At 47.1% G+C, this 72,089-nt stretch overlaps 1 protein-coding gene across 2 annotated transcripts; it reads right to left on the reverse strand.

Annotated features, from left to right (window-relative positions):
• Positions 1-8,489: 8,489 nt before the first annotated feature.
• LOC141055857 (uncharacterized) lies at positions 8,490-52,518 on the reverse strand. 2 transcript variants are annotated; one of them, XM_073552577.1, is made up of 7 exons: positions 52,380-52,518; positions 35,104-35,244; positions 25,603-25,779; positions 25,396-25,519; positions 25,215-25,312; positions 24,926-25,016; positions 8,490-14,295 (listed from the first exon to the last, which is right to left on the reverse strand). In XM_073552577.1, exons 2-7 carry the CDS (start codon positions 35,179-35,181, stop codon positions 13,349-13,351), a joined length of 1,515 nt encoding a protein of 504 aa, XP_073408678.1. In that variant the 5' UTR covers positions 35,182-35,244; positions 52,380-52,518; the 3' UTR covers positions 8,490-13,348. The 2 variants fall into 2 exon arrangements, with proteins under 2 accessions (XP_073408678.1, XP_073408679.1); XM_073552578.1 differs by lacking the exon at positions 25,603-25,779.
• Positions 52,519-72,089: the final 19,571 nt, after the last annotated feature.

Below are 72,089 nucleotides of genomic sequence, written 5' to 3' on the forward strand. Positions count from 1 at the left end.
GATGTTGGGATGTATCCGGGGGTCTTGCAGCACAGTGATATTATGTATGGAGTGGTGAGGGTCCACTACTCTATCACATGGGATGTTGAGATGTATGCGGGGGTCCTGCAGAACAGTGATATTATGTATGGGAGTGGTGAGGGTCCACTACTCTATCACATGGGATGTTGAGATGTATGCGGGGGTCCTGCAGAACAGTGATATTATGTATGGGAGTGGTGAGGGTTAGCTGCTTTTTTCTACTACAGGGGATATTGGGACGTAGTTTTGGCGATGGGTTAGCGCCTTTTATTATATTTGAACCAACATACTGTATATTCCCAGTTATCCTAAAATTAACTGTAGTATATTATACTTCGGATCAGTCGGTATACAGAACGCGACTATTTAATTATGAATGCATATATGTTTGTTTATTATTTTCCTCAGTCTGCACTGTTTTTTATTATTTTCTCACTTGATACAAATTTAAATACTGGTGCCATTTTATGACATCTTTTTGAGCATGATAGTAAAAATTAACTATTTAGTAGTGTTTTCACATGATTTTCGTATATAGAAATTTTTCTGCATATAAAATGTATTATCCTCACTGATAAGGTTAGCCTTTCTTATTTTTCACGAATACATCACATGCATTGTTATGTAGATTTCTCCAAATTTTATTCATCATTTATTTTTTATGCATAAAATCATTGTCCTGTATTAAATGAAAGATGGTATATTTACCTTACATCCATTTTTAGGCTCCGTACATTTGTTTTTAAAGAAGGAGGAAATGGCTGCTTGAAATTGGAGGAGAAAGTCTAAATAGAGGTTGTGATACATAAGTTAGCCACTAGGGTGCAGTACAGTGCGCTTCCATATGTGTGCTGTCTTCTCCTCTGTATGATGCGTCGTCAGGACATCTACTCCTCCCATTACTGTGACGCGTCCAGCGGTGGCGCCTGGGTGGGCGTGACGTCAGACGCTGAGTTGGACTGCAGAGATGAGGGATTTCATGATGGCAGAGCCGCACAGGTATTGCATCAGGGGCAATCAAGGGGGCTATATAAGACCAGTAATTGAGATCACAGCACACCCCTTCGGAAGAAGCAAGAACGCGAAATTCGCGTTGAAGCTTCCTACACGTAGTCCTTCAGCATTTAACCTGTGGTATATGTCGTTTTGAGGCTCATATATGCTTGTGTTTTGAGGACTGCCTGGCACTATGTATAATAAGCGTTTCATGCACTTTTCCACACATTATATTTGCATTATGCACTTTGTTTTTTTTATGCAATTGAGTAGTGCCCAGCGCTCTTTACAATCCATTATATAATATATATATATATTATAAATAAATGAAGTTGGATATTCATAAATTTTCTGAAGGATAATGACTATATATGATGCATTTTCTCAAATAACTTTTAATAGAACTATGTAAATAGCTAGAGATATTTATAAAATGCACATGGTTTTTTTCTTCTATTAATGTGGATCAATAATTTCTAGAGGTTAATATATTTGACTCAAGGACGACTTTGTGAGAGGATAATTGTCCTGAAAATATCTGTATAATGGATACCATGTTTTAAAAAGGACGTACCACGTGTTGTCTAATCATGTACCATTTTTAATGTATGTGTCTTGTGATATGTCATTATATTAAAGAATGGTTTACTTTTTAATAGTTTCCTAAGTTTTTTTGTAGCATAGTTTAATTATTGGTTGGGAAATGTAATATTTTCGCCCAAATTATCAGATATTTGTTATCATTCAAGCCAGCATTCAGAGAACAAGAGGAAGATGTGATGAGGTTAACTCATATTGTTGGATTACTTAATTCATTTGCATAGTTTTTAATCCTTTGTTTTGCAAGTCAACAAGCCACAGGACCCACACAATGGTCATGCAACACATTAAGTAAAAAATCATTGTTCTATTACCCTGCATCACGGTCTTCTAAAGATAGCAGACACTAAGTTGTAGATGATATAAGAGGAAACCATTAGCTATTCAAAATGATTAAAATCAACATTTAAGACTAATATGACGGGGGCGTGGCCTAGCACCTGATGTGAGCGGTCGACTTCTGGAGCTCCTCCGCTGAGACCGGCAATTATCCTGACGATAGGACCCCTCTGGAGGCTGGTGAATCTCTGGGCGGCTGAGAAGAGACTCAGGAGGTCGGCCCCGACGGGTGAAGTGGTGCGGAGCTGCAGCGATGGTCCGGAGAAGGCAGCAGGACGCCAAGGCAGGAGCGGGGATCCGCACCCAAGATGGCGCCGACAGCGTGGAGGCGGCTGAGAGAGCGGACGCTGCAAATGCCTCTTATGCAAAGAGGCTAGAAGTGGCGGCCAAGCTGGAGAAATATGCCTGGGTGGAGGGAGCACGGCAGGAGATGGCTGAAGAGAAGGAGGAACAGGCTGGAGAACAGAGGAATGAGCAAGGAGAAGGCTCTGAGGATGATACGGTACAGGGGGGGCCGGAGGGGGAAGAAGATGGAAGGGGGAATGATGATGTGGAACAAGAGAATGTGGAGGAGCTGGTTATAGGGGAGCCCACTTTGCGGGACATTTATGAGCTGATCAGATCATGCAAAATTGCGATAACGTTAACTCACAGAGTGAATGGAACTATAGCAGAAGTTACTACAATAAAGGCAGACATGGGCAAAATGGATAAGAGAGTGGGAGAGGTGGAGGAGAGAGTGAGTGTGTTGGAAGACCATATCTCTAAAATGCAAAAGGCCCACACTCAGTGTTTGCAAAAATGTGCTGCTCTGATTAATAAGACTGATGATCTGGAGAATCGTTCACGGAGGAACAATGTAAGATTAGTGGGTATCCCTGAGAAGACTGAAGGAAATGACCCTACAAAATTTATTGAAAAATGGCTCCAGGACAAGATAGGTGGTGATAACCTGTCTAAGATGTTTGTGGTGGAAAGGGCTCATCGAGTTCCTATGAAACCCCTTCCGATGGGATCCCCCCCTCGTACGGTCCTTGCCAGGATCCTGAACTATAGAGATAGAGATGCCATATTGAGGTGTGCTCATACGGCTGAAGACATGTGTATTAATGGCCAGAAGATCTCCATTTACCCAGACTATTCGGCTGAGGTACAAAAACAGAGGATGAGCTATGGAGGGGTTAAAAGGAGACTGAGAGATTTGAAGTTGGTGTATTCTACTCTCTACTCAGCGAAATTGGGAGTTGTAGCACTTGGGACGGTTCATTTTTTTCCAACACCAGAAGACGCCACCAAGTGGCTGGACTTAAATCAGCAGAAGCTCTCGGCTAATAAAGAAAGAGGGAAGTGAAGGGATGAGGCCGGAAGTGAAGAAGTTGCTGCCATATTGCTGCCTTTGGACTTTGAGTTCACAATTTATTGTGGTTTCGGAGGACTTATTGTCAAAATGTTGTTTTATATGCGGAGGGGCTGGGGAGGTGTTTTAGTAACAGCGGATTAAGGGTACTATGGAAGAGGTAGCTAGACGCTGGACTACCTACTCTCTGATAAGAGAGGTGAACGACAACAGCAGATTAGTTATGGGTTACTGTGTTAAAGAATATGGGGGGGGAGATGGCAGGGTAGGGTTGGGGATTGTTGCGGGGAAGTGAGACTTACAATTTGCTGGGAACAGTGTCCTATCTTAAGGGGTCAGGAATTGGTACTTGGGAGGTATCATGGTGAGAGACACAATTAAAGTCGTTAGCTGGAATATAAGAGGACTGTCGGAGGGGAACCGGAGAACGGCAATAATGGAGTATGTGAGAAAACGGGGCCCGGATGTCATTTGTCTCCAAGAGACACATTTGCTTGCAGAAAAAGTAGATGTGCTAAAAAGAAGGTGGATAGGGAGGTCTTACCATTCTACGTATTCCTCGTATGCTAGGGGGGTATCGGTGTTGATTGGGGCGTCCACGCCCTTTGAAGAAATTGAGTGCCATGTAGATAGGGATGGGCAATATGTTCTATTATTCTGTAAACTCTATGGGCAGTCACTATGTCTTGCGGCTGTTTACTTCCCACCCCCATACTCGGGGAAAAAGGTACAAGAAATATTTGAATTGTATAAACGGGGTATGGGGTTTCCCATGTTAATCATTGGAGATGTCAATAATGTGATGGATGAAGGGTGGGATAGACATAAGATTCAAGCAAAGGTATTAAAAAACTGTCGAAGTTTGGGAATTATATGACGGAGATGGGGATGGTGGACCTCTGGAGGGTGAGGAATGAGAGCGTAGTTTGCTACTCCTGCTATTCGGCAACTTATGGCTCCCTCTCCAGGATTGACCTGGCACTGGGAAATGATTTAATGACGCGTATGGTCTGTGGAATTGAATATCTGCCGAGGGTGATTTCAGACCATAGGCCTATAGAGCTTTTGATTAGACGGGCAGGTGGGAGGCATGGACGGGGAGTGGGATGGAAATTGCACCCCTTGTGGCTTGAACATATTGATATGGATATCATTAAGAAGGAAATCACAGAGTACTGGCAGTTTAATGAGGAAAGTGTGGAGGGGCGGGTGGTGTGGGACGCAATGAAAGCTTTTCTGAGGGGTCTTCTTTTTAGGGAAATTTCTAGATGTAAATCCAGGACTAGGTTGGAAGATAAGGAGATCATAGAGGATTTGGAAAGAGCTGAAAGGGATATGGTGTCGGACCCATCAGAGATAACTAAATGTAGTTTAGAAGCTCAGGAAACGGTTAATAAGCTATATATAAAAAAGGCGGTGAAGAGTTTTTCAGAAAGTACAGTTTTTTGAGGATGGGGAAAGAGTGGGACACTTACTTTCGGTGGTAGCTGCTGCACAGAGGGAATCGGGGTACGTATACAAACTAAGAACGGGAGAGGGGACTGTATTGACAGAAGTAGAGGATATTTTAGGGGAGTTTAAAAGTTTTTATGAGCAGCTGTATACGTCAGGGGTGGGAGATATAATGGGGAATATTGAAAGTTTCCTGGGTGAGGCGAAACTGCCTAGGATTGGGGACGATGATAGGGGAAGGTTGGAGGAGCCTATAACGGAGGAGGAGATTAGATCTGCTATTATGTCAATGGCTAATAACAAGGCTCCTGGGGCTGATGGACTCCCGGTTGAGATATATAAGAATTTAATGGACATCTCAGTGGCCAAATTAAAAAAAAGTCTTTGAGGAGGCGTTAAGGGTGGGAGAGCTGCCGGTGTCCATGAGAGAGGCGATAATAGTAGTCATTTTAAAGGAAGGAAAGGACCCGGAATTGGCGGAATCGTATAGGCCAGTTTCATTGTTGTCGGCGGACGTTAAGATTTTGGCTAAAGTTTTGGCCGGCCGGCTGGCAAGTATGGTTCAGGGTTTGGTGCATTCGGATCAGTCTGGCTTTATGCCAAATAGGTCTACAGCGATAAATCTACGTAGATTATTCTTGAACCTGCAGGTGCCGTCGGATAATGAAGGGAATAGAATTGTAGTCTCCTTGGATGCGCGTAAGGCATTTGATAGTGTTGAATGGTGCTATCTTTGGGAAGTGTTGAGATCTTTTGGTTTTGGACCAATTTTTGTCTCGTGGGTGAGGTTATTGTATTTTTCTCCGACTGCTAGGGTGAGAGTTAATGGGGAGGTTTCTGGAAGTTTTGGTTTACATAGGGGGACTAGGCAGGGGTGTCCGCTGTTGCTGCTGCTTTTTGCGTTGGCAGTGGAGCCCCTGGCGCAGACAATCAGGAACTCGACTTTGGTTAAGGGGTTCCGGTATGGTATGATAGAGGAGAAAATAGCCTTATACGCAGATGACATACTATTATTTTTAGAAAATTCTGGAGGGGCCTTGGAGGGGGCGATGAACATTCTTGGGGCATTTGGGGAGGTTTCAGGTCTGGAGATCAATTGGGCAAAGTCAAATATTTTGCTGGTAGATAGAATCATAGAATCGTAGAGTTGGAAGGGACCTCCTGGGCCATCTGGTCCAACCCCCTGCTCAAACTGATGAGGGGGGCGGGGAGATTCCGACAGCACTGGAGGGTAGTAGGTTGCCGGTGGTTCAGCGGTTCAAATATCTGGGAGTTCAGGTGTCCCTTCCTCTTTCGAGTTATATTGATTTATATCTGTCCCCATTACTGGACAAATTTAGGAAGAAAGTAGGGGTGTGGTGCAGGTTGTGCCTCTCTGTGGTGGGTAGGATAAACCTGGCTAAAATGATTCTTATGCCCCAATTGTTATATATATTGCATAACTCCCCTGTTTGGCTGCCCCGAAGGTGGTTTCGTACCATTAACTCTATATTTCGAGACCTGGTATGGGGGAAAAAACAGCCAAGAATCAGGCTGGAACTCATGCAGAGGCCTAAAGATGGGGGGGGGATTGGCTCTTCCGAATCCCTGGATTTATTTTTTGGCGGCACAGGGTCAGCAGTTAAGAGGATGGAGTGAGGAGAAAGGACTGGGTTCGGTTCAAAGGATTATGGTTTGGTTGGTGGGAAGGGACCCATTGGTTCAAGGTCTGGAGGCAGGGAATTTTGGGAAGCTGGGTGGGACATATCCTACTTTGATGCTAATCCACAGAGTTTGGGAGGCAATTAAAAGGACAAGAGAAGTGGGAGCATTAACAAATCTCTCCCCAATTTGGAACAATGAAGTACTGCCTGAATTTGTTAAAATGGGGGAATTTAAAAATTGGATATCACTAGGTATACTATATGTGGATCAGATACAGGACGAACGGGGGTTATTGTCCTTTGAGACACTGCGGGGGAGGTATGGGTTGCGGGAGACCAGTAGGTTTCAATATGGACAGCTGAGACATGCATATCAGGCGCAGAGTAAAATGGTTGATATGAAAATTTCTAGATATTCTGGTGGACTATGTATGTGCGGTGGGTGGAACGAAGGGGGTAGTTTCAAATATTTACAGGGATTTGTTACATACCTTTCTTAATAGATTTCCCATTAAAGCAAAAGAGAAATGGGAGGAAGAGGTGGGAAGGATAGAGGAGGATATATGGGAAGATATCATGGCATATATTCCTCAGTTATCATTAAGTGAGCCGGATAGACTTTCACAATATTATGTACTTCACAGAGTATATAGAACTCCAGATAGGCTTTATAGGGCAGGGTTGAGACAGACTTCTGAATGTCCTAGGTGTCGGTCTGAGGGAGCGGGGATTTTGCATGTGTTATGGCAATGTACGAGACTGAATGCATACTGGTTGGAGGTGGGAGAAGCAATTGGGAAATCGTATGGATGTACAATCACATGGGATCCTGTGGTATGCATTTTGGGTTATGTAGAGGAGATCCAAGTTCAAAATCATCATAAACTGGCCATAGCTAGATTATTGTATGTTGCACGTAAATTGATTGCCAGACATTGGTTGAGTGGAGAGCCGCCGACTCTGCGGGAATTTTATAGACAGTCTGATGTAGTTGTTAAAATGGAAAAGGATATTTATAAGAAAAGGAAAAGTGTGAAATCTTTTGAATCACTTTGGAAACCATGGGTGGAGAGAAACTGATTCCGGAGGGATGCTGTTTACACGTGTAAGCAATGGATGCTGATGTCTCATTATTGGCTATTGAGGATTTAAGGGAGGGAAATGGGGGATTGGTTTATAATGTTTGTAAATATGTCTATGCTCCTTTTTTGGGCACAATTGTGTGCAATGTCATTTTGAATCTTGTTAATAAAAATTATCTGATTTAAAAAAAAAAGACTAATATGACAACAGTGTATGGTTCTTGACCAGCTGAAGAACAAACGCATAAATGCAAAACTGAACATATAGATAACAGTCTATTCCTCCTGGCTGATAGAAAATAGACATGTGGATAATATATGTAAAATGCTGTGCCATCACACCAGATTGATATATTTTTTTATGTTTGGCTGCTGTCACACACAGACGCTTTTTATTGCAAAACTGCATCGCCATATTTTGAGAGCTATAATTTTTGCATAGTTTTGCTGACAGTCATGTGAGGGCTGCAGGATGAATTGTTTATTGGTATCATTTTTGGACACATGACTTTATTTGATCGGTTTTTATTCCGATTTTTGGAAGGCAGAATGAACAAAAACCAGTAATTCATATATTATTTTTTTATGCCTTTCTGCATGTAGTAAAATTGATAAGGCAGTTTTATTCTTCGGGTCAGTACAATTACAGCGATAGCTCATTTTTTTATGTTTCAGTGCTTTTACACAATAAAAACTATTTTATAGAAAAAAAAGAATCGCTTTATGATGAGAGCTATAACTTTTTTATTTTTCTGCTGACGGACCCGTATGACGGCTTGTTTTTTTGCAGCACAAGATAACGTTTTCAGCTGTACAATTTTTATGTAGATTTTTTTTTTATAGTGTTGTTTTCCACCTTTTGTTCAGCAACATGATAAAGCATAGTTTTGGGCCTTGTTTTTTTGTTGTTTGTTTTTAAGGTGTTGACTGAAGGGGTTGACTAGTGACAGTTTTATAGGTCAGGTCGTTCCAGAAGGGGCAATATCAAATATGTGCACGTTTTATTTATTTTTTAGTTTCAATAAATTTTTATTTAGAAACTTATTAAAACCAAGTCCAAGTTATGAACTCCCATGCAAGGGAGCGTAAACTAACAATTTAACATTCAATAAACTTGAAATAAGACAGGGGAAGACAGGACATGGACAGGGGTAGGGAAAGGCACAAAGGATTTAATGATACAATATCCAATAATCTATAATGGTATCATCAATAACCAATCCAGGGCGTTTAAAGCGGTTATGCAACCCACTATTGTAGGATCATATATGAATCCCGTCCCAGGCTGTGACCAGTTCTCAATTTGCTACGGAGAGAGCCTCAGTGCCTGATCCAGTCGAGTATCTGAGTGAAGCTTCATCCAGGGATGCCAAACCATGAAGAAAGAATCCCATGTGTCGGTTCTAGTTGCTGCTATTCTTTCATATAACAATGTGTCATTCATCTTCTCTTTCACTATAGATATTGACAGTGAGTGCGACTTCCACTTTGCTGCAATGTGGATTTTAGTGACCATACATAAGTAGTTTACTAGCTTCTGAAAGATTTTTGGAAGCCGGGAAGGCCTGGTTCCCAGTAACAGGGTAGAAGGTTCCAGAACAACCGGTCCACCATACATCTGTGCTATCAGACGCTTCACCTTCTCCCAAAGCCCAGAAACCACCGTACAAGACCACCAAATACGTTTCATGTCACCAGATATTCCACAGCCCCTAAAACAGTCTCCCGAGACATTAGGGAAAAGTCTATGACTTTTTTTTACTGTACATAATAGACTGTGCAATAGTTTTAAGGAGGTCTCCACAAGAGAAGTCTAGTGACTACCTTTCGATAGGGTGTCACAGCTACGATGCCATTCATCAATTGACTGTTCAAACCCCAGATCCTCCTCCCATTGTAGCATATTCAATTTTTTATCATCTTGTGGCAAATTTATAGCATAGTAGATCAATGAGATCGTTCCCCTGCCCAAAGGGTCATTTAGACATTTATTTACAAAACTCGTTGCCCTGAGAGTAGTACCACTCGGGAGGAGCTACTTTGCAAAGCGGAAGATCTGGTTCAATCGCATTACCTCCCTAACTGGAGGTTCAAGTTTTTGAACAAATTCCTGTCTGTCAAGTAAGATATTAAATGGGTAACACAAATGTTTAAGTATATGAACACCTTTCAGCTTCCACCAAGAAAAAATTTGTGACTCAAGGCCTGGTGGGAACATGGGGTTTTGTAATATAGCTGTCAGGGGAGAAGGGCTTGATTATAAGTTATAGTTAAACCAGACTTTCCTCCAAAGAAGCAACAAGTGGACTGTAAAAGGAGCCACATTCATTAACCCCCGTGGAAGCCGGTCTGTGGTCCACATTACGCCTGATAAAGAGAATGGTTTAGAGAGAAATGATTCCAAAATAACCCATCTCGGACTATTGGGCTATGAACACACTTATTAATTGCGCAATCTGTGCCAACTTGTAATAAAGTGTAAAATTAGGGAGGGAAAAACCCCCTTCTTTTCTATGATGGAACATAAGTTTTTGCGCAATTCCGGGTTGTTTTCCTAGCCAAAGAAACTTAGACATCATAGAGTGTAAATGAGTGAACGTTCTGGCTGGTACCATAATTGGGAGGGACCTAAATAGATATAAGAAGCGACGCAGTGACACCATTTTTAATGCATGTACTCTGCCAAGCCAGGATAACTTTAAGGAAGCCCATCTATCCAGGTCCCTCTGGAAGTTTTGGATCAGTGGAGTGTAATTCCACCTAAACAGAGTTGACCTGTTGGCTGTTAAGTTGAAGCCCAGATATGTTCACGTTCTTTGTGTATAAACCAAAAGGGGATGCTATATTTGCTTTGTCTTAGCAAAATTTACAAATAATGCTTCGGATTTATTTTATTTTTTTACATACCGTATATTTATTGGATTAATATTTTGTCATGGTTCCTTATTTTGTGATATTTTTAAAAAAAAAATTCTTTACATTTTCATTAACTTTTTTCTAGTCTTTTACTTTATACTGCTGATGTCCCATCTGGGGACAAAGACAGATCACTGATTTACCTGATCAGAGCGCCATATTTATACAGCAGTTTACAGGAAGACAGCTCCTGCGGTGCCGTGTATATATGGCGCAAGTCGGGAAGGGATTTAAAGATGCTGTCTCCGAATGAATGGATGAGCCAAGTTGTGCCCTTTCAAATACCTGTGCCTTTCTATACAGACAGTAGGAGATATTCCTTCTTATACAGACCATTTGCCATCCCCCCTCTAAGCTGAGAATCCAGGAGCTAAGGTGCCAGGATTGACACCTACCTCCAGCAAAAGCTCCTTTGTGCTTACAATATTGGTATATCCAGTTTCACACTTCTGTCAACTAAATGGAACTCTACTGCCTGATTTTCAATTATTGATATTTATTTCTGTTACGATCGTGCGCGCAGCATGGCTTACCCAGCCAACGCTCCCGTGTTGTTGCACTACAACAACGACGGGGTATGCGTCCCAGGTGACTGTGGAATATGGAAGTGGGAACCCGGGCCTACACCTGGACAAGGGAAGGTAGCAACCGGGGTCTGTGGCAGCTGAGCTAGTTGACAAGATATGCAGGACTAACAGACACCTGAAGTGCGGTATGAAGAAAATTAAAATCTACTGAAATAAAGCAAAGACATAGAAACACCAGGTTCCAGAATATGCACATCATGAAGGAAACACATCTCATGTTGACAGCGAAGCAAGAGGTCATCATGGGTTGACGCAGTCCAGAATTGTCTGGCACGGGTATACTAGAATGGCCTCTCTCTTGGGCCTCGGGAGTAGTACAGGCTCAGCAGAAGAACATCAGACACCGACCTCTGTCAGACTTCAGATGATGGCAGGGGCCTTCATGGGTAAATGCAATCCAGGGATAACTGGCTCGGGCATACTAGGATGGCCTCTCAGACCTCAGGCGTAGCACCGGCACAGCAGGAGAGCATAAGACACCAACCTCAGGCAGCCTTCAGACAACGGCAGGAGCCATCGCAGGTAAGACCGACAGGACAACAGAACAGGACTCAGATAGCACAGCTCCAGGAATGTTGGCACTACAGCACCAGTCATAGGCTGGTCAGATCCAGGACTCACTGGCGGGAACGTCATCGGGGAACAGAGCTGGAGACTCCGGGAAACCATGGAGGATTCCATCCAAGAAGAACAGGACTGGATTCATAGCACAACTTGGACCACCAGAACCACGGGCTGGACATCAGGAACATGGGCTGGACATCAGGGCACCAGGCGGACATCAGAACATCTGGTCACCAGGTGGACATCAGGCAGCCAGCAGGACATCAGGACTGCAGGTGGACATCAGGTAGACAGACTCCGGACATATGGCAGCGATCGACAGGCTCCGGACATCAGGCCGCAGTCATCAGGCTCCAGCCATCAGGCTGTGGACATCAGGCCGCAGTCATCAGGCTCCAGACCACTGGCAGCGATCGACAGGCTCCAGACATCAGCTCCGAATATCAGGCCGCAGTCATCAGGCTCCGGACCACTGGCAGCGATCGGCAGACTCCAGACATCGGGCAGGGAAGCATAGGATCCGGACATCTGGAGGAGGACATCAGGCACGGCACATCGGGAAGAGGTCGTCAGACACCGGACATCAGGCACGGCACATCGGGAAGAGGTCGTCAGACACCGGACATCAGGCCGTGGTCATCAGGCTCCGGACATCAGGCAGCGACCTAGAGAGGAACCCAAGCGGTCTGGTGCAAACTCCGCCGGGTTGGACTGGAACCGGCAGGGAATTGCACCGAATAACCAGCTGAGCAGAGTAGCAGAACCTCAGCGGATACCCCAGACTCCTACTTCCAAGATGAACCCAGATTAAATCATAGCAAGTCAGGTATCAAAGAGTCACAGTCGCTGGGCACAGGGTTCAAGACACGGAGGGATGTTATGAGTCACCGGAGGAGGAAAAAACAAAAATACAAGCTAAGTCCAGAAAACCAGAGAGGTTGGTAGCTAGCGGATTGCAGACCCCTGATCCTATTCACAACAACTAACTGTAGCCGTGGGGTGTTCCTACGGTGGTCCTAGACACCTCGTTCACAGCCGGAGAACTAAATAAACCTAAAGAAAGGGGAAATCTAAACTACCCCAGAGCAGACCCCAAAGCAATAGACAGCCCCCAACATGTATTGACGGTGAAAACACAAACACAGAAAGAAAGACAGGCTGAGCAAACGATGGGGCCCTCACTAACTAGATAGGACAGGAAAGAAAAGCAACTGTCTGCAATCACGCAAAAATCCTGCCAAAAATAATGTCTGATTTTTAGAAAAGGCCCTGAAGTCACTAGACTTGAAAATCACTATATCAGCACTCAGGTATATTCTGAAAACAGAGCAAAGAGATCAACTGATCAGAGACAAAAATGGAGTTCAGCCAGTCCCAACCAGGGCTGGCTGAACACAAACACTAAGTAAACGAGACAAAATCTCATTTTACAATAGCAGAGCAAAAACTTAGCTTTAGTAGACAGGACTAAACTGGAGGCCAGAGCTCAGAGCAGAGAGGATCACCAGCAACCCAGCAGGGAGTCGGCGGCCTTATATCCACTCAGATTCCGGATGTCCAATCACACTCCACCTGTTCAGATGACAGGGTTTTCCCATCCAAATCAATTTCACTACCGCCTTTCACCAGCAGAGGGAGTTCATCGGACATCAAAGGTAAAGGAGAAAATGAGCTCATAACAGCGGCGTTACAATTTCCTTCACACTCTACATGAAGTTTTTAGATGAAGAAGATATGATTCCCAGGAATACACCACATAAAAAAAAAAAAAAAAAAAAAAAAAAAAAGTTTCTACCCTGTATGAGTTCTCTGATGTGCAACAAGTTTTGAACACGTAATAAAACATTTCCCACATTCTGGACATGAATATGGCTTCTCTCCTGTGTGAATTTTTTGATGTTTAATAAGATCTGATCTGTGAGTAAAACATTTCCCACATTCTGGACATGAATATGGCTTCTCACCTGTGTGAATTCTCTCATGTGCAAGCAAGTGATATTTATATATAAAATATTTCCCACATTCCGAGCAGGAAAATGGCTTCTCTCCAGTGTGGATTCTCTGATGTCTAACAAGTGTTGATTTATCTATGAAACTCTTCCCACATTCTGAACATAAAAATGGCTTCTCTCCTGTGTGGATTCTTTGATGGTTAACAAGATTTGATCTGTGAATAAAACTTTTCCCACATTCTGGACATGAATATGGCTTCTCACTTGCATGGATTCTTCGATGGGTAACAAGATTTGATTTCTTTTTAAAACATCTCCCACATTCTGGACATGAATGTGGCTTCTCTCCTGTGTGAATTCTTTGATGGCTAAGAAGATCTGATCTGTAAATAAAACATTTCCCACATTCTGGACATGAATATGGCTTCTCTCCTGTGTGACTTCTTTGATGGTTAAGAAGATCTGATCTCCGGCTAAAACATTTCCCACATTCTGAACATGAAAATGGCTTATTTCCAGTGTGAATTCTCTGATGTCTAACAAGTGTTGATTTAACCATGAAACATTTCCCACATTCTGGACATGAAAATGGTTTCTTCTCTGTGGGAATTATTTGATGCTCAACATCACTTTTGCTGCTTTCATTCTGCTTAACAGTCTGTGATGAATCCAAATAGGTGACTGATTGAGAAGGCTCCGATGACTGATTTTTGCTCTGAAGGGCTGGAGGTATAGCTGGAATAATGGCATGCTTTTCATAGGTATCTGGTTTGACACCACAGTCATCTGCCAAGAATAAAACAGATTTTATTATTTTTAAATATCAATACCTTATATTATATATAATTTCTATATACAAAATTATATACAACTCAAAGTACAATGAAAATATGACCTAAGACAGTGGTGAGCAACCTGTTCACAAATCCCATGGTACTGAAACTCTAAAGTACAATCGACAAACGAAAAGTTTGAAGCAATAAAAGGAGAATTAAAGGTAAGCTTTATTATATTACAATCTTTAGCAACAGATAAAAATATATACCATAAAATGTACTATTCTTAAAGGCGTATTCCCATCTCTGATCAACTATCCCAATATGTAGTAGGTGTAATAATAATATTAGGTAATATGTAGTATAGTTCTTCTGACTCGCTATGTTGCTCACCCCATGTGCAGGGCATTGCATTAGCTTAGGTATCCATGGTTACTACCAATCATAGAGTGACTTAGTTGCTAGTGGTCATAACCATGGATACCCAAGCTACTGCAACGCCCTGGACATGGGGTAAGCGGCGTAGTGAATCTGGAAAACTATGCCACATTTCTATAAATAAACCAACACATAAATGGCTTAAAGAAAGACACTTCCCAAATTAGTAATGAATCCCAGCAGAAAAAGGAAGCCTAAGGCCAAAAAAGTAAAATTGAATGATCTTTATTAACACAAATCTAAAGACAGAGTTAAATTAAAAATGGAGATATAAATACAACAGACTACTGTCTGATAAGGTAATATACCGAAGTCTGACTAAAGGCCCTTTTACATTTAGCGATCGACCAGCGATCCGACCAGCGATCCGACCCGGTCAGGATCGCTGGTGCATCGCTAAATGATCGCTAGTGAGCTTTCATACAGAAAGACCTCACAGCGATGCAGCAGCGACGCAGCGCACGATACTTACCATTCACACACAGCGATCCTGCGTCCTCCCGCCCGCCTCCACGCGTCGCTGGACGTCACAGCAGGAAGTCTCAGCAGGAAGCGCCCGACGAGAAATGGAGCCGGACATTCTCGCGCGATCAGCGATGGACAGCGGGGGAGCCGGTCACTGGTAAGTATCACACATAGCGATATCGCTAGCAATATCGCTATAACGTCACAAAACCAGTGACGTTTTAGCGATATTGCTAGCGATATCGCTTAGTGTAAAACCCCCTTAAGGCCGGAGTCACACTAGCGAGAAAATCGGACGAGTGCAATGCGATAAAGAAAATCGCATTGCACTCGTCCCAATGTTATTCTATGGGGCAGCTCACAGCATCTGATTTTTTCTCGGCCGTTTTCCTCGGGCTGAGAAAATCGCAGCATGCTGTGATTGTCATCGATTCTCAGCCAAGATTCGCCAATGCAAGTCTATAGGTGCGAGAAGAGGAAAAAAAAAAAATCAGATTACAATCAGACCACAAGTGTGACTTGCGATAAAATCACAAGACTTCTCCGGGTCAACAGGAAATAGCAGGAAGCTTTGGGATGCAAATTTCACTTGCACAAAAAAAAAAAAAAAAAACAGGAAGAACACCTCCATGGAGTCCTCCATCATGTCCACACCAGTGAATGTGGAAATGCTGATCGTTCTGGTCCAGGAGAGGCCAGAACTATGGGACCAGAGAGATCCCCACTATGCTGACCGGACACGCAAGGAGGCAGCGTGGAGAAGAATCTGTTCCCAGATGTTCAGTGGTTATGCGGCCAGACCTCGGGAGGAGCAGGAGCAAATTAGCCATGTAAATATTCCACCAAAATTTCAATTGCACTGTAAAAATGTGGACACATAAAAAAGGCAAATGTATTCTGCTCAATGTAAGTTACAATATGTGGCCTCCTTGCTCAAATATCTTTAACAAAGTACTACGCCATTAATGTCTGCATATTTTCCCAATCTAAATTACACATCCCTGACTGGTGGCCCCATTACCATTTTCGGACAAATATTGCAATCCTTAGCTAATTGTTCTTCCACCAAATGCATTGCTCTCCTTGTTTTTTGGTCCGTATCTTAGCCAGTATATATCTGGTTTATTTTTATTCAAAATATAATAGATGTTCGCATCCATACATCATTACCACAGGTTTTTCTACATTTTGTTTTAAAGTAGGTTGGTTAGAAGGTCCTTTGTAGTAGGCCTGAACCTGTTACTCATTTTTGGAGTATTGGTGTTGAGCCATCTGAAATCTAATTCATATAAGTTTAAAAATGGTTGCCTAATCATATGTAAACCATTGATAAGATAGCCATATGTGCGGTCTTATTAAATCCTGTGTTTTGTTTTACATTGTAGTGACTGATGTGACGAGGCGTTGGCGCAGCTGTAGGGACACATAGGAGGGAGAGACAGCTGAGGGCCCATAGTGGAGCGGCCGGAACCAACAAGAGGAAATACCTCTACTTCGACTGCCTACATTTCCTTGCTCCTGTGATGGATCAGAGACCGTAAGTGCAGGGTTTAATTTTGTACTTTTTATTTCCTCAATGCAACATTTTTTTTTTTATATATATTGTAGCACCGAGTCAAACCTTACAGAGAGGGAGACAGGTTCCGACTGAGGTGGTGATAGATCCAGTGTCTGATGCTGCAGGGTCAGACCCATCTGCAGAACTTCCCAGAGCAACACCCCCACCACCAGAATCTTGTAGCCAGCCAGCACAACAAGAGGACCAGGGCAACAGTTGCCGGGCTGAATGTCTTTGATCATCAAAAAAAAAACCAAAAAAAAAAAAAAAAACCCTGGTGTGCTGACCCCAGCTGGCAATTTATCCTCAACCAGTTCACACAATCCATCTCTTCTGACCCTGCAGTCTGGACTATAAATTTAGAACCATCCTTAGGGGTGCACGCATGTGGGGGTGCACGCATCACAGAAGCAAAGCGCCACGAAGATAAGCATCGTGATACAGCAGTTATTACATGGCAGTTAGTCAGGGCAGGAGTCAGGTAACCCACACTCTGCTCTCCCTTTTATCCATGTGCTTTATTCCTATCCTCCTATGTTCTCTTGCAATCCACTTTCACCGACCAATCCCCCCTCCATCACGACTCATACACATCAGCTCCTCTCTCTTTCCTTCTCCCATGTACAGCTCCCATGCACTTCTCACCTTCTTAAAAAACCTCAGCCCATCTTGCCCAAACACACTGCACAAAAAATCTTCATACAATTCCAAAAACTACTTGCTCTTTATCTTCCTGCTCCTACTGATTTCAGGGGACATCTCCCCCAACCCCCGTCCACCATCCCCCAACCTCAACCCCTACCCTACCTCACATCGAAAACTTAATAATCTTACTAATATTATTTGCACTCCTTCATCTCCTTTTAATTGTGCCCTTTGGAATCCACGGTCTGTATGCAACAAGCTTCCTTTCCTACACAATTACTTTCTGGAAAAAACTCTCTGAATCTGTTGGTCCTCACGGAAACCTGGATTCAGGATTCTGACACTGTCTCTCCTGCTGCCATTTCCCATGGTGGCTTACAATTCTCCCATTCCCCGAGACCGACCAACAGACCTGGTGGTGGAGTCGGCATACTCCTGTCCCCACAATGCACTTTCCAGGTCATCCCCCCAGTTCCATCACTCTCATTCCCTTCTTTTGAAGTCCACACCATCAGGCTCTTTCGTCCCCTCTCCCTCAGAGTAGCGGTGATATACCGGCCCCCAGGCTCACCCACCCACTTCCTGGACCATTTCTCTGCCTGGCTGCCGCACTTCATGTCCTCAGAACTACCAACCTTTATCCTGGGAGACGTCAACATCCCCATTAACAGCCCCACTTCCATATCTGCATCCCAGCTTCTATCACTAACCACTTCTCTAGGACTCTCACAGCTCTCAACCTCTGAAACACAAAGATGGTAACACCCTGGACCTGGTTTTCGCCCGACTCTGCTCAATCTCCTACCTAGATAACTCACCGCTTCTCATCTCTGACCACAAGATTCTCTCCTTTACACTCACAAATCCTCGCTCACCCCAGCACCCTCCTACCTACCATTCAGTCAGAAATCTACAAGCCATTAACCCTCATACACTTTCAGACTCCCTACACTCATCATTGTCCCCAATCTCTTCTTTTTCCTGTCCTGATCTGGCTGTGCATCACTTCAATGACACTCTTAGAAGCACCCGTGAAAAAGTAGCTCCCCTCACCCTCAGAACCTCCAAACAGAGTGAAACAGCCCTGGCTCACATCGCAAATCCGATTTCTCCAGTGATGCTCTAGGTGTGCTGAACGCTTATGGAGGAAAACACGCACACCAGAAGACTTCATACACTTCAAATTTATGTTAAGGACATATAACTCTGCCCTTCACCTTGCCAAACAGACCTACTTCACCACCCTGATCTCCTCACTATCCAACAACCCCAAGAAACTTTTTGACACCTTTCACTCCCTCCTCAGGCCAAAAGCACAAGCCCCTATCACAGACATTTGCGCTGATGACCTGGCCTCCCACTTTATAGAGAAAATAGACAATATCCGTCAGGAAATCCGCTCCCAACCACCAAGTTCAGTGACTCCCATCCCTCCCTGCATTTCCCCTGGCTCACTCTCCACATTCGATCCCATCACAGAAGAAGTCTCCAGGCTCCTCTCTTCTCGTCCGACTACATGCACAACCGACCCCATTCCCTCACATCTCCTCCAGTCTCTCTCTCCAGTCGTCACAACTCACCTAACTACAATCTTTAATCTCTCCCTCTCCTCTGGCATTTTCCCCTCCTCCTTCAAACACTATCATTACTCCATTACTAAAGAAACCCACCCTCGACCCATCCTGCACAAACTACAGACCAGTCTCCAATCTCCCCTTCATCTCTAAACTCTTGGAGCGCCTGATATACTCCCGCCTTACCTGTTACCTCTCCACTCACTCCCTCCTAGACCCTTCACAGTCCGGTTTCCGCCCCCTACATTCGACAGAAACTGCACTCAAAGTGACCAATGACCTTCTGACAGCAAAACGTAATGGTGACCACTCTGCTCATTCTTCTCGACCTTTCTGCAACTTTCGACACTGTTGACCATCCTCTCCTACTCTCTAGGCTCCAGTCACTAGGCATTAAGGACACTGCTCTTTCCTGGTTCTCCTCCTATCTTTCTGACCGCTCCTTCAGTGTTCTGTTTTCTGGCTCCACTTCATCTCCTCTTCCTCTCACTGTCAGGGTACCTCAGGGCTCAGTCCTTGGCCCCCTTCTCTTCTCTCTCTACATGGCCACAATTAGACAGACCATCAACAGATTTGGCTTTCAGTACCATCTTTATGCTGATGACACACAACTATACACATCATCCCCTGATCTTACCTCCACTGTACTACAGAACGCCACTGACTGTCTGTCTGCAGTCTCCAACATCATGTCTGCTCTCTATCTGAAACTCAACCTCTCCAAAACTGAACTTCTTCTGCTACCGCCATCTACTACCCTCCCTAAATCTGACATTTCCCTCTCCGTGGGTGGCACCATAGTAACACCCCGACAGCAGGCGCGCTGTCTGGGTGTTATGTTTGACTCAGATATCTCCTTCACCTCCCATATACAATCTCTTGCCCGCTCGTGCCGCTTACACCTAAAGAACATCTCTAGAATCCGCCCTTTTCTCACCATGGAAATGAAAACCCTCACTGTCGCCCTGATCCACTCCCGCCTGGACTACTGTAATGCTCTATTAATTGGCCTCCCCCCTCACTCGACTCTCCCCTCTCCAGTCCATCCTTAATGCAGCAGCCAGGGTTGTCCATCTGGCTAATCGTTACTCGGACGCGTCCGCTCTTCGCCAGTCGCTACACTGGCTTCCCATTCATTACAGGATACAATTCAAAGTACTTGTTCTCACCCACAAAGCTCTCCACAGTGCGGCACCCCCTTACATCTCCTCCCTCATTTCTGTATCGGCCTAACCGACCGCTGCGCTCTGCAAATGACTTTCGACTAACCTCTGCCCTAATCCGTACCTCCCACTCCCGACTCCAAGACTTCTCCCGTGCTGCGCCAATCCTCTGGAATGTTCTACCCCAAGATATTAGGACCATCCACAATTTGCATAGTTTTAGGCGCTCGCTCAAAACACATTTGTTCAGAGCGGCCTATCACATTCAGTAATCAAAGTCATTTTATGTTTGTGTGTGTGTAGCCCATTCACTATCTCCATCTAACCCCCACCCCCTGAAGATGGCTGGACCATCATTGTAAATACATCATTGTAAATACAAACCTGTGCTTTGTATCTCCCCCAACTCATTGTAGATGGTAAGCTCCCACGAGCAGGGTCGTCTTATTTCGCTTTAATTATTGTATTGTTAACGTTGTTACTTATGACTGTTTGAAACTGTTCAACTGTAAAGCGCTGCGGAATATGTTGGCGCTATATAATTATTATTATTATTATTATTATTATTAACAGTAGCAGCCCCACCATGTCACTGGATACCTCTCCACAGCCTTCTGCCCTACCACGACGAGGCCGGCGCAGGAGAGAAGGAGCAGCTTCGGGAACAAGGAGGCAGGTTGACCGAGGTGTCTTAGACTACTTGTCCACAGCTGCTCATGATGATGGGGAGGAGGCTTATGGGCGCAGTCTGGCACAGTACTTGAGGGCAATTCCCCGTGGGTACAGGTTGCGTACCAGAGGGGCTCTACAAATAGTTTTGGATGCCAGCACACCACCCAATAATCCCCGCACTGTGTTTCAGTTTTTGGAAAGGTGGCAGCTGTCGAAGGAAAATCAAATAGGCTGGTTGGACTTGAAGTGGCAAGTCAACCATCCTTGGAACCTCTTCCTCCGCCACGGGTGCCAACAACTCCGCCTGCACACATCCAGAATGTGGCTCCACAGGTCCAATATATGTGCCAGGGCGCACATGCACAATATGGCCACTTTAACTTACCCAATGTTGGAGGGTGGCCCCAATATGGGTATGTTAGACATGGCCATATTGGGGGATATGGGCAATTTGGGCAGCCCTACCATCAGGAATACCCCCAGCAATTTCCAAATTACCCCTACCCAATCCCCCAAATTGATCCTGCCAGGATGCAACAGATGCCAGAGCCAACTGGCAGCGCACAGCGGGACAGAGATGTGGCCCAGCAACCAAGGCCTAATGTCCAAGCAGGACCCCCACCTTCACCACCCCCAACCTACCATGACTTGTAGGTTTTCCTTTGGGACTTTTATTTTTTGTTTGGCTTTTATACAGTATGTATATTTTTTGTGTCTGAATGTTACATAATAATGTTGATTGTGTGATACCAGAAAAGGACCCCATGACACCCCCTTACCAGGCTATAAATATCTGCCCCTACCGGTCCACTTTCGCTCTGCTGTGTATTATATTTTTGGCAGACCCCACGCCATTTTTTTTCAGAAAATAATTTAGTAAGCAATAAAGTACTTGTAGTGTGTACATGTAGAGTAAGCTGCGCACACTGTACTAATTCCATATGTGACTGACATCTTTATATCTATCCTTTTCTGTTGGGTCATGCTGTGATTTTTACTGTAGCTGGCAGATGAAGTGCCGGCAGAGCAGGGGACAACACCCGGCGCCAGGGATCAGCGCAAACAGTACCTGTCGGGATTCTAACCTAGCAGCTCTTGTGCACCAGTCGGCAGCTCTTACTTCTGAGCTATTCAGCTCACTGAACAGTTCAGTGCTTATCCAAATAGTTGATCCTATGTTGTTGCTGATGTCTTCTCCGGTTTGGTTCATTCTGATTGCACACCCTATTTAAACCTTGCCTTGATCTCAGGTCCTTGTGCGATTGAGCTGCCTGCCTTTAGTCAAACTTCCTTCCACCTGATATTCCTTCAAACAACACTGCTCATCCTGGGCAACCATCTCTGGATTAACTGACAATGATTCCTGCTTATTCCTTCAAACTACATTGCTGTTGCTGTGTAGCGACTCCTTGGCTATTCTAGACTACGCTTCCTGCCCGGTGCTGCCCCTAGTGGTTGCAATATCACTACTCCAACCAGGTCAGTCTGTTACAGTACTGCTGATTCCCCGGCGCCGCCGAGTGTGATACTGATGTGGCACATGGTTGCCACACATATGAAAGACATGGTCACGGAATCTCAGCGCCAGATAAAATTGTTGGAACTTTGGCAAAACGTGTTTTCGCCGATGACTGTATCTATAATGTAGAGTTGAATGCGTTAATAGAGGTGACAGGGAGGATGAGGAGGATGGAGGAGGACTGTAGCACCGGAGACTGCGGTATGTGTAGGCGCTGACTGAATACGTGAGGGCATACCGTGACTTCCGGCAAGGCTGGAAGAGGAGTGTTGGATCGGAGTAAACGCCTGCACATTGCGCGATCTCTGGCGCTATTTTATTGAAGACAAATTCACACACAGTGTCTTCAACAAAATTTAAATATTTAACGCAGACCACGCTTGGCAAGGGAACGAGGGAAAGATTTATTGTTTGTATGTATAGAACAGCAGCAGCGCATACAGGATGGGGGAGCATATACCAGGCATATCAGGCTAGAGGGACATATACAAGGATGGAGGAGCATATAACAGGCTGCATGAACATATACCAGGCTGGAGGAGGATATACAAGGTTGGGGGAGCATACAGATATGGCAAAAATTAAGAGACCACTGCAAAATTTTCAGTTTGATTTTTCTCTTTATAGGAATATTTGAGTAAAATGTAAATTGTTCTTTTATTCTATCAACTACTGACAACATGTCTCCGAATTTACAAGCACTAAAGTTTGTATTTATTTTCAGAAAATCAGAAATGGTCAAAAACCAAAAAATGCAGTGCTTGCAGACCTGAAATAATGCTAAGAAAATAAGTTCATAATCATTTAAAAACAACAATACTAATGTTTTAACTCAGGAAGAGTTCAGAAAATCAATATTTTGTGGAATAACCAGGATTTTTAAATCACAGCTTTCATGCGTCTTGGCATGCTTTCCACCAGTCTTTCACACTGCTTTTGGGTGACCTTATGCCACTCCTGGTACAAAAATTTAAGCCGTTCTTTTGTTTGATGGCTTGTGCCTATCCATCTTCCTCTTGATTACATTCCAGAGGTTTTCAATGGGGTTCAGGTCTGGAGACTTGGCTGCCCATGACAGGGATTTGATGTGGTGGTCCTTCATCCACACATTGATGTATGGCATGGCGCATTGTCCTGCTGGAAAAACCAGTCCTCAGAGTTGGGGAACATTGTCTGAGCAGAAGGAATCAACTGAGTTTCCAGGATAACCTTGTATGCTGCTTGATTCATACGCCCTTCGCAAAGATTAAACTGCCCAATTCCAGCCTTTCTGAAGCATCCCCAGATCATCACTGATCCTTCTCCAAATTTCACAGTGGGTGCAAGACACTGTGGCTTGTACGCCTCTACAGGTCTCAGTCTAACCATTAGACGACCAGGTGTTGGGCAAAGCTGAAAATTAGACTCAGAGAAGATTATCTTACTCCAGTCCTCTATGGTCCAATCCTTATGGTCTTTGGCAAGCTTCAGCCTGGCTCTCCTTTGCTTCTCATTTTCTTTTCAACTCCTTTGGCATGGTTAAAAGTTATTTTTTCATTCCTATTACTTTTGGGATATTACTAGCACTTGTTTTGCCATCCAGCTTGTCCTATTGCAAGAGGATTGTCAACACCACAGCAGGTTTCTTATACTTTCCTTTGTTAAACTGTGCAGTGGTCTCTTAATTTTTGCCAGAGCTGTATATCAGGCTGAGGGAGCATATTCCAGGCTGGGGGGAGCATATATCAGGCTGAGGGAGCATATTCCAGGCTGGGGGGGGGGAGCATATTCCAGGCTGGGGGGAGCATATTCCAGGCTGGGGGGGAGCGTATATACAAGGATGTGGGACAATATATCAGGACTAGCTATTGAACCAGTTCTACGCCCGGGTTGTGAGCATTTTTATTGGTACATTTTTATGCTATGTTATAGGAATACTGTCACCAGAAATAACGTTGTTAACCTGCAGATGAGGTCAATCTGCAAGTTAACAGTGTTATTATGTTGCCTGGTGTTCGCACGCAGCCAAATGAAGAGAGAAAATGAACTTTATTCTCACTAGTATGGACATTTAAAAAAAAAAAAAAAAAAAAAGTTTGATCTTTTCTGCATTAAGATACGTGTTTATTCTTCCCAAGGGAGCTCATACAACAAACACATCACGTAAAGTAGGGTATCAATAATCAATTGTGTACAGAAGGTATAGAGAAACACCTTTGAACATAGAAGAACTTAATTTGCTGCCATGTCACGTTTAACCATGATTACTCTGTAATATTCTGGTACTGGTATGCTCCTGCACTGTCACTTTTCTAACCAGCCTTCGCAATATAGTGCATGGCTGCGCAGGGGGAGATGCTACACTAAATTCACAGGGTCACTTAGTTCATTGTGTAAGAGTCAAATTAGCCAATCTGTTATTACCAGAGCGAAGTTACCTGGTTTTGAGATTATTACCGGACCCTATTCTAAATCCTTTCCTGATCTGCCTACATATTTCTTGTTGACTTCAAAACGGTTTGGCTTCTCACTTGACTGTCCTTCCAGGACTGGTACGGCCGCTAGAAATTCAACATATAATTACAGTAGAATCTGTGACTGCTCTGCATTTAGTGGTTACTACTCACCTGGGTAGTCATATGTAGGAATCTCCTCTTTACATTGCTCATCACCCCTCACATATGTCTCTGTAGTATTAATATGGGTCAGATCTTCACCCTGAAACAAATATTGTAAAAGTCACAGACCGATGGAGAAGTCACATCTATGATCAGCTCTAATCCTGCCATCTCCACCGTTCTCATTACACAAGTATAAAACATATAATACTGGTGGATAAAACAAGACTGAACACAAGACCTTCACAGCCGTCTACACATCATAGGGGAGATCTCATGACACCTTCTCTCCATCTACCTGATGATCCTGAGGAACAATGGGATCTTCTTGTTTACAGTCCTGTGGAAGAAGAGGACGGGGACATCTCTCTGGTGTTGTCCTCTTACTGGATAGATCTGAAGGAAACACATACAGGGACTGAATTCATTCTTTACATATAGACAATTATAGGCCGTGTGTATTTAGTCCTGTCTATTACCTGGTGATGCGAGGGACTGGGGAACCTCCATCATGACATCCTTGTACAGATCTTTGTGTCCTTCTAAATACTCCCATTCCTCCATGGAAAAATAGACGGCAACATCTTGACACCTTATAGGAACCTGACACATAGAATGATACCCGTCATCACCCGATCCAGTCATAGCGTTACTGCATAATGTCCCAGCATTCCCAGAAGTGTCACCTCTCCAGTCAGCAGCTCAATCATCTTGTAGGCGAGTTCTAGAATCTTCCGATCATTGATGTCCCCATGTATCAGGGGGTGAGGTGTAGGCCCCGTGATTGGGCTCAGGGGTCTTCCACATCCCTCAGACACAGGGTCCCGACAGCGCTCACTAGAGGTCTTCACTACTATGTAATCCTGTTTATGGAGCGACATTAATAAATCTCACGACAGACATTTCCAGAGTCCTCACCTCTCCAGCCATGACATATCTTGAGAACTCTTGAAGGAGGTGCCATTGATTAGGAGAGGCTGCCATCTGATGCCCAGCCAAAATCAAGTAAAACCAAAAAAGTATGCTGGAAGGTTTGCAGGGGAAGTGACCTTGGGAAGACCCATGCAGAGACTGCGACAGGAGAGGCACGCCTGCGAGTGAGCAGTGCCATCACTTATAGCCATCACCAATGGTACCGGGATCAGCTGTGATTAGGAGCACAGGTTGGGAGGGGGCCGATTGGTGCGTTAGAGGCTCAACAGGATTTAAAACACCATTTCACTATTGCGGCCTAGTGGGAAAACCCGGTGACCCCTGCTAGAAATAGAGCTTTGGGTGAGAACTCACTTGGTGAATCCCAAGACTGGGCGCACCACCTTTGTGAAAAGGACACTAACGTTAGTGAAAGACTTTCTTGTTTATTCTAAACCTGTTATTTCTGCTTCTGTAAAATTGCATAGCTACTAACACTAATCGATTAAAAGTTACTGTTGTATATAAATACCATATCTCAACACCCTTGGCTGTTTCCACCTTGTGATCTCTTCTCATTGCATCCAGACACCCACATTAATTTTGGCATACTCGGCAAGAAGCAACATTCAGAGACAGATGGCGGACCAGTCTGAACCAAGCCCAGCAAGGGAAATATACACTTGGTGGCTATGCTCAGCAACCTTCCCAAGCTCACAGTGTGTCGCTGTAGGATTGGCAAAGATGATGAAAAGCAAGCTACGCATGTATCCCTTGACCCCTTCCATTCAGGCCGAGTTAACCCTCCTGACCCTTAATGGTAAGGCCAGACAGAGGATTATGTACCACCCACCTAGGGATCGTGACACTGTGGAAATGGTAATAAAAATCTTGGAGGATATGCATGGTGACACCATGGAAATAAGGCACCTCAGTATGTGGTAGTTCTGGCGGGTCCACGGGAAAGCGAGACCATAGCTTAGCATGCTAATGCAAAGCTTGAAGTGATGGCCCATATCACAAAGAAGACTCAAGACAGGCACCAAGGACTGGGTCTCTTGGGCGAAGTGATGTGGGACCAACTCGTTGCTGGACTGAAAGATCGCTCTCTGAAGCAGATCTTAAAGGTGCGCCCATGCCTGAATCCCAGTCTGGACTTTCTTGAGGTCGAGGCCTAAGTTAGAGTCTCGGAAAGAGAGGCCTCCCCTGAGTCAACACTTGCTGATCCAGACTGGGTGCTGGATTTATGTCAAAAGATTTGGGATATTTAGGGTGAGCTGTGCAGCATCAAGGGGACCCTTGCTGCCAATCTTCTAGCTGATCACTCGACTGCACATGAGAGGAGGTCAGAGCAGGAAAGTCGCTCCTTCAAGACCACATCATGCCATGTACATAGTCCATCAGCGGAACGCAAGCGAGAGTGCTGAACCTGTGGTGGAAGGGGACACATTTCAAGACACTGTCCGAATCGACAAAGGAGTAGACGAGGTGTCCATTAAACTAATGCACCCCACGGTCGTGGAGCATACCACAGGGTTTCAAGCCTCAGAGGGAGAAGAGAGAATTCTGAGGCTAATGTCTCTGAGAGACCCATTACCTGGGCGAATTCAATGAGCAACACATTCACTGCTTGATGGACATGGGGTCTCAGTTGACCACAAATGCCTGAGGCATATTTCCCGAAGTTGCTTGATCCAGAAAAGAGCACAGCATTTGACTGGTGGCGGGTAATCAACTGCCTATCCCAGGAGCAGGAGTAGTGTGGATGTCTGTTTGGGTGTGCGGGAAGGATCTGGGCTGAAAAGAAATAGTGTTGACAAAGGGGTCCGGAGGAGGAGGACCCACTGTAACCCTGGGCATGAATGTGCTAAAAGCAATGTGATAATTCTTAGCTGAGGGTCCTGATAAAAACAATTGGACCCGTGTCACATATGACCCGGGAAGTAATAAGGTGTTCCAGCAACTAGTGCGAGTCAGCGAAATTCAGAAGTTACTCGCTGCCTCCCAGTATCTTGGCAAAGTACTGATACTACCAGAATCCACAGTGACACTGTCAGTGGGACAGACTGTACTCACTATGCCGGTACTGGCCCATATATCCTTAGAGGATGTGGACATCCATATTGAGCCTATAGAGGGAGAAGAAGCCATCTCCGGATTGTTTGCCAGCAGCATGGCCACCGTGCAACAGGAAGGCGTACCGATGCATTGTAAAAATTTAAGTGGAGCAATTCTACACTTGATGCCCCAACAAGAAGTGGCTCGAATTTGTACAATGCCGGAAGATATCCCCAGAGCAGATGCTATAGGATTGACACCTGTGGGAAGAGACCCATGGACCTTAGCGGAGTCGCTTGATAGTCAGGAAAACCGAAGCGAACCACTGGCTGGACTTCACCTCTTGGAACAGATGGAGGTCAACCTCAGATTTCCTTGAGATAAGTTGAGCAGGTTTAACAGTTATTACAGAGATATCGAGAGGTGTTTGCACAGCATCAAGATGACTTTGGGTGCATCTATGCTATCCCTCATGCAATCCCTATAGTTACCACTGCTCCCATTCGAGAGAGTTATCGGCAGGTCCCGCCTCAGATGTACCAGGAGGTGAAAGAACTGTTGGCCCACATGCTGCACAATGGTGTGATCTGCGGGAGCCAGAGTCCCTGGGTGGCCCCCATTGTGTTAGTTTGGGAAAAGGATGGTACCCTGCATGAGTTTCTGCGTGGACTACCGGAAGCTGAAAGCGTGTACTGTACAGGACTCCTATCCCTTGCCCAGAATTGAGGAGTCCCTATCTGCGTTAGGAAAAGCCAAATATTTTTCCTCACTTGATTTAGCCAGTGGCTACTGGCAAGTCCCAGTGGCTGAGAACAACTGCCCCGGAAAACAGCCTTTTCCCTCCATATGGGCCCGTTTGAGTTCAATCTGATGCCTTTCGGACTGACAAATGCACCAGGAACCTTTCAGCGGTTTATGAAAAGATGCTAAGCAGACCTGAACTTTGAAGCCACTTTGATCTATCTGAATGACAATCATTTATTCTGCCACGTTTGAAGAGCCTCTTGACCAGCTGGAGCGGCTTCAAAGACAAGGATTAAAAATAAAGCCCCAGAAGTGTCACCTATTCAAGCATGAAATTGAATACTTGAGACACACCGTGTCTAGTGAGGCAGTTTACCTCACGACAGAGATGGTGGCTGCAGTAGTAAAGTGGCCCACGTCTACCGACCTGAGAGAACTGTGAGTGTTCCTAGTGCTAGCCGGCTACTACTGCAGGTTCATAAGGGACTTTGCCAAGATTGTGGTACCGCTGAACGAGTTGTTGCGGGGCATGGCTGGGGGAGCCAAATGTCAATCAACTCAATGGGGTACATGACAAGAGGAAACATTTTAGGCATTGACAGATGCCCCAAACTTGGCGTACCCTGACTTCTCACAGCCCTTCATGCTGTACCCCGATGGAAGCCTATAAGGACTGGGGGCAGTATTGGCTCAGGTACAATAAGGAACAGAGCGGGTGATTACGTAAGCCAGAAGATCACAGAGATATCAAATCCTATGGAACTTCTTTTGGACTTCGTGCGCTGCTTGACAATATACAAAATTACAGTTATGATAAAAGATTAATGTTTTATTCCCAACGCGTTTCGAAGTATAAGCTACTTCTTCCTCAGGGGATGGCAGACACCCCCTGAGGAAGAAGTAGCTTATACTTCGAAACGTGTTGGGAATAAAACATTGATCTTTTATCATAACGAATTGTGTATATTGTCAAGCAGCGCATGAAGTCCAAAAAAAGTTCCATAGGATTTGATATATCGACGGTCACTATTTTGACCCTTGGACATGCAGCAGCTGATCACTAATTCTATGTGCTTCATCTCTCCTACAGCGGGTGAGTAGATTCTATATACCTTTATAATCTTATCATCGGATAAGACCCTATTTGCGCTTTTCTGTTTCTATAGTGCAAATCGTAGAAGATCACCGAGAGAGACATAGAAGAAGCCGGACAATTACAATTCGTACAAACTGAATTTGCTGGCGCTGCTATGGGCTATGACTGAGAAATTCACTGAGTATTTGTCGGGGTTAGGCTAGTTTCACACTAGCGTTACTAGGCGCAGTGCTCGGCCGCCGCTAAGCTCCGTCCCCGGCAACGCCTCATCCGGTCAACTTCTCCTCTGATCGCATGAGGCTGCATGCGATCAGCGTACCCTATATTTAGCGTTGGGTACGCTGGTATGTTTTTGCCGGCGCCAAACGCACTGTGCTGCATTTTTGTGCACTCGGCGCAGTGCAAAAAAGGCACGTGCGCCGGCAAAGACATACCAGCGCACGGCCAGCGTACCCAATGCCAAATATAGGGTACGCTGATTGCATGCAGCCTCATGCGATCAGAGGAGGAGCTGACAGGAGGGGGCGCGGTCAGGGGTGGAGCTTAGCGGCGGCCGAGCGCTGCACCCTGTAACGCTAGTGTGAAACTAGCCTTAGAAATACCCGTGTGGACGGACAATAACCCCCTGGCCCACCTAGAAAATGCGAAGTTGGGAGCACTAGAACAGCGGTGGGTCGCAAGGATGTTTAAATACCAGTGCAAGATCTCCTATTTGTCACAGAATATGCAGACGCCTTGTCCCGAATTACCCAAGCCGGACCGAAGACAGACATAGATGAAGAACCTGAAGGTGATGAGATTCCGTATTTCAGGCAGTTTGTCGCGACTCTAGTAACTGCTCAGAAGTCTAGAGCAGAGCCCAGACCCACCCAAATTCTTGGTCGTTCAAGGGATGAGTGGATACACCTGCAGGCTGCAACAGTCCGATCCAGAGCTGGCAAGGCTGGGGAAATGGGTCACTCTGGTGCAAAGGCCTGATCAGGAAGCTAGGGCTGCTTCACCCTCAAGTACCCTTGCAAATTAGAACGGAATACATTATTCCTGCATCATAAATGATCCTCAAAACTTGAAGGGACCAAAAAACAATACCAGTTTGGAACACTTACTGAATACTGATATACAAAAATACAAAGTGTACTTCCAAAAAAAGAGATGATAAAAAATTCAATATTTTATTATATTAGAAAAACATCACATAAGTATACAAATACATAGACAAGGAGTACAAAAAAAGAGGGATAAAGACAAGCAAATGAATATGTAAAACCGGGTCTTACATGGCATATATATAAATATATCGTCACTTTGCACTTGTTCTTTTTTTTATTTTTGGTAGTTTTGATCCATATATATGGTTTTACACGTATAGTATGTCCTAAATTTCTTCTTTGGTATGGATTTTTTTTGTACGATACCAGTCAGGGCATTTTTTGATTATTTGTCCCACAACAAAGATGGCGGTCCGGACATTTCCGGTACCGGAAGTGACTAGTGCGCATGTCTTGCGATGTTTGGTAGCTGGAACGTCGCATCTGGCGATCTCTGATGACGTTTGCAGGTCAGTGACGTCAGCGGGGTTTTCCCCGTGACCTGCACCGTCATTTGACTGCTGGGTGTGTTGCAATTTCCGGCACATCACCGCAATACACGCACAGCTAATTAGGTCACATGTGGGCACGTTCTAAACAGTGTATTTAAAGTGATATGGACACATTGCGGACATGGCCCCCTGAGGAAGCCAATGCGAAACGCGTGTTGGGGCTGTATATACCGGGTTCCTCTGGAGAGGCACTATGGGTAAGAGTGGCGCTTTTGATACTCTGTAAATCTTTTGTTCTAGGCTGCTTTTGGTGGCCTATTTTGACCACTAGGACTGCATGTAACCACATTGTGCGGTCATAATTAATGCAGTGTGACATATTTAGGCTGCATATGCACTTTATTAAGGACCTTTAGTGGTCTAATTGACTTTTACTGATTGCTCCTTTGCACTCATTTGTTGCAGACTTGATTTATTTGGTCTAGTGGGACCAGTGCTGCCACTCCCCAGCTCTCTATATATATATGCCATGTAAGACCCGGTTTTACATATTAACTTTTTTGTCTTTATCCCTCTTTTTTTGTACACTTATGTGATGTTTTTCTAATATAATAAAATATTGAATTTTTTATCTCCTCTTTTTTGGAAGTACACTTTGTATTTTTATATATCACCCCCAAGTACCCTGCAGATCTTGGGTCAGTGGGGAAGGTCCTTCCTGAAAGATGGCCTGCTGTGCTGAAGGATTCAACTCCCTTGAGAATTCGATGTTACCTGGCAAGTACGGGCTCCAGAAGCACTGATATTACAGCTGGCTAAAGAAGCTCCTGAGAGGGTGCCCACTTCAGTGTAGAGAAGACCTTTAGGGCCCTGCAACGACTGGCATACTGGCCTCAACTGCAGCAGAAAGTCGAAGGAGTTTGACAAATGTGTCACTGGTGTAAGCTGAACAAACCCTGAAACAGAGGGCTCCTATTCAGACTATTCGAACTACTGCGCCTTTAGAAGTCCTGATGATCGACTGATGATCAGAACTTCATACAATGTCTATGGGTATTGCTTGGTGAAGACTGATCACTTCACCAAGTTCATGGCGGCGACTCCCACCCTGGATCACAGACGAAGCTGCAGCCATAGCCATCTGTCAGAACTTAATTTGGATATATGGATGCCCAAAGAGAATTAATTCTGACTAAGGGGGCTGCTTCAAGGGGCGAGTGATGGCTGAACTGTATTGTATTTAAGGAAACAACAAATCCAGAACCAGGTTGAGTAGAAGTTTTGGGAAGTGGAATATTCAAATCGATCCCAGTGTCAAGAGGACAACTTCAGCCAGGGGACCGTGTATTGGTGCAGGCCAAATGACCCAGGAACAAACTGAATCATCGTTGGGAGGCGGTACCCTACCAAGTGGTGAGGAAGATTCACCTGAATAACTCAGTCTACAAGATTTTTCCTGAGGGAGAGGATGTCGTAACACCTCGGGTATTGCACAGGAATATGCTGTGACCCTGCTCTTCTGGAGAAGACCGTAACGAGGCTGGGTTCCCAACAGAAGAGGCTGAGGTCACGCAAAGCGGAGTCTTAGAGGAAGAGAAAGAATAGCTTGCAGGGCCAATGAGTTCACCGGAGATGCAGTTGCCGCTCTCGAGTGGGAGAGAAAACTTGGAGTCAATATGCCACCTTAAGTGGCAGAGTCTCCAAGTACCCCAGACGCACCTCCACATGAAGAGCTCAGCAGGACTGAGCTGGACAATGCCAGAATTCCCCCTGCCTGGTCCCTCATTCATCAGAAGACCAAGGAGTGTGTTCAACTGTTGGCCAAACTCCGCCTACCTGTGGTGAAACTTTGAACGCGAAAGAATTACACTTGCCCGATGACTGGCGAGCAAAAATGGGGGAGGAATGTAACAAAAAACCATGACATATCTGGAGGACTCTTGCAGTAGGTGCCATTGATGAGGAGAGGCTGCCATCTGCTGGCCAGCTGAAATCAAGTGGAACGACCTCATGTGCTGGACTGGATCAGATGACCCACAGGAAAAACTTCCCTGCTAGAAAAGCTCTGCACACCCATACATGAGGAGATTTGGCGCCAGGGAAGAGAGCGGGGAAGACATGCTCCAGAGACACCACTGAGACCAGCGTTGCTGGCCTCAGTGGGGAGTCTACGCCACCCAGGTGTTGTTCACTGCTTGGCAAGGTCTGGATTCCCCAGAAGATCCAAGAATGGCTTACACTCTAAGGGCAGACTATGCCTGTCAAGAGCTGAAGCCCAATCCTCTCTGCCTTGAGACTGAGAGACTCCCGATGATGGTCAAGCCGAGGAGACCCGTGTGGAGAATGCGACAGGAGAGGCACGCCTGTGATTGCAGAGGAACGGTGCAAGTAAGCAGGGACGTCACTTCCAGTTATCTTCAATGGTCAGCTGGGATTAGGAGTACAGGTTGGGAGGGGGCTGGTTGGTGCGTGGGAGGCTCAATGGGCTTTAATAGACTGCATCAGGAAGAGACTTGCGGCCTAGCAGGAAAATCCGGTGACCCCCGCTAGGGACATAGCTTTGAGTGAGAACTCACGTGATGACTCCCAAGACTGGGCGCACCACCTTTGTGAAAAGGACACAAACGTTAAATAGTAAAAGACTTTCTTGTTTATTCTAATCCTGTTATTTCCTCTACAGTAAAACTGCATAGCTACTAACATTAATTGTTTAAAAGTTACTGTTGTATATAAGTACACTGCTCAAAAAAATAAAGGGAACACTCAAATAACACATCCTAGATCTGAATGAATGAAATATTCTCATTGAATTCTTTGTTCTGTACAAAGTTGAATGCGCTGACAAAAAAAAAACAAAAAAAAAAAAAACACAAAAATCAAATTTATTAACCAATGGAGGCCTGAATTTGAAGTCACCCCCAAAATTAAAGTGGAATGTAATGTCCTTAAAACAAGTGAAAATGAGGCTCAGTAGTGTGTGTGGCCTCCATGTGCCTGTAAGACCTCCCTACTGTACAACACCTGGGCATGCTCATGATGAGGTTGTGGATGGTCTCCTGAGGGATCTTCTCCCAGACCTGGACAAAGCATCCACCAACTCCTGGACAGTGTGTGGTGCAACGTGACGTTAGTGGACAGAGTGAGACATGATGTCCCAGATGTGCTCAATTGGATTCAAGTTCTGGGGAACGGGCGGGCCAGTCCATAGCTTCAATGCCTTCATCTTGCAGGAACTGCTGACACTCCAGCCACAAGGTCTGGCATTACCCTGCATTAGAAGGAATCCAGGGCCAACCGCACCAGCATATGGTCTCACAAGGGTTCTGAGGATCTCATCTCGGTACCTAATGGCAGTCAGGCTACCTCTGGCAAGCACATGGAGGGCTGTGTGGCCCTCCAAAGAAATGCCACTCCACACCATTACTGACCCATTGCCAAACTGGTCATGCTGAAGGATGTTGCAGGCAGTAGATTGCTCTCCACTTCGTCTCCAGACGATCACGTCTGGCACATGTGCTCAGTGTGAACCTGCTTTCATCTAAGAGCACAGGGCACCAATGGCGAATTTGCCAATCCTGGTGTTCTGTGGCAAATGATAAGCGTCCTGCACGGTGTTGGGCTGTGAGCATAACCCCCATCTGTGGATGTCGGGTCCTCATACTGTAACTCATAAGTTTTACTTACTTGGAGTTACATTGTGTTGATTAAGTGTTCCCTTTATTTTTTTGAGCAGTGTAGCATTATATCAACCCCTGGCTGTTTCCGCCTAGTGATCTCAATTCGTTGCATCCAGATACCTGCAATAAAGTGTAATTTGATGTCATCAGAATCTCTCACCTCTCCAGTAAGCCAGAAGAGGATCTCTAGGGTGAGCTGTAATTTCTTCTCCGCCATCTTGTCTCTGTCCATATCCATCCTTGAGGGGCAAGGCAGATTTTGTAGTAGATGTCAATGTAAAAGATAAAATTTATCAGGGACCTGAATGGAAAGAAGGTGAGATTATGTACAATCATACAAAATACTATGGAAAAAAATCCCCAAAAATTACTGGGTTAGTGCTTATAGTTGAGAGCAATAACCTAAAATGTAGAGTTCAGACTAACACCATTACAGGCGCCTCTTCATGTTCTTCCCTCTCGCTCCATGCAGGGACACCGGTTTCCTCTCCCTCCATGAAGGGACGCCGGCATATTCACTGCCCCAGCCACGCGGCGTGGACCCCGGCAAGTTCCCTGCTTCCTGGTGTGTGCGCGCACCACACCTCCCATTGCGCGCTCCCGTGTTCTTAAGGGGGCAGATTTTGCACTTGGTAAAATGCCTTCAGACAACAGCTGGGAGGCATTTAGTTTGAGTAAACCTGCAAGATAGATCCCAGTCAATAGCTGGGAGGCATCTTGTTTAAAAGGCACCCTCCCCTATAGGGTGCTGTCAAGCACTACAGTGAATCATTAGTAAGTTAGGGGGTCTCTGAGTGAAATTGTGAGGTCCTCTGGTACTGATGTGGCCAATGACCTGAACCCGTAGTCCCTGGTCATTGTGCGGCCAGTCCCTGAATCAGTATCCGAGACCTGTGTGTCTGAATGTGTGATATCGGAGTCCCCAATATACCCGGACTGCTACAACCAGTCTTCGAATTAGGCCAGGATCACACTTGCGAGTGTGATGCAAGAAACTCGCATCAATACCCGGCACTCGGGACGGGAGTGTGCGGCTGTGTGTATTTCAATGCAGCAGAGTCCCAAGTGCCGGTGGCAGTGCTGTGTATTGATGAGAGTTTCTCGCATCACACTCGTAAGTGTGACCCCGGCCTTTGTCTGTGTCAGTAACGGTCCTATAGAGCATCCCGAACTTAGTAGTCTGAAAGCAGCCCTAGTCCTATCAGTGTCTGCGTACCTGACCCCTGTGGACATGTCAATTCTTTCTGCGGATTTGAAACTGCAGCATGTGCACAGCGTTTTTCAGTTTACCATTGAAAACAATGGTACTGTGCAACGCACCTAAATCTGCTGCGGACCCGGAGAGCCTAAAACGCTGCGGATCCTCAGCAGAATCCGCAACGTGTGCACATGGCCTTAGGGTGTGTGCACACGTTGCGGATTTTGCTGCGGATTCGCAGCAGATTTGGTCCTGCGGATCCGCAGCAGTTTCCATGTGGTTTACAGTACCATGTAAACCTATGGAAAACCAAATCCACGGTGCACATGCTGCGGAAAATTCCACGCAGATTTGCTGCAGTTTATTTTCTGCAGCATGTTATTTCTTTTTTTCGCGGATCCGCAGCTGCAGTTTACGCTCCGGGACATACAAATATATCTGTCTCTCTCTGTTTCGCTCCCAAAACGCACTAGAATCTGCATCAAATCCACTGGACAAATGCATGTGTTTTACCCTGCGGTTTCTGCCAAGAGATGCGGATTCTCTGCAGAAAAATCCGCAACGTGTGCACACACCCTTACTCCACCATCAGGAGCTCCAGTGAACACCTGGTAGCTCACTACACCTCTCCTAGCTAAGCCCGGCATAGTGAGCCCACGAACCACGTACACCACCTGCGTGCGAAGCACAAACATCAAGTATCTTTCTCATTTCAGTTGGGATCACAAAAAAATTAAGAAATTATTATAGATTAAGGGGATATTGAATAATATAATTCAATACACGGCCTATTGGTTTCTGCTAGAAATTGAGAGAAAGAGGGGCAAACTATGTATAGTCGCCATGGCAAAATTCCTGAAATGCCCATAACTGCACCCACAGCCAGACCCATTTACCATTTTTTCCTACCCTGGCCGGAGGAGATGTCAGAAGGGGGCATGATGGCAGTCAGGGACATTCAGCAGACTGCCCGGGATGACAGGACATAGACCCAAATCTGGGACTGTTCTGCTGTATTCGGGATGGTTGGGACCTATGGACTTATTGATTATTCCTTCATAGTTGGAGCAGCCAGAACTTTTTCCTTTTTACATAAGGTTCACTATATGAGGTCTCGCTTTTTGAGTGAGACAAGCTGGAAATGTTTTTTTTTTTCCTCAAAAAAAGGCCATTGTGCCAAATACATCTGTTGGGCTGTGTTCACACATAGCCTAAACGTTGCAGGTTATCACGCACTTCTACACGGACCTGGGAAGGGTAAGTGTTATTGTTTTTAATATTTTCTGTTGTATCACTACCAGAATTAAAGGTATAAATATTCAAAATTTGAAAATTGTTAATTTTTTAAAATTTGTCAAAATGTCTGATATTTTTTATAAATGAAAGGAAAACATAGAAACCAAAATTTACCACTAACAAAATACAATGATTCATGAAAAAACAACCTAAAATCACTGAAATATGTGAAAACGTTTCAGCGGTTTTTCCCACATACTGCAAATTGACATGATAGATGTGAAAATGTTGGCTTGGGCACTAAGGAGATAAAAAACTGCAAAAAATCATTATTCTAATTGTTCATTGTTATTTTATAGGAAAAAAATCTCTGACTTAAATTTCAGCTCTAGAATGCAGGTACATAGGAATACACTGGTATATATGTACTAGTACAAGAAATTGTGTGTTTGAATCACCAGGGCCCAGGCTTCAAGAAAAGTGAAGAATGAGTTAATTAGAGCACAGAGATGCCGGTATCCCCCAGAGTCAGAGAAGGAAATACTGAGCACTAACCACAATGAGCTGGGGGGAGAGGCGACTTACAGACAGAGTGAAAGGCGGAACGTTACCCTGAATGCCCGGGACAGCTCCCCCAAATTGGGACTGTGCTGCTACATGGTTGGAGCATTGAATAATGGGGAATCTCCAGCACCGACCTCCACCCACACTCCACATAGAGAACAATGGAGCATCCAGCACCGACCTCCACCCGCACTCCACAGAGAATAATGGAGCCTCCGGCACCTACCTCCACCCGCAGAGCCACACTCCACATATAGAATAATGGAGCTTCCGGCACCTACCTCCACCGCAGAGCCACACTCCACATATATGGCTATGGCTGCTCTGTGCGCACAGGACCTGTGATGAGGTCAGAGGAGGGGAGGAGTCAGGGGTCACATGATGGAGGAAAAGGGGTTGGAATCAGAGAAGATATATTGCTTTTCCCAGTATGACACATGGATGTTTGCAGTGAATGCTGCCCCCATTGAGGTGCCCTATTTTTGTAGACAAAAGGAGCCATTAAAAGAAAAATAATTATTTTGGAGCAGGATATTAATGGCTATACCTAGAAATTTCTGCATTTCTGCTGAATAATTGCTATTGACCTGCAAGTGACATCGCAACAAAATGTGACAGATAGAAGCTGCCCTGTTGATTTAGAATCATCCAGCAACTATAGGGTTAAAATGGTTATAGCAGACAGGGAGTGGTTAGCTCAGCCCCAGGGGATTCTGGGAAAGGTGTTATTGTCTCTGGGACATCCAGAAGTAAGGCTGCGTTCACACGTCGCGGTTTTTACCGCACGATTTTGCCGCAAAAAAACAGCATCCCATGCAATCCTATGGGATTCCGCAATGCTTTGCTAATGCTGCGGATTTTCTCGCAGCATGCTCATTAATCTGCGGAATCGTAGCGATCCCGCACCCATAGGATTGCATTGTTCTGCTTACTTTCTGCATGTGGCTGTGCCCACCATGCGAAAAGTAAGCAGAACATTTGCGGATTGTATCCACGGTCCAGAGGAGAGGAGACTGTCCTCCGGGCTGTGGGTACGATATCCCTGTAAAAAATAGAATTTAAAAAAAATAAAATAATTGGGTTATATTCACCTTCCGACGTCCCACACCGCATTCCCAGGCTTCAGCGATACACACGGCAGCTCCCGTTCCCAGTAATGCATTGCGATGCCTTTGCTGACGTCGCGTCTCGCAATCATGTAGCGAGATCGCGACATCAAAGGTCATTGCCGCAATGCATCACTGGGAACGGACCTGTCGGAGCATCGCGGAGGCCTGGGGATGCTGCGCGGGATGCCGGAAGGTGAATATAACCCGATTTTTTATTTTTTTAAATTATTTTTAACATTAGATCTTTTACTATTGAGGCCGCATAGGCAGCCTCAATAGTAAAAAGTTGGTCACACTAGTCATACACTATGTTTGACGAGTGTGACCAACCTGTCAATCAGTTCTCCAAGCGATGCTACGGATTGCTTGGAAAACGCTAGCATTCTGCAAGCTAATTACACTGGCAAAATGCTAGTTTTTCCACAGGAAAATCGCGGGAATTTAAAATGTGATTTTCCCGCGGAATGGAAATCCGGAATTCTCCCGGTAATTTCCGCAAGAGTTCCGCTACGTGTGAACCCAGCCTTAGGTGTGTGTTAGAGTCTCCTGTCAGACTGAAATCGGACAAGCTGTATAGACCAGTACTGAAAGCTGTTTTCCACTCATCCCCCTCTTTAATATGAATGAGATTAGACGTTCACTGAGATCCCATTTAGAAAACCATTTTATTCTTATAATATGATTAAAGAGGTCCGGGATCAGAAAGAGTGGATACGGATCCCGGACCGTGATCTGAGTAATGGTCGCAGAAATCTAGGCTTGGGCTTACACCCCGTCTTTCTTCTTTGTAAAGAAAAACCCCGCAGCAATATAGGGATGAGGATGGTCTGATATGACCCTTTGCCAAACTTTCCACGATATGGCCTGCCTCTCTGGACCAGAGATATTGAGACAGGGACAAGATTAAAGGCACAGTCATAATGAAGATGGGGAGGGGGGAGTTCTTGGCACCCCTGTTCTGAGAACACATCCCCAAAGTCAGACAGGTATGTAGGCACAGACTAGGTATCCACCATTGCAAGCCGGGTGACCAAGCAGTGTCCTTGACAATACTCACTCCACTTTACCACCTCCCGAGTCTGCCAATCTACCAAAGGGTTGTGCAGAATGAGCCAAGGAAGTCCAAAAACCACAGGTGAGGGCAGAAATTCTAGCACATAACAGTCAATACCTTCTGAGTGCATGGTCCCTACTTGTAGATGTAACCCTCAGACAGCTTGAGTAAAATATCAGTCTCAAGGCTGCTGTGACGACCATCTGGTGCGAGTCTGGACTGCAATTGAAACAGCACCCCGAGCAACCCAGAAACCCTTTACCCCTATACAGGGATCTGGAATTACAGCAGAGCCCAGGAGGTAGCTGTCTGTATAAGAGCAGCGGACCAGAGCAGGACGGTCGCCAGAAAGGGATAAATTAACGGAACCGAAGGAGTAGTCAGGAGTCCAAGTCTAAACCAGGCGGGCGGCAGAGGTACAAAATCGGCAGACAGTAGCAGAGTCAAAATCCAGGCCAAGGTCAGACTCAGCAATAGCAAATAACACACTGGGGAAACCAAGACTATATCTGGTGGCCTGCAAGACAGGCCCCAAAGTATTTGAAGGATCAGACTATCGTTCACAGTCTGATGACCTCATATGGACTGCCCCCAGAACCAGGCCAGATGGCGATGCACCAACCCCTTCATGACTGACAGAGGAGCAGAGCCCCTTCTCTGTCACCACCATCACCCACGGGCGAACCATGGAGCCTCCCAGTGGCCGAGGCAGGAACAGCCATCCCCGGACAGTCCGGCGCCTCCCAGTGGCCGAGACCGGAACAGTCCTCGAGTCTGACAGTCCGTTGCCTCCCAGTAGCCCGAAGCAGGAACAGCAGTCCCTGAGTCTGACTGCGACGTGACAGTCCGGCGCCTCCCAGTGGCCGAGGCCGGAACAGCAGTCCCCAAGTCTGACGGCGACGTGACAGCTGCAGAGTTGATGGATGAACCTAGAGTCGATCAAGTTAAACCCCACACACTGTTCAGAAATGCAGAAATAACCACCTTATTTTTTGCCCAGATGGATTTCTTCCAGCAGAATAAATTTGTCATGATCCTGTGGTGAAGTTTGACCTGGAGCCTCGGGGGTTAACTGTGACCTCGTTTTGGGCATGGGGAGGGTTTTTATACCCACTGTTGACCTCCATCCTCGTCAGTTATACTTTAGCCCTTGGCTTAGTTAAGTGACCCCTGTGCATTTGTGCTAGTGCCGTTTGCCTGTTTCTGTGTTTGATCTCTGGCTTTTGACCCGGTCCGCCCCCCGTTGTGTGTTTGCTTGCTGATTCGGTTGTGTTTGACTCTCTGGTGCCTTACCTCCGCTTGTTCCCCGACTACTCTACTGTCTTTCCCTCCGGTGTTTGCATTGATATCCTGGCTTCAGGACCCTTGGCTCTGTTTAGGACTTCCCTTATACTTTGTGCTTATTGGAGCATCTGCCCATTCAGGTCGCCTGTCACTGTCAGCTCCGGCCCCCGTGCGGCCGCTCTCTCAGCGGCTGCTCCCTCCGGGAGATCCGAGGCTGGCTCCGCCCCCCCCTTCCCCGACGGTCACGTGCCGCAGGTCCTGGATGCTGACTGTTGCGCCGGGATACACTACTCCCCACACTCCGGGTAAGCCCCTGTATAACCTGTCTGGTAGAACAGCCCTGGGAATCCTGACATAACTGACCTACGCTTTTTTTTCCTGGTGCTGGGTGCCTGTATTTCGGGTGGCTTATGAATCCCATGCATGCATTATCTGAGCAGGTAAAACACCTGAATCAGATGTTCCAAAATCTAAATGTGGGACAGCGAGCCCTGGTCCAGTCATAGCAACAGATGACTGACACTGTGCAGGGGGCTTTATCCTCTGTGTTACAGGGGGCTACTGCTGGAGATTTTGTTTTGGTGTCTCCAGAACCCCCCATTAAATTGCCTGACTTTTTCTGGGAGTAAAAAAGAATTTAAAGTATTTAAGGAGGGTTGTATACTCTTCTTTTCAATAAGACCGCATTCCTCGGGAGATGAAAGTCAGAGGGTTGGGTGCGTTATGTCCTTATTAAGGGGGTCCCCGCAGGCTTGGACATTTTCCCTTCCTTCTACTGCCCCTGAGTGTCGTTGAATGCATTTTTTGAAGCCTTAGGGCACATATATGATGAGCCTGACCGGGTGCTTAACAGAGGATATGGTGATGAGTGCCTGTCAGGGGAAACACTCGGCCAAGTGGTTTTGCTCAGAATTCAAACGTTGGGCCGCGGAGGTGTCATGGGATGACGCTGCCCTCCGGAGTTTGTTCAGTCGAGGCTTGTCCGAACGTCTCCCGGATGCACTGGGACTCCACCCTCCAGCTGATTCCCTGGAGGAAGTCATGACCCAGGCGGTGCGCACGAACCGCAGGCTTCAGGCGAGAGGAGTTATGCAAATAGAAGCTCCATTGTTCCCTAGTGGTGATGAGGCCACAACTGTTTCCGAGTCCATGGAGGTAGGTGCAATCACCTTGAAAGAGGAGAGAAGGCGTCGTCGGAAGAAATGGCTGTGTTTCTATTGTGGAGAACCGGGACACTGGAGGAGGGATTGTCCTTCTTGCCCTCCACTACCCAAGGCGGCAGGAAACCACTAGGTCTGAGTGGAAATCGAGGAGGCCATCCAGACCCTCAGGTACACTTTTCCTCATTTTAAAAAATGTTGCTTCAAGTGGAACTTATGGTGGATGGTTGTCTTTATTTTTCGACAGCTTTTGTGGATTGATCAGCCTCAACTTGGTTTCCCAATGCAAGATAGGGACAAACTCCAATCCCCTATGAAAGAGGTGGCCATTGACTCCTCTCCCCTTACTAAAGGAGGGATTTGTTACGTCTCGAAGGTCTTCTCCTTCAAAGTGGGCTCTGATCATACAGAGAAGGTAAGTTGTTTTGTCTTGGAGAATTTGCCTGCCAGGTCGGTGTTGGGAATACCCTGGTTAGGCTGGTTTCACATTTGCGTTAAAACAACGCTGCGCCCTGCGTCGTTAAGCCCCGCCCCGAGCCGGCTCCCTGCCCGCCCCATCCGGGATCACCGCCTACTTTCGCATTTGCACGCATACGATCGGCGCACCCTATCTTTAGCATAGGGTGCGCAGATCATGCGCTGCCAGTGTGAAAGTAGCGTGCTGCGCACTTTTGACGGTGCGCCGTGCGCGTCGAAATGCAACATGCTGCATTTCGGCGCGCACGGCGCACCGTCAAAAGTGCGCAGCACGCTACTTTCACACTGGCAGCGCATGATCTGCGCACCCTATGCTAAAGATAGGGTGCGCCGATCGCATGCGTGCAAATGCGAAAGTAGGCGGTGATCCCGGAAGGGGCGGGCAGGGAGCAGCGTTGTTTTAACGCAAATGTGAAACCAGCCTTACAATGCCACAACCCAATCATCAATAGGGTAACGGGGGACACTGTTCAATAGGGATCTAAATGTGTTAACCATGGTTGTAAAGTTGAATTAACATCTGAACCTTTCAAATCTGTTTGTGTCGTCTGTCGAGCTGGAGGGTATTCCGGAGTACCTAAAGGACTTTGAAGATGTGTTCTCTGAAAGCGAGGCTGAGGTCTTACCGCCACATAGACGCCACATAGACTGTGCAATTGAATTTCTTCCAAGGGCTAAATTACCGAAAGCCCTTCTGATTAATATGTCTGCTCCCGAACGCTTAGCCATGAAGGAGTATATTCCTTCTGTCTATCTTGTGGCAGCGGGATTCTTTTTTGTTAAGAAAAAAGATGTCAGTTTGCGTACTTGCCTCGAGTTTCGGGAACTAAACAATCACGGTGAGAAACACCTATCCTCTTCCCCTCATCCCAGATTTATGCAATCAAATGTCCAGGGCCAAATGGTTCTCCAAGTTAGACCTCCGGGGTGCTTACAACCTGATAAGGGTCCAGGAGGGAGATGAGTGAAAAACGGCGTTCCTCACATCAGAGGGACTCTTTGAAAACCTGATCATGCCATTTGGACTTACAAAGGCTTCCGCTATTTTCCACAATTTCATCAGTGTTATTTGCTGACCTTATTGTACATTTTGTCATTGTGTATTTGGATGATATTTTGGTGTTCTCCTCGGACAGGCAGACTCATTTGCAGCATTAACGGACTATTCTTCAAAGACTCTGAGATAATCAGTTATTTGCCAAGTTGAAGAAGTGTTCGTTTTTTTGTGCAGGAGCTGTCCTTTTTGGGTCCGATTGTGTCCTGTGAGGGCTTTCACATGGGTCCCAGGAAGGTGCAAGCGATAGCTGATTGGGTACAACTAGGGGTGAGTGAGTAGTGAAATACTCGGACTCGCTGTACTCGTTACGAGTAGCTCCTAATATTCAGGTACTTGTAACGAGTAGCAAGTCCAATGAATGTCTATGGGAAATGCGAGTAATGGGCGTAGACTGTGTGCGGGCGGAGAATGTGTGCGGGGGTCTGTGGGGCAGTGTGTGTGCGGGCTCTGCCGGGCTGATCGGGGGTCTGTGCGGCACAGACACCCGATCAGCCTGGCAGAGCACGCAGACCCCCGATCAGGCCGGCAGAGCCCGCACACACATACGACGCTCCGCGGCCAGCCAATAACAGTAATGCCACAAAGAAGGCGGAGGCTTTGCTGTGATTGGCTGACACATGCCAGGCGGGAGATCCGAATATTGCGAGGCGAGTAGTGAAATGTACTCGCTAAAATTCGAGGGCTGCGAGTACTGCATTACACGCTGAGTACAGAATCCTAACAAATATACTCGCTCATCCCTAGGTACAACCCCAAGCTTCCTGGGATTTGCCAATTATTACCGCAAACTTTTTTAAAAGGTTTTCTCAAGTAGTTACTAATCTCACTCGGGGGCGGATGTGAAGGAGTGGTCGGAGACCGCCAAGAAGTCTTTTATTAACGCCAGAAAAGTTTTATATCCGCTCCGGTTTTGGTTCAACCAGATTCATCCAAACCCATTATCGTGGAGGTGGATGCTTTTGAGGTGGGAGCAGTTTTAATCTCAGGGACCTGTCATATTGACCAAGCTTAAGCCCTGTGCTTTCTTCTGCAAGAAGTTCTCTCCCGCCGAACGAAATTATGACGTAGGCAATAAAGAACTTCTTGCAGTCAAGTTGGCATTTGAAGAAAGGGGGCACTTTTTGGAAAGGGTGCCTGACCCTATTACTGTGGTCACAGATCACAAAAATTTGGCATATATCGATCGAGTCAGTGAAAAGATTGACTCCTAGGCAAGCTCGTTGGTCACTTTTTTTCCCCCGATTTCAGTTTAGTATCACTTTCCGTCCTGGTACTAAGAACATCAAGGCTGATGCCTTGTCCTGCAGTTTTGAGCCTGTGTCTCCCCCCGATCCGCTGTCCTCCATTCTTCCTCCCGGGCTGATGGTAGCGGAGATCTCCTCTGAGTTGGAACAAGAGATTGTGGGGGCCCAGTCTTTAGCTCCTGCTCCAAGCCAGGAAATAAACTGTTTGTACTGGACCAATTTTGCTGTAAACTCCTTCAGGAGTTCCATGAGTCCAGTCTGAGTGCCCATCCAGGGATAGTGGCCACATGGGAGGCGATGGCAAGGGTTTTCAGGTGGGCCTAAGTTCTGATGTCAAAAAAATTATTTCTGCCTGTGGTTCCTGGTACATTCGTCTGTCTGAAAGGCATCCGGTTGAGTTCGAACAGGCCCCCAGGGTGGACAAAAGCTGTTTTCTGGCCATCTTTTTCAGCTACCAGGACTTGCCAGTAGCCACTGGCTAAATCAAGAGAAGAAAAATATTTGTTTTTTCCTAATGCAAATATGGATTCTTTAATTCTCGGCAAGGGATAGGAGTCCCATACAGTACACACGTTCAGCCTTTGATAGTCCATGCAGAAACTTAAGCAGGGTACAATCCTTTTTCCAAACTAACATGATGGGGGCTGCCCAGGGACTCTTCATCTCACGGATCACGCAGCATGTGGGCCAACAGTTCTTTCATCTCCTGGTACATCTGAGGTGGGACCTGTCAATACCTCTCTCGAATGGGAGCAGTGGTTGCTGTAGGGATCCCATGAGGAATAGCATGGGTGCACCCAAAGTCATCTTCATTCTGTGCAAACACCTCTCAATATCTCTAATAACTGTTAAACCTGCACAACTTATCTATGGTTGGCCTCTATCTGTTCCAAGAGGTGAAGTCCCGCCAGTGGTTCGCTTCGGTTTTCCTGACTATAAAGCGACACCTCTAAGGTCCATGGGTCTCTTTCCACAGGTGTCAATCTTAAAGCATCAGCTCTGAGGTTATCTTCCAACACTATACAAACTCAAGCCACTTATTGTCAGGGCATCAACTGTAGAATTGCTCCACTTGCGTTTTTACACATCATGAAAAATAGCCTCACCAAACCTTGTCCAATGACTAATGCACTAGCGGGACGCAGCAGGCTCCCAAAGATAAAGGCTGGAGCATCACAGGTGCCCTCCACTGATGAAAACCACCACCCTATCAGTATAGCAGTGATGATGAAGGTGTTAGCTGCCTAGTGGAAAAAAGCACACAGATGGAGCTTGCTTAGGACATAAGTCACACAGGAAAGCGTGATGCAGTGTGTCTGGATGACAGCTTATTTAAAAACGCCTATAATGGAAATCGGGCCGTTCAGCACTATATATGCATCACACAGAAAACACAGCCATCAAAAAGGAGCCCAGCTGCATCCTGCAAAAAAATGATAAAAAGTGCAATAAAAAGTTACAAAAAAATGCATACGATAAATGCATTCAATGAAGTATTGGTTATTATTTAAAAACAGTCATATCCTGGAACACTTCAGGTGATGTCAGGTTAGTAAGCTGGACAGACGCATGCCTTCCTCCGGTCACCCCTACATCTGACCCGTCCGTTTGTGAGGTGTTACTGCCTTTCTGTACGCCACCCCATCAGTAGAGAGGCCTCCATCCTCCTGCTGAAGAGGAGCTCCCCCCTCCCCCCACACGTCTCAGAACAGCCTAGAGTCCCGGCCTACCATCACCGGACAGGTGACTTCATGGCCTTTAATGTCCCTGACCGTCTCGAGGATCACCAAGGCCACTGAGTAGTCCCTAGTGCACCCATGGATGCAGGTGACCTCGATCTTCCTTTTGGACATTATAAATTTATCGGGCACAGCCTTCACTAGGGTCAGCGAGCTCCCAGAATCGATCAGTCCGAATATATCCTCTGCGTTCATCTGAAAGGCACACCCACGTAACATCTTACCGGGTGGGTAATTCATACGGCAGATTGGACCCACATAGTACCATTGTCCCCGACATCCGTCTGTGCCACCCCTCTGACTGAGATGCTCCGCCCTCTTTTAGGTAGCTACCACTTTCAAGGACTCCACCCCCTTTTGGGCCATTATCCTCCTTAATGAAGAGTAATGTCCGGCGAATAATCAAAAAATAAAATTTAACTTTTAATGCAAAGAAAGGTTAAAAATCCATTTAATTAATGTCCAGCACAATACACACACTGGCTCAATGCCGCTAATGGTCAACGCATTTTTTACCTCCAGCACCGACCTCCACCCGCACTCCACATAGAGAATAATGGAGCCTCCAGCACCGACCTCCACCCGCAGAGCCGCACTCCACATAGAGAATAATGGAGCCTCCAGCACCGACCTCCACCCGCAGAGCCGCACTCCACATAGAGAATAATGGAGCCTCCAGCACCGACCTCCACCCGCAGAGCCGCACTCCACATAGAGAATAATGGAGCCTCCAGCACCGACCTCCACCCGCAGAGCCGCACTCCACATAGAGAATAATGGAGCCTCCAGCACCGACCTCCACCCGCAGAGCCGCACTCCACATAGAGAATAATGGAGCCTCCAGCACCAGCCTCCACAGAGAATAATGGAGCCTCCAGCACCGACCTCCACCCGCACTCCACATAGAGAATAATGGAGCCTCCAGCACCGACCTCCACCCGCACTCCACATAGAGAATAATGGAGCCTCCAGCACCGACCTCCACCGCAGAGCCGCAGTCCACATAGAGTATAATGGAGCATTCAGCACCGACCTCCACCCGCATACCCACACTCCACATAGAGAATAATGGAGCCTCCGGCACCGACCTCCACCCGCAGAGCCGCACTCCACATAGAGAATAATGGAGCCTGCAGCACCGACCTCCACCCGCACAGCCGCACTCCACATAGAGAATAATGGAGCCTCCGGCACCGACCTCCACCCGCAGAGCCACACTCCACATAGAGAATAATGGAGCCTCCGGCACCGACCTCCACCCGCACTCCACATAGAGAATAATGGAGCCTCCGGCACCGACCTCCACCCGCAGAGACGCACTCCACATAGAGAATAATGGAGCCTCCAGCACCAACCTCCACCCGCAGAGACACACTCCACATAGAGAATAATGGAGCCTCCAGCACCGACCTCCACCTGCACTCCACATAGAGAATAATGGAGCCTCCGGCACCGACCTCCACCCGCAGTGCCGCACTCCACATAGAGAATAATGGAGCCTCCAGCACCAACCTCCACCCGCAGAGACACACTCCACATAGAGAATAATGGAGCCTCCAGCACCGACCTCCACCCGCAGTCGCACTCCACATAGAGAATAATGGAGCCTCCGGCACCGACCTCCACCCGCAGAGCCGCACTCTACATAGAGAATAATGGAGCCTCCAGCACCAGCCTCCACCCGCAGAGCCACACTCCACATAGAGAATAATGGAGCCTCCGGCACTGACCTCCACCCGCAGAGCCACACTCCACATAGAGAATAATGGAGCCTCCGGCACCGACCTCCACCCGCAGAGCCACACTCCACATAGAGAATAATGGAGCCTCCAGCACCGACCTCCACCTGCACTCCACAGAGAATAATGGAGCCTCCGGCACCGACCTCCACCCGCAGAGCCGCACTCCACATAGAGAATAATGGAGCCTCCAGCACCGACCTCCACCCGCAGAGCCGCACTCCACATAGAGAATAATGGAGCCTCCAGCACCGACCTCCACCCGCAGAGCCGCACTCCACATAGAGAATAATGGAGCCTCCAGCACCGACCTCCACCCGCAGAGCCGCACTCCACATAGAGAATAATGGAGCCTCCAGCACCGACCTCCACCCGCAGAGCCACACTCCACATAGAGAATAATGGAGCCTCCGGCACCGACCTCCACCCGCACTCCACATAGAGAATAATGGAGCCTCTGGCACCGACCTCCACCCGCAGAGCCGCACTCCACATAGAGAATAATGGGGTCTCCAGCACCGACCTCCACGTAGAGAATAATGGTGCCTCCGGCCAGGGTTGCCACTAGGAATTTCGGGGCTCCCATACTGGCAAAATATATGGTGCCCCCCCTTGAGACTCCGCCCAGGCTCCACCCCCAATTCAGCCTCCACTCTAGCTCCTCCTCCACCACGCAAACCTTCCAAAATCCTTCCGACCTTTCACTTCTAAGCTGCTGGATTATCCTGAGCACTGCTGCCTTATGTTATCATTGGGCATTTGGTTTTCCAGCAGGTCAGGATCATCCAGTAGCTTATATATACATTGCTACTGGGGAGTGGAAGGGAGAGGGGGAAGGAATAATTATTAAAACATTATACAATCATCCCCCCCTCCCCCTTCGACTCCCCAATAGCAATGTATATATACGGTAAGTACAATCACATACTGAAATCGTGGGCGAACAAATACAAGGACTTGTTACTCACACAGCCGGTGTTGCCGCCACGCCCACCACCCAGTCATGAAGAATCTAATGGTCATCTCAGCCTGCCCACCGCTGCCGTCTCAGCCTGCCCACCGCTGCCGCATCAGCCGCCCACCAAATGAATGGAAAGTGTATATTACTGCATATATAATCACCAATTATACACTACAAAAAAAAAATCTTTATTGGTAATTATTAAAAGCCGATAAATTATAGAACGTAAATACACCTCAAAACGTAACTAAGTGATTATGTAAAAAAAAATAATAAAATAGGAGTCGAGTAAAGGGCTGATCACCCCATTTAGTTTACTAACTTTTATACAGTCATAAGTCAAAAACTCTTTAGGGTATGTTCCCATGGTCAGTAAACGTTACGGTAAAGTAGACCCCTTAAGGAACTTATCTAGATGTGTGGTGAGCACTTTGAACCCCCCAAGTGCTTGACAGTTTATAATGTAGAGCCATAAAAATCAAAAATCTAATTTTATTTTCACAAAAATGATCTTTTCACCCCCAATGTTTGTTTTTCCCAAGTGTAACATGAGAAATTGGACCCTAACAGTAGTTGTGCAAGTTGTCCCGAGTAGGCTGATACCCTATATTGGACTACGGGCTGAGCTGCAGGTGGAGACAGTCAACATGATGTTGGTACTGGTCTCCGCACAGTGTGTGCTGATTAAAAGAACAGGACTACTGGCTGAGCTGCAGGTGGAGACAGTCAACATGCTGGTACTGTGCATGTGCAGCACAGTCTGTGCTGATGAAAAGGATAGGACTACGGGCTGAGCTGCAGGTGGAGACAGTCACCATGATGTTGGTACTGGTCTCCGCACAGTGTGTGCTGATTAAAAGAACAGGACTACTGGCTGAGCTGCAGGTGGAGACAGTCAACATGCTGGTACTGTGCATGTGCAGCACAGTCTGTGCTGATGAAAAGGATAGGACTACGGGCTGAGCTGCAGGTGGAGACAGTCACCATGATGTTGGTACTGGTCTCCGCACAGTGTGTGCTGATTAAAAGAACAGGACTACTGGCTGAGCTGCAGGTGGAGACAGTCACCATGATGTTGGTACTGGTCTCCGCACAGTGTGTGCTGATTAAAAGAACAGGACTACTGGCTGAGCTGCAGGTGGAGACAGTCAACATGCTGGTACTGTGCATGTGCAGCACAGTCTGTGCTGATGAAAAGAACAGGACTACTGGCTGAGCTGCAGGTGGAGACAGTCAACATGCTGGTACTGTGCATGGGCAGCACAGTCTGTGCTGATGAAAAGGATAGGACTACGGGCTGAGCTGCAGGTGGAGACAGTCAACATGATGTTGGTACTGGTCTCCGCACAGTGTGTGCTGATTAAAAGAACAGGACTACTGGCTGAGCTGCAGGTGGAGACAGTCAACATGCTGGTACTGTGCATGTGCAGCACAGTCTGTGCTGATGAAAAGAACAGGACTACTGGCTGAGCTGCAGGTGGAGACAGTCAACATGCTGGTACTGTGCATGGGCAGCACAGTCTGTGCTGATGAAAAGGATAGGACTACGGGCTGAGCTGCAGGTGGAGACAGTCAACATGATGTTGGTACTGGTCTCCGCACAGTGTGTGCTGATTAAAAGAACAGGACTACTGGCTGAGCTGCAGGTGGAGACAGTCAACATGCTGGTACTGTGCATGTGCAGCACAGTCTGTGCTGATGAAAAGAACAGGACTACTGGCTGAGCTGCAGGTGGAGACAGTCAACATGCTGGTACTGTGCATGGGCAGCACAGTCTGTGCTGATGAAAAGGATAGGACTACGGGCTGAGCTGCAGGTGGAGACAGTCAACATGATGTTGGTACTGGTCTCCGCACAGTGTGTGCTGATTAAAAGAACAGGACTACTGGCTGAGCTGCAGGTGGAGACAGTCAACATGCTGGTACTGTGCATGTGCAGCACAGTCTGTGCTGATGAAAAGAACAGGACTACTGGCTGAGCTGCAGGTGGAGACAGTCAACATGCTGGTACTGTGCATGGGCAGCACAGTCTGTGCTGATGAAAAGGATAGGACTACGGGCTGAGCTGCAGGTGGAGACAGTCAACATGATGTTGGTACTGGTCTCCGCACAGTGTGTGCTGATTAAAAGAACAGGACTACTGGCTGAGCTGCAGGTGGAGAAAGTCAACAATGTGCCTACTAATCATGGACGCTGGAGATTTGTCCCCCTGGGCACTGGCTCACTCCATCATCAGCCGGGCCTCCTGACTACCCCCCCCCATGAACAGCCGGGCCCCTGAGTCCCCACAAGACCCCCTGGCTCCCCACAGGACCCCCTATGATCCCCACAAACAGCCCGGCGGGCCCCCCGAGCCCCCCACAAACGGCCCGGCGGGCCCCCCCACAAACGGCCCAGCGGGCCCCCCCACAAACAGCCACCCAGGCCCCTGGGTCCCCCCACAGAACCCCAAATGTCCCTCATGATCAGACAACAACTGTCCGGCCTTGCCTTGGCCCCCAGACTTCCCCCCCCCCCCCATGATCACAACAACCTGCCCCGGGCCCCCAGACTCCCCATGATCAGCACAGCCATGGCCCCCGACACAAACAGACATAAAAAGAATATTCACTTACCTGCTCGCTGTCCACCGTCAGACCGACGTCTTCTGCAGCCGCTAGCCTCCAATCCCACGGCGACGCCACGGTAAATGGCTGCTAGACTGTATGGGCTCCTTCCAGGTGTGATGTCATTTCTGGGGGCGTGTCATACAGGGGGCGTGTCATACAGGGGGGGCGTGTTCTGACAGCAAAGGCAGGAAGAGAAGACGCCATTACAGTGTCTCTACCTTCTGGTGCAGGGAGAGAAGCCTCCATTATACACTGTCTCAGCTGTCTCTCTGGTGCCTGTGAGCAGTGTGGAGTGAGGTCAGTGACAGGCAGGAGGGATTAGTAAGTAACAGGTTGGTGTCTTCTTAGATGTTTGGTTGATGGGGCTGATACTTGGGGCTAACTAGTGGGATTTGGGCGCTTAGCTGGGAGCTGTTGGGTTCCCGGAGGGGAGGGGGCATTAATGCACGCTGGTGGGGTCTGGTTGGGTCGGGGGGGGGTTAATGCATGCTTATGGGGTCTGTCTGGGGTTGGGGGGGGAGATAATGCACGCTTGTGGGGTCTTTGGGTAGGGGTTAATGCACGCTTACGGGGTCTGTTTAGGGTCCGGAGGGGTTAATACTTGCTTGCGGGGTCTGCTTGGGCTTCCAGGGGGGTTAATGCATGCTTGCAGGGTCTATTTGGGGTCTGGGCGGGTTAATGCATGCTTGTGGGGTCTGTTTGGGTAGGGGGAAGGGGTTAATGCACGCTTATAGGTCTGTTTGGGGTCTGGGGGGTTAATCCATGCTTGTGGGGTCTGGGGCAGGGGGCTTGGGGTATAATGCACACTTGTGGGGTCTCGTACTTCGGGGGGTACTAATGCATGCTTTGGGGTCGGGTTGGGGGTGGGGGGTTAATGCACGCTTGCGGGGTCTGGTTGTACTTCGGGGGGGTGCTAATGCATGCTTGTGGGGTCTGGTTGGGGCAGGGGGTGGGGGGTTAATGCACGCTTACGGGTCTGGGGGGTTAATGCATGCTTGTGGGGTCTGGTTGGGGGTGGGGGGTTAATGTATGCTTGTGGGGTCTGGTTGTACTTCGGGGGGGTACTAATGCATGCTTCTGGGGTCTGTTTGGGGCAGGGGGTGGGGGTTAATGCACTCTTCCAGGGTCTGTTTGGGGCAGGGGGGTGGGGGATAATGCACGCTTGTGGGGGTCTGTTTGGGGCAGGGGGGTGGGGGTTAATGCACACTTGTGGGGGTCTGGTTGTACTTGGGGGGGGGGGGGTACTAATGCATGCTTGTGGGTTCTGGTTAGGGCAGGGGGTGGGGGTTAATGCATGCTTGTGGGGTCTGGTTGGGGCAGGGGGTGGGGGTTAATGCATGCTTGTGGGGTCTGGTTGGGGCAGGGGGTGGGGGTTAATGCACGCTTGCGGGGTCTGGTTGGGGCAGGGGGTTGGGGGTTAGTGCACACATGTGGGGTCTGCTTGGGCTCCCAGGGGGGTTAAGACTGGCTTGTGGGGTCTGTTTGGGTCGGGGAGGGTTAATGCACGCTTGTGGGGGCTGGTTGGGTCCTGGGGGGGGTTAATGCACATCTGTGGGGGCTGGTTGGGTCTCCGGTGGGGGGATGTTAATGCACGCTCCTGGGGTCGGGTCTGGCTTGGTACCGGGGGGGGGTTAGTGCATGCTTGTGGTGTCTGGTAGTCCTGGGAGAGGGGGGTTAATGCACGCTTGTGGTGACTGATAGTCCCGGGAGAGGGGGGTTAATGCACGCTTGTGGTGTCTGGTAGTCCCAGGAGAGGGGGGTTGATGATCATAGAATGGTAGAGTTGGAAGGGGCCATCTGGTCCAACCCCCTGCTCAAAGCAGGATTGGCTAAATCATCCCAGTCAGATGTCTGTCCAGCCTCTGTTTGAATACTTCCATTGAAGGAGAACTCACCACTTCTCGTGGCAGCCTGTTCCACTCATTGATCACTAACTGTCAAAAAGTTTTTTCTAATATCTAGTCTGTGTCTCTTCCCATTTAGTTTCATCCCATTGCTTCACACTTGGGGTGTCTGGTAGTCCCGGGAGAGGGGGGTTAATGATGCATGCTTGGGGTGTCTGGTAGTCCCGGGAGAGGGGGGTTAATGATGCACGCTTGGGGTGTCTGGTAGTTCCGGGAGAGGGGGGTTAATGATGCACGCTTGGGGTGTCTGGTAGTCCCGGGAGAGGGGGGGTTAATGATGCACGCTTGGGGTGTCTGGTAGTCCCGGGAGAGGGGGGGTTAATGATGCACGCTTGGGGTGTCTGGTAGTCCCGGGAGAGGGGGGGTTAATGATGCACGCTTGGGGTGTCTGGTAGTCCCGGGAGAGGGGGGGTTAATGATGCACGCTTGGGGTGTCTGGGAGAGGGGGGTTAATGATGCACTCTTGTGCCTGGTAGTCCCGGGAGAGGGGGGTTAATGATGCACGCTTGTGGTGTCTGGTAGTCCTGGGAGAGGGGGGTTAATGATGCATGCTTGTGGGGTCTGGTTGGGGGTTAATGCACGCTTTTGGGCTCTGGTTGTACTTCGGGGGGGTACTAATGCACGCTTGCCTTGTCTGGTTGGGTCCCGGGGGGGGTTAATGCACACGCTTGCAGGGTCGGGTAGTCCCGGGGGGGGGTTAATGCACGCTTGTGGGTTCTGTTTGGGTTCCGGCGGGGTTAATGCACATTTGTGAGGTCTGGTTGGGTTCCCGGGGGATTAATGCACGCTTATGGTTTCTGGTTGGATCCCAGGGGTGGTTAATGTACGCTTGTGGGTTCTGTTTGGGTTTCCGGTGGGATTAATGCATGCTTGTGGAGTCTGGGTGGGCTTCTCACTGTGGGGGGATTAGTGCACGTTTTTGTGGTTTGGTTGGGCTCAAGGGGGGGGTTAATGCATGCTTTTGGGGTCTAGTTGAGCCCTGGGGGGGTTAGTGCACGTTTGCAGGGTCTGGGTGGACCCTGCATTAACCCACCCCAGAAGCCCACCAGATCCCACAAGCGCGGAGGGTTTAATGCACGCTTGTGTGTCTGGTTGGGCTCACGGGGAGGGGGTTAATGCATACTTTTGTGGTCTGGTGGGCTCCTTTGGGGGTCTAATGCAGGGCCCAACCAGGCCTCTCAAGCGTGCATTAACCCTCCCCCGGGGCCCTACCAGACCCCACAAGCATGCATTAATCGACCCCCAGAAGCCCAACCAGACCCCACGAGCGTGCATTATCCTCAGTAGGGCCCCCCCGGGGACAAACAGACCCCACAAGCGTGCATTAACTCCTCCTGGTCTGGTTGGGATCTTGGGACAGGGGGGGATTTAATGCACAATTGTGGTGTCTTGGGGACTTGATGCTTGGGCAACGGGGCCTGTCTGCATCTGTTGTGACTTGAAAGGGGGGGATTGATTTTGGCGTAGGCTCTCGACTGGTAGGGCTTTTTGTTTGGGGAAGAGGTGCCATCTGGTGGGGGTTTATACTTGGGGGGTGTCCGACGGGTGGACATCCGACTGGGGTTTATGATGGGGAAGCTGGACATCCGATGCGACTCATGCTGGGCGGGGGTGGACGTCCGATGGGGGTTTATGCTTAAGGGGGGGTGGACGTCCGATGAGGTTTATGCTGGGGAGGGGTCAGGGGTGGACGTCTGAAGTTTTATGCGGGGGGTGGATGTCCAATGACGGTTTTATGCTGGGAATGGCATCCAATAGGGGCTTATGCTTAAGGGGGATGGACGTCCGATAGGAGCTTAAGGGGGGTGGACGTCCGATGGGGGTTTATGCTGGGGGGGACGTCTGATGGGGGTTTATGCTGGGGGGGGGACGTCTGATGGGGGTTTATGATGGGGGTTTATGCTGGGGGGTTGACCTCTGATGGGGTTTTATGCTTGGGGGCGTGTGGACGTCTGATGGGGGCTTATGCTTGGGGGCGTGTGGATGTCCGATGGGGGCTTATGCCGGGTGGGGTTGGACGTCCGATGGGGGTTTATGCTGGGAGTGGCGTTCGCTAGGGGCTTATGCTTAAGGGGGGTGGACGTCCGATGAGGGTTTATGCTGGGGGGCGTTTGGAAGTCCGATGAGGACTTATGCTTGGGGGCGTGTGGACGTCTGATGGGGGTTTATGCTTGGGGGTTGGACGTCCAATGGGGTTAATGCTGTGGGGGAGGGGCGTCCAATGGGGGGTTTAAGCTGGGGTGGCATCCGTTGGGGGGTTTTGCTTGGGGGTGAAGGGTGCATGATGGGAATTTATGCTTGAGCGGGCGTCTGATGGGGATTTACGCTTGGGGGAAGGGGGCATTTGGGCTTTGATGGGTTTATCCTGTGGGGTCCACTGATTAGTGTGATGTTGAGGTTTATGATTGGACAGGGGGGTTACCCTGTGTGGCCCTCTGGTTGGTGTGCAGGGTGGTTAATGCTTCATTGGGGCACACAAAAAACTATGGTTGTATGCTGCTTATGCTAGGAGGGTACACCACCAACTGGCATGAAGCTAATCCGTTTTAGCTTAGTGTCAGTAGGAGGCAGACATGGGTCCGGACCACCCAGGCTGGTTTCTGCCTTAGGTCTTGATTTTTTTTTATTAACGATTTCCCTTTTACTTTCAGATATGGCTTTTAAGGGCGACAGAGTGGAGTTATCACTCTGATCTCCCACATAGAATTGTCACTACCACATCATCTGTGGTCTACGAGACAGGGCCCTAAAGATAGGGTGCGCAGATCGCATGCAGCGATGTGCGATAGTAGGAGGAGGTGACTGGAGGGGGGCAGGGCTTAGCGGCGCCGTGCGCGGTGTGTAGATACGCTAGTGTAAAACTAGCCTTAGACAGGTAAACCACTTTTGAGACCGTGAAGCTCACTTGTAGAAGCTGCATAGATGTAAGCCTGCCTAAAGGGAACATGTCACCAGGATTCCCCATAAAAAACGATACAAACTGGTGTGCATGGGGCGTGTGAGGGTTGTGTGCACACGGTGCGGATTCTGCTGCGGATACGGCCCTGTGGGTCCGCAGCAGTTTTAGGTGCGTTGTACAGTACCATTGCTTTCTGTGACATCGGCGGCCGTGCCCGCCGATGCCCCTTCAGCGGCGGTGCCCGCCGCAGCTTCCTCTCACCTGCGTCCCCCTGTCCGCGCGCTCTTCCACGCTGCTCGCCGCTCTGCTACGGGTGGCCGCGCCGGCCTTAGGCCGCGCGCGCGCGTTCCCCCGGCCTCTTCTGTTAGTAGGGGGCGTCGCTAGGGGAGGGTCTGTAGGGCGCACTTCCGGTCTCCGCATATATCAGGCGTCCTCTCTATTCTGAGGGCGCCTGGTGATTGTTTGTGACTTGCAGCACTCATCGGCCATACCCTTTTCCAGTTTACCCTGCCTGTCCTTGCCGTTTCCATTGTCTGCCCTGTTCCTGTTCCATTTCTGTCTGTCTGTCTTCTCCCCGTGGTCTCTGCTGAGCCTTTCCTGTGGTCTCCTGGCCATTGCCTTCCGCCTTTCCGCCCCGCTATTCCTGCTCTGTCTGCCTGTCCTCCGAGTCGTCCCTGCTGGCTCCGGCTGCCGCGGTTCCGCCCCCTGCGGTCCTGCCCCTAACGATCCCTGTACAGGGGTCGGTCTTCACCAGGTGCGCTCGGCCCAGGGGCTCCGGATCCGCGATCCAGAGGGTCCACTCTTGGACGTATTAGCCAGAGGCGTCACAGTATCACCAGGCCATGGATCCCGCCGGTGCCGCAGCCGCCACACAAAAGGAATTGCTTTTTCTTCGTGAAAATCAGACCCGGATTATGTCCTTTATGAAGTCTATGGACACCCGGTTGTCCGCCCTGCAGACCTCTGACCCCGGGCACGCTCCCCTCTTAGTCAGCCTCCAGCAGGAGCTCGCGCAGCAGCGCGACGCTCAATCCCACATCTTAGGCTACATGGCATCCGTGGATGATCGATTGCTTGCTCTACAATCCTCTGCTGCCGCTGCAACTTCCTCCCCGGCCGTAGTCTCTACTCCGGCTCCCCGTCTGGGTAAACCCCCCAGGTACAGCGGAGATCCCAAGTTATGCCGGGGTTTTCTAAATCAATGCAGGCTACATTTTGAGCTTGCTCCCCTTCAGTACCCCACTGACCGCGCCAAGGTGGCGTTCGTTGTGTCCCATCTCGAGGGTGAGGCCCTGTCCTGGGTGAACCCCTTGTGGGAGAGAGATGACCCCGTAGTGTTAAGTATACAGACCTTCTTGGAAACCTTTCGCAAGGTATTCGATGAACCGGGTCGCTTAGCATCCTCCACGGAGGCCCTTTTTAACCTCCGCCAGGGTTCCCTCACAGTGGGGCAATATGCCATCCGCTTCCGGACCCTCTCTTCTGAGTTGGGGTGGAACAATGAGGCTCTTGTGGGAGCCTTTTGGAGAGGCCTCTCCAGTAAGATCAAGGATGAGCTTGCCGGGCGAGACACCCCCACCACTCTGGAGGACCTTATTTCGCTGGCCACTCGCATCGATCTACGCTTTCAGGAGCGCGCTCGAGAGGCAGTTGGAGAGAGAAGGTCCTTTAGGCTGTATCAGGCTCCTGTCCCCCGTTCCCCTGCATCTCCTGTTAGTACTGCTCCTGAGCCTATGCAGATTGATCGTGTCAGACTGTCCGAGCAACGCCGCAGGGAGAGGATGACCAAGGGTCTCTGCCTGTACTGTGGAGGTGCCAACCATTTTGTGCGTTCTTGTCCGGAGAAGCCAGAGAGGTCGGGAAATGCCTCCACCTAGGTCAGGTAAGAGAGGACCCCCTAGGTGATCAAAATTCCTCTCTTCCCCTTACCCTTTCAGCTCTGCTAATTACAGGTCGGGAGCGTGGATCTGTGGAGGCGTATGTGGACTCGGGTGCTGCCGGTAATTTCATCCGCCAGGAGGAGGTTGACAAACTCCAGATTCCGGTGTTGGTATTGAAGAACCCTCGCGCTATTTCCTCCGTTGATGGTAAACCTTTGCCCGGACTCATCACCATGGTTACCGTCGAAGTAGACCTTCAAATCGGAGCTCTCCACCTCGAAAAGATAGCCTTTTATGTCCTGCCACAACTAGCCCATGCTGTTCTTCTAGGGCTACCCTGGCTCAGACGGCACGAGCCGGTGATTGACTGGCGCTCTGGGGAAATTCTCCGTTGGGGGCACTCCTGCCAGGAGCACTGCCTACGGGCTCTCACTCGTTCCCGTCCATGCTCGAAGCCTGCCGACCTTCCGGGCCTACCCGCACCCTATCACACGTTTGCCGATGTGTTCAGCAAAAAGGAGGCGGACTCCTTACCCCCTCATCGCTCCTATGACTGCCCTATCGACCTAGTTCCCGGAGCCACTCCTCCCAACAAGCTCCATCTGGACGTCTAGTCCCCTGCGGGTTCTTCTCCAAATCCTTTTCTCCGGCGGAGTGCAACTACTCCATTGGGGACCGGGAATTATTGGCCATTAAGATGGCGCTGGAGGAATGGCGATATCTGCTCGAGGGGGCAGTGCATCCCTTTACTATCTTCACGGACCACAAAAACCTGGCCTACCTGCAATCTGCCCAGAGACTCAACTCCAGACAAGCCAGGTGGGCTCTGTATTTTTCCCGTTTTGAGTTTAAGCTCCACTTCCGGCCCGGCAGTAAGAACATCAAAGCTGATGCGCTTTCCAGGTCTTTGCAGCCACCGGAGAAGGAGGAGGATCCATCATATATTATCGAGCCGGCTAAAGTTATCTCCGTGGCCCCCGTGAGATTCTCTACCCTTCCGCCTGGCAAGACCTTCGTCCCTTCAAACAAACGTCTGGAAGTACTGCGCTGGGGACATTCTTCCAAGGTTGCTGGGCACGTTGGGATTAAGAAGACTCTTTTGCTTCTTTCCCGCTATTACTGGTGGCCCTCTCTCCACCAGGATGCTAAGGACTTTGTAGCCTCCTGCAGGACTTGTGCTCAGAACAAGGTTCCTAGGACTCTGCCCTCCGGCCTCCTTCATCCGTTGCCTGTGCCAGAGGCTCCTTGGCAGCAAATCGCCATGGATTTCGTGACTGATCTGCCTCGCTCTGCTGGATGTACTACCATCTTAGTCGTCGCAGACCGCTTTTCCAAGATGGCCCACTTTATTCCCTTGGTCGGACTGCCATCTGCTCCAAAGTTGGCCGAGATCTTTATCCACCACGTGTTCAGGCTACATGGTCTTCCTCTGCGAATCGTGACCGATCGAGGGGTCCAGTTTACTTCCCGATTCTGGAGGGCCCTCTGTCGGCTCCTGGGCACGTCTCTCGACTTCTCCTCAGCGTATCATCCTCAAACCAACGGCCAAGTGGAACGGATTAACCAAATTCTGACCACCTACTTACGCCACTTTTCTAACGCCCATCAGGATAATTGGGTCTCTCTTCTACCTTGGGCGGAATTCGCTCATAATAATCATTCCAGCGAATCAACGTCCAAGACACCGTTCTTTGTGGTAACTGGGCTAAATCCTGGGGTTCCATTGCCCTTTTCTGCATCGTCTGGAGTTCCTGCAGCAGACACTCTCGCCAAGGAGTTTTCGCAAATTTGGAAGGAGACCAGAGAGGCGCTCGAGCTAGCCAACATCCGAATTAAGAAACACGCGGACAAAAGACGAAGGGATCTACCCCCGTACCATCCCGGGGACAAAGTCTGGCTTTCTACCAAACATATCCGCCTGAAAGTCCCTGCTTACAAACTAAGTCCTCGGTACATCGGGCCTTTTGAAGTTCTTGGGCGCATTAACAAAGTAGCCTACAAATTGAGGTTGCCGGCATCACTCCGGGTCCCTAACGCCTTCCATATCTCGCTCCTTAAACCTGTGGTCTTGAATCGGTTCCAACCAACCTCCATGTCCCCTCCCTCGCCAGTTTGTTCTAACAATGTCTTTGAAGTAAAGGACATTCTGGCTATGAAAAGGGTCAAGGGTAAGACTCTTTTTCTTATCGACTGGAAGGGTTTTGGCCCAGAGGAGAGGTCCTGGGAGCCCCGAGAGAATGTCGATGCCCCCCTTATCATGAAAAGATTCCTAACCAACCTCAGAAGGAGAGGACATATGGGAGGGGGTACTGTGACATCGGCGGCCGTGCCCGCCGATGCCCCTTCAGCGGCGGTGCCCGCCGCAGCTTCCTCTCACCTGCGTCCCCCTGTCCGCGCGCTCTTCCACGCTGCTCGCCGCTCTGCTACGGGTGGCCGCGCCGGCGCGTTCCCCCGGCCTCTTCTGTTAGTAGGGGGCGTCGCTAGGGGAGGGTCTGTAGGGCGCACTTCCGGTCTCCGCATATATCAGGCGTCCTCTCTATTCTGAGGGCGCCTGGTGATTGTTTGTGACTTGCAGCACTCATCGGCCATACCCTTTTCCAGTTTACCCTGCCTGTCCTTGCCGTTTCCATTGTCTGCCCTGTTCCTGTTCCATTTCTGTCTGTCTGTCTTCTCCCCGTGGTCTCTGCTGAGCCTTTCCTGTGGTCTCCTGGCCATTGCCTTCCGCCTTTCCGCCCCGCTATTCCTGCTCTGTCTGCCTGTCCTCCGAGTCGTCCCTGCTGGCTCCGGCTGTCGCGGTTCCGCCCCCTGCGGTCCTGCCCCTAACGATCCCTGTACAGGGGTCGGTCTTCACCAGGTGCGCTCGGCCCAGGGGCTCCGGATCCGCGATCCAGAGGGTCCACTCTTGGACGTATTAGCCAGAGGCGTCACACTTTCAATGGTAAACTGAAAAACGCTGTGCACATGCTGCGGATTTCTCCGCGGTTTACAATCCGCAGCATGTCAATTCTTTTGTGCAGAACCGCTGCGGTTTCACACCTACTCCATTATGAGGTGTGAAACTGCAGGACTTTACTACAAAATCCGCACCACCAAAAGACTACGTGTGCACTTGCCCTGAGCGCACGTTCACACTGGCCACTGAACAGAAAAAAACACAAACATGAACAGTAAATGGCATAGTGCATGACAATAATATAGGGTATTTAGTTAACATGTTCTTTATTAAAAAAAAAAAAAAGCCAAAGCCATCCCACCACTTTAAGGTGACGTAATTGGGACAGTCCTAACTCTAATATTAAAAACCTTACCGCTTTGTCCTGTGACTTGCTTGTGGATAAGGACTGAGAAGGATTAGTGTTATGAATGAGTCACCGAGGAGGAAAAACAAGCTAAGCCACAGAAAACCAGAGAGGTTGGTAACTAAGCGGATTGCAGACCCCTGATCCTATCCACACAACTAGCAGTAGCTGTGGAGCGTGCCTACGATGATTCTAGATGCCTCGTCATAGCCGGAGAACTAAATAAACCTAAAGCAAGAAAGGGGGAAATCTAAACTGCCCCAGAGCAGACCCCAAAGCAAAAGACAGCCCCCAAACATGTATTGTCGGTGAGACAAGATGCAAACACAGATAGAAAAATAGGCTGAGCAAACGATGGGGCCCACACTAACTAGAAAGGAAAGATGCTGTCTGCAATCACGCACAAAACCCTGCCAAAAAATGTCCAACACTTTCTGATAACAAAAACCCTGAAGTCACTAGACTTCAATTCCCTATATCAGCACTCTGGTCTCTTTTTTGCTCTGTCTTCAGAATAAACCAATCTGATCAGGGACAAAAAGCAAACTGGCATAAACAGAGACATAAGAATGGAAATTCAGCACAGCCCCAGCAGGGGTTGGCTGACCACAAAAACTGAGTAAACAGACCAAATCTCATGTGAAAAAATAGCAGAGCACACTTAGCTTGAGAAGGCAGGAACAGAACTGGAAACCAGAACCTCAAGGCAGGAATAAATCGCCAGCACAAAATTAGGGAGACGGCTGTCTTAAATCCAGTCAGACACTCCTGATGTCCACTCACAGTCCTCCTCAGGTGGCAGGTCTCTGCCATTTAGATCAGCTTCATTACCTACTGTTACCACTAGAGGGAGCCCGCATGGAGAACTCACGACTCCTCTGTCAACACATCCAGCTCCACTACCCTCACCGGAAGCCAGAGGTAAACCAGAAAATGAGTTCACAACAGATTAGGCCCAAATAATGGACACAGGAATGGGAAACCACATCATTATATAATGGTTTTTAATATTAATTATCACTGTCCCAATTAGGGTCACTGTGAAATGGTAGGATGGCTTATGGCTTTTGCATTTTTTTTTACATCGAGCGTGTTAACCAAGTACCTTATATTTTCATGCATTATTGCTGTTTATTTACTACAGGGTATTCAATCATTGTTTATGTCCCCCCCATATAAAGTACTACCACTACCTGTATGTCGCCATATACAGCATTCTAGAATGCTTTATATATAGTACGACCACTACCTGTATACCCTCTATATACAGCATTTTATTAAGCACGTCCACTATCTGAATGCCCTTATATATACACAACATTCTAGAATGCCAATCTGCATAACTTTGTTTTTTTTTTTTAATAGATTTGCCTGCGGGTCAGTCCCATCCAATGGGCTTCGCTAGTCTTAATGCGGTGCCGCCTCCTCTCCTTCTTTGAGTCGACGACGCGTCCTAAGTCCATCCACACAGTGTCTTCCATCGCGCTCCGGTGCAGGCTTACTTCTCTCTGCGCTTTGCAATACTTTGCTTTGTGATCAGCAGGGCAGAGACGTGTTCCTGCACAGAAGCGTCATGGGGGAGGTTGTGTGGATGATGTAGGACGCATCATCCACGGGAAGGAGGACTACTGGAAGAAGAACAGTGACAGACATAATACCAGACCGCCCTGTAGGTGAGTATAAGATGTTCACATTTGCCTCAGACCACACGTGAGGACGTTTCGAGACCGTGCCTCAGACCACACGTGAGGACGTTTCGAGACCGTGCCTCAGACCACACGTGAGGACGTTTCGAGACCGTGCCTCAGACCACACGTGAGGACGTTTCGAGACCGTGCCTCAGACCACACGTGAGGACGTTTCGAGACCGTGCCTCAGACCACACGTGAGGACGTTTCGAGACCGTGCCTCAGACCACACGTGAGGACGTTTCGAGACCGTGCCTCAGACCACACGTGAGGACGTTTCGAGACCGTGCCTCAGACCACACGTGAGGACCACAAGTGAGAACATTCCTACGTTGTGCCTGCCATGCCTCAAAGTGGCACAGAAAGCAGAGTAGAAAGTTGGTCATTGTACTTTAACCCCTTCATGACCAAGCCTATTTTGACCTTAATGACCAGGGCATTTTTTGCAATTGTGACCAGTGTCCCTTTATGAGGTAATAAGGAACGCTTCAACAGATCCTAGCGATTCTGAGATTATTTTTTCGTGACATATTGGGCTTCATGTTGGTAAATTTAGGTCGATAATTTTTGCGTATTTGTGATAAAATCAGAAATTTGGTGAAAATTTTGCATTTTTATTCTGTTAAATCAGAGTTATGTGACACAAAATAGTTACTAAATAGCATTTCCCACATGTCTACTTTACATCAGCACAATTTTGGAAATAAAATTTTTTTTTTTTGTTAGGAAGTTATAAGGGTTAAAAGTTGACCATTGATTTCTCATTTTTACAACAAAATTTACAAAAAAAAAAAAACATTTTCTTTAGGGACCACCTCACATTTGAAGTCACTTTGAGGGGTCTATATGGCAGAAAATACCTAAAAGTGACACCATTCTAAAAACTGCACCCCTCAAGGTGCTCAAAACCACATTCAGGAAAATTATTAACCCTTCAGGTGCTTCACAGGAACTAAAGCAACGTGGAAGGAAAAAATGGAATTTTAATTTTTCCAACAAAAATTTTCTTTTAGCATCAATTTTTTTTATTTTCACATGGGCAACAGGATAAAATGGATCCTAAAATTTGATGGGCAATTTCTCCTGAGTACACCGATACCTGTTTGGGTGCACAGCAGGGCTCAGAAAGGAGCGCCATTTGACTTTTTGAATGGAAAATATGCTGGAATATTTAGTGGTTGCCATGTCGCGTTTGGAGAGCCCCTGTGTGCCTAAACATTGGAGCTCCCCCACAAGTGACCCCATTTTGGAAACTAGACCCCCCAAGGAACTTATCTAGATGCATAGTGAGCACTTTGAACCCCCAGATGCTTCACAAATTGATCCGTAAAAAAAAATACTTTTTTTCACAAAAATTTTCTTTTAGCCTCAGTTTGTTCATTTTTACATGGGCAACAGGATAAAATGGATCCTAAAATTTGTTTGGAAATTTCTCCTGAGTACACGGATACCTCATATGTGGTCATAAACCACTGTTTCAGTGCACGGAAAGGAAGGAGCGCCATTTGACTTTTTGAATGGAAAATTAGCTCCAATCATTATTGGACGCCATGTCACATTTGGAGAGCCCCTGTGTGCCAAAACAGTGAAAACCCCCCACAATTGACACCATTTTGGAAACTAGACCCCTTAGGGAACTTATCTAGATGTCTGGTGAGCACTTTGAAACCCCAAGTGCTTTACAAAAGTTTATAACAGAGCAGTGAAAATAAAAAATCATATTTTTTCCTCAAAAATGATTTTTTAGCATGCTATTTTTTATTTTCCTAAGGGTAATAGGAGAAATTAGCCCCCCAAAGTTGTTGTGCAATTTTTCCCGAGTACGCTGATACCCCATATGTTGGGGTAAACCACTGTTTGGGCACACGGGGCTTGGAAGGGAGGGAGCACCGTTTGACTTTTTGCACCCTAACCCTAATTTCAACCCTATTTCCAACCCTAACCCTAATTCTAACCCTAATGGAAAAATAAAAATATTTTCTTTATTTCATTATGTGTGCCTATCTATGGGGGTGATAAAGGGGGGGGTTATTTACTTTTCATTTTACTTTGATCGCTGTGAAAGTTTATCACAGTGATCAAAATGAATGAAATCTGCAGCCGCAGAGTCTGGCGGGCTCACTGCGCATGCGCTCGCCATTTTCTAACATGGCGGCGCCCATGATCCGGGACCGCGGGACACCGGGAGCGGCACTCGGAAAGGTACCGGGGGGTGGGAGGGGAGGTGATCGGAAGGCGGGGGGAGCAGATGATGACAGCGGCAGCTGATCGCCGCTGTCATGCATCGGAGGGGGGGCAGCTCGCCCCTGTTAACCGTGTGGGGGGTCAGATCGGTGTCTCCAGCCATGTCTGATGCTACTGCAGCATCGGCCATGGCTGGTTTGTAATGTTTCATCAAATTTCATTGATGAAATATCACTATCGCTCTGACTGGCTGTTTCACTTTTAACAGCCAATCAGAGCGATCGTAGCCACGTGGGGGCAAAGCCACCCCCCTTTTGTAAAATACAAAGCTCCCTGTATCTGCGGTTCAGGTGACCTTTCATTGACCCCGGTCACCCGACTCGCAGGGGGGCTTTAAATTCATGACCGCATATGCGTCATTGGTCGGATTGGCACCAACTTTCATGACGCATACGCTGTCACTGGTCGGGAAGGGGTTAAGTCATTACTTGTAGGTGGTCATTACTGTATATACAGGAGATGTGGTGGGTACATACTTAATATAAAGATCTGTGTGGCCCAGTAGTGTACAGTGATGTGAAATACTTTTTGCCCACCCCTCCTGATTTTTTACTCTCTTGCATGTTTGTCATACTTAAATGTTTCAGAGTAACAAACAAATTAAAATATTTGACAAAGATAGCACAAATAAACACAAAATTCAATTTGTAAATGAAGGTCTTTATTATTAATTGGGAAGAAAATACAGGGCCCTGTGTGAAAGTTATTGCCCCCTACTTTATTTTAACTGGTTTGTCACATCTTTGAAAAGCAAAGTTCAGTTTCCGTAGCCCTACACAGGCCTGATTACTGCCACACCTATCCTCAATCAAAAAATCACTTAAATAGGACCTGCCTGACAAAGTGAAGTAGACAAAAAGATCCTCAAAAGGTAGACATCATGCTGCGATCCGAAGAAATGCATGAACAAATGAGATAGAAAGTAATTCAGATCTATCAGTCTGGAAAAGGTTATAAAGCCATTTCTAAAGCTTTGATATTCCAGCGAACCACCGTGAGACCCATTATCCACAAATGGAGAAAACATGGTACAGTGGTGAAACTTCCCAGGAGTGGTCTGGTCATTAAAGTTAAAAAATACTGGGGAGGGGGGGATGAAAAGGTTATTGAAATTGGCATTTTTTAAAGTTTATTTTATATGAAAAAAAATAATTTCTTCAACTGTACAATATAGGAACAGAGATACATTGTACATAGCAATGTATATCTGTACTTATATCCTCTGCTTCTGAACCTGCAGTACAGCTCACTATTACCAAATGTGGCAATATTTTTTCAGTGTGGGCGGTAGATCTCTGATAGAGCTGTCACCTGTGGGCGTTATTTTTCATGATTTTAATGTTTTGAATAAAGTTTTTAGTTTATTTCTATTTTTTAATGGTGATGCAGTTTTTTTTCTCTCTTTATTTATTTATTTATTTATATATATATATATATATATATATATATATATATATACTCCATTCCGATGTCATCACTGATAGAATTGTGCTCAAAAGTTTACATACCGCCGTAGAATTTTTGCTTTCTTGGCCTTTTTTCAGAGAATATGAATGATAACATGAAAACTTTTTGGTGGTCAGAGTGGTCAGCTTTACCATCTGAGAAAATAAAGAACCTTATCCATAACTACCACAAACAACTTCAAGCAGTGAATTGATATTAGAGGGTGCAATACATGGTATTAAAACAATGTGGTATGTAAACTATGATCAGGGTGAGTTGGATGTTTTGGGCTGTCATTAAAAAAGAGAAAACACAGTAGTAAGACAATAAATGGCTTCATCCAAACACTAACCATGAGTGGAGAAAAAGTTTTGATGTTATTCATATTCTCTGAAAAAAGGCCAAGAAAGCAATAATTCTGCTGGGGTATGTAAACTTTTAGCACAACTGTATACTTCACAAGCCCATACATTCAGATATCATCACTAATATATACCAGACATTCTGTATCTACAATAATATATACCGGACAAGAGCCCGTACAGTCTATATCTACAATAATATATACCTGACAGGAGCCCGTACAGTCTATATCTACAATAATATATACCTGACAGGAGCCTGTACAGTCTATATCTACAATAATATATACCTGACATGAGCCCATACAATCTGTATCTACAATAATATTTACCTGACAAGAGCCCGTACAGTCTATATCTACAATAACATATACCTGACAGGAGCCCATACAGTCTGTATCTACAATAATATATACCTGACAGGAGCCCATACAGTCTGTATCTACAATAATATATACCTGACAGGAGCCCATACAGTCTATATCTACAATAATATATACCTGACAGGAGCCTGTACAGTCTATACAGTAATATATACCTGACAGGAGCCCTTGCAGTCTATATCTACAATAATATATACCTGACAGGAGCCCGTACATTCTGTATCTACAATAATATATACCTGACAGGAGCCCGTACATTCTGTATCTACAATAATATATACCTGACAGGAGCCCGTACATTCTGTATCTACAATAATATATACCTGACAGGAGCCCGTACAGTCTGTATCTACAATAATATATACCTGACAGGAGCCCGTACAGTCTATCTACAATAATATATACCTGACAGGAGCCCATACAGTCTGTATCTACAATAATATATACCTGACAGGAGCCTGTACAGTCTATACAGTAATATATACCTGACAGGAGCCCATGCAGTCTATATCTACAATAATATATACCTGACAGGAGCCTGTACAGTCTATATCTACAATAATATATACCTGACAGGAGCCCATACAGTTTGTACAATAATATATACCTGACAGGAGCCCATACAGTCTGTATCTACAATAATATATACCTGACAGGAGCCCGTACAGTCTATACAGTAATATATACCTGACAGGAGCCCATGCTGTCTATATCTACAATAATATATACCTGACAGGAGCCCGTACAGTCTATATCTACAATAATATATACCTGACAGGAGGTCGTACAGTCTATATCTACAATAATATATACCTGACAGGAGCCCATACAGTCTGTATCTACAATAATATATACCTAACAGGAGCCCATACAGTCTGTATCTACAATAATATATACCTGACAGGAGCCCATACAGTCTGTATCTACAATAATATATACCTGACAGGAGCCCATACAGTCTGTATCTACAATAATATATACCTGACAGGAGCCCGTACAGTCTATACAGTAATATATACCTGACAGGAGCCCATACAGTCTGTATCTACAATAATATGTACCTGACAGGAGCCCGTACAGTCTATACAATAACATATACCCGACAGGAGCCCATGCAGTCTATATCTACAATAATATATACCTGACAGGAGCCCGTACAGTCTATATCTACAATAATATATACCTGACAGGAGCCCATGCAGTCTATACAATAACATATACCTGACAGGAGCCCGTACAGTCTATATCTACAATAATATATACCTGACAGGAGCCCGTACAGTCTATATCTACAATAATATATACCTGACAGGAGCCCGTACATTCTGTATCTACAATAATATATACCTGACAGGAGCCCATACAGTCTATATCTACAATAACATATACCTGACAGGAGCCCATACAGTCTGTATCTACAATAATATATACCTGACAGGAGCCCATACAGTCTGTATCTACAATAATATATACCTGACAGGAGCCCATACAGTCTGTATCTACAATAATATATACCTGACAGGAGCCTGTACAGTCTATACAGTAATATATACCTGACAGGAGCCCATGCAGTCTATATCTACAATAATATATACCTGACAGGAGTCCGTACAGTCTGTATCTACAATAATATATACCTGACAGGAGCCCATACAGTCTGTATCTACAATAATATATACCTGACAGGAGCCCGTACAGTCTATACAGTAATATATACGTGACAGGAGCCCATGCAGTCTATATCTACAATATATACCTGACAGGAGCTCGTACAGTCTATATCTACAATAATATATACCTGACAGGAGCCCGTACAGTCTATATCTACAATAATATATACCTGACAGGAGCCCGTACAGTTTTTATCTACAATAATATATACCTGACAGGAGCCCGTACAGTCTGTATCTACAATAATATATACCTGACAGGAGCCATACAGTCTATATCTACAGTAATATATACCTGACAGGAGCCCATCTACAATAATATATACCTGACAGGAGCCCGTACAGTCTATATTTACAGTAAAATATACCTGACAGGAGCCAGTCTGTTATGATGAGTCACCGAAGGAGGAAAAAACAATACCAGCTAAGTCCAGAAAAACCAGAGATGGCAGCTATCGGATTGCAGACCCCTGAAGCTATCCACAACAACTAGCAGTAGCCGTGGGGGGTTCCTACGGTGCCCTAGACCCCTCGATCACAGCCGGAGAGCTACATAGCCTAAAGACAGAAAGGGGGAAAAAATAAACTGCCCCAGAGCAGACCCCAAAGCTATAGGCAGCCCCCAACATATAATGACGGTGAAGCAAGATGAAAACACTAACACAGAAAGATAGGTTGAGCAAATGATGGGGCCCAAGCTAACAACATAGGACTGGATAGGAAAGCTGCTGTCTGCCATCCGCAAAAACCCTATCAAAATGAGCCAACCGACTGATAGGAAAAACAGGCCTTGAAGTCGCTAGGCTTCAAAAGACTATATCAGCACTCAGGTATATTCTGAAGACAGAGCAAAAGATCAACAGATCAGAGACAAAAATGGATTTCAGCTCACCCCCGGCCGGGGATGTCAGAAGTCCCAAAAAACAAGGCAAAACAAAAACAAAACTGAAGAGTACAAAGCAGAGCAGAAAAACTTAGCTTTGAGACGCAGGAATCAGACTGGTCTCCAAGAATCCAGCAGGAAAATCACCAGCCAGGAAGAAGGGCGTCGGCAGCCTTATATCCAGTCCTCAATTCCAGCCACCCAGTTATCCATCTAGCTGCCCAGGTGTTTGGTAATCAGTCTCACTACCTTCACCAAAGGAGGGAGTTCATCAGACCTCAATGGTGAAGGGAAAAGTGAACTCACAACACCATACAGTCTATATCTACAGTAATATATACCTGACAGGAGCCATAGAGTCTATATCTACAATAATATATACCTGACAGGAGCCCATACAGTCTATATCTACAGTAATTTATACCTGACAGGAGCCCATACAGTCTTTATCTACAATAATATATACCTGACAGGAGCCCATACAGTCTTAATCTACAATAATATATACCTGACAGGAGCCATACAGTCTGTATCTACAATAATATATACCTGACGGGAGCCATACAGTCTGTATCTACAATAATATATACATGACAGGAGCCATACAGTCTATATCTACAGTAATATATACCTGACAGGAGCCATACAGTCTATATCTACAATAATATATACCTGACAGGAGCCCATACAGTCTTTATCTACAATAATATATACCTGACAGGAGCCCATACAGTCTTTATCTACAATAATATATACCTGACAGGAGCCCATACAGTCTTTATCTACAATAATATATACCTGACAGGAGCCATACAGTCTATCTACAATAATATATACCTGACAGGAGCCATACAGTCTATATCTACAGTAATATATACCTGACAGGAGCCATACAGTCTATATCTACAATAATATATACCTGACAGGAGCCCATACAGTCTGTATCTACAATAATATATACCTGACAGGAGCCCATACAGTCTGTATCTACAATAATATATACCTGACAGGAGCCCATACAGTCTATCTACAATATATACCTGACAGGAGCCCGTACA

The sequence above is a fragment of the Dendrobates tinctorius genome, unplaced genomic scaffold, assembly GCF_039654945.1.
Source record: "Dendrobates tinctorius isolate UK_male_01 unplaced genomic scaffold, ASM3965494v1 ptg000192l, whole genome shotgun sequence".
NCBI classification, from domain to species: domain Eukaryota; kingdom Metazoa; phylum Chordata; class Amphibia; order Anura; family Dendrobatidae; genus Dendrobates; species Dendrobates tinctorius.

Bases quoted from the DNA above. Each gene is read 5' to 3' on its own strand.
- LOC141055857 (XM_073552577.1), bottom strand. From the start codon at position 35,181: ATGGATATGGACAGAGACAAGATGGCGGAGAAGAAATTACAGCTCACC. The intron at 25,520-25,602 runs GTGACACTTCTG...TCTATGTGTCAG, and splicing joins TTGAGCTGCTGACTGGAGAG to GTTCCTATAAGGTGTCAAGA. The intron at 25,313-25,395 runs GTAATAGACAGG...TGTTTCCTTCAG, and splicing joins CCAGTCCCTCGCATCACCAG to ATCTATCCAGTAAGAGGACA.